The sequence below is a fragment of the Centruroides sculpturatus genome, unplaced genomic scaffold, assembly GCF_000671375.1.
Source record: "Centruroides sculpturatus isolate CEXI.00-Female unplaced genomic scaffold, Cexi_2.0 scaffold370, whole genome shotgun sequence".
NCBI classification, from domain to species: domain Eukaryota; kingdom Metazoa; phylum Arthropoda; class Arachnida; order Scorpiones; family Buthidae; genus Centruroides; species Centruroides sculpturatus.
Window position 1 is genome coordinate 101,538 of NW_019384564.1, and position 72,089 is coordinate 173,626.

Genomic DNA, 72,089 nt, shown 5'->3' on the forward strand with positions numbered 1-72,089 from the left:
TCCAGTATATATCAGAAGTGGGCAAGCAAGAGTTCAGTGGGAGCCGAAATGTAGGTTTTGCAAAATGCATAGGAGCCGCAGTTCTGTATTTTTTTAATTCTGTACTGCAATTATATTATATAATATAAATATGATATAAAATAAATATTGAATTTTTTTAATAAACATATTTTCACAAAATTGTGGAAATAAAATTGTAAAAATAATAATAAAAAGCAGAAATTAACACTTTCAGCAAGAGCCGCATTTGCTCATGTCTGGTGTATACATTAGGTTATTTTTTGACATAGTCTCCATATCGGTTTAGGCACTTGTCACTTCGTATGATGAATTTGAAAATTCCCTCCTGGTAAAAATCCTGTCCTTGCGTGTTCAGCCAAGTTGTCGCGAAGTGTTTCACTTCTTCGTCTGAAGCGAATCGTCATTCTGCTAGGTTCTCTTTCAAGTGAGGAAACAGGTGAAAGTTGTTTGGAGCGAGGTCCGGGCTGTAGGGAGGGTGGTCGATGATGTCCCAGCAAAACTGCTTCAACAGCATGGTGGTCTTCTGACACCATTCTGCGACATGCTGACAAAACATTACAGTCTCTCCATAAACCTCTACCAGCTGCCAGTAAATTTCAGCCATGGTTACATGTTTTGCCCACATAAATCAAATAACTGAGCATATTTCTTCCTGAGACCAGTTTTCCAAACAAGTCGCCATTTGTGTTTACCTACAACTAGTGCTGTAGGTGGCGGGTGGCTGAAACTCTGCACAGTTGCCAACTGCATATATTGGAATTACCACATACTTCTCATTCCTCTATAACAAACGAAACTCCAGGAATATCGGCCTTGTAACCTTAGTTTTTGATCAACCCTCGTAAATAGACGAATAAAAATCATAAATACATAAATTAAATATAACACAGGATAAAAAACTACATGCATCAAATTAATAACTAATTATAATTGCAGCATGTAAAAAAGGCCTAGATATTTTTAAGATGGTGAATACTTCTAGTTATATATGATGAATTTCCATGCTGTGAATAGCAATTCTGTGTCTTTTGCATTCAGGCAAGAGTCATTTAGCTACTGCTTGTAAATTTTAATTTTTTAATTTTTTTTTATTTTTGTAGTTGCTGCATATATCACTCTAGCATTAATCTGTAAGATCTTTGTATTCTCAGCATCAGTGTAATAGGCTAGCACTATATTATTTTGACAGTTATAGGCATTTACTGATGTTTGTGCAAAATTTCTACTGGGTATCCTACATATACCATGCTATTATTTTCAGCTGGTATAATATAAAGTTTAGTGCTGTGTTCATCTGGAATTTTGTCCTTGTCATTTCTTAACTATCTGTAGACCATGGGATTTCAATTAATACATTACTCTAGAGCAGTGTTTCTCAACCTCTAACGAATCATCGCCCCCTTCAACATAGTATTGCCCCTTCAATAAAACTGTTACGTAGTATTGCCCCCTTCACTACAAAATTCCGATGCCAAGGGACAAGGCTAATGCCAAATTCGTATTGCATTGAATAGACTAGTGACTAGTATAATGTTATTTGTTTAATTATTGTACGATATAACAAATAAAATATCTAATTATTATTAATATAATGTTTTACTATANTTTTTTTTACTTTTTAGTACATATATCTGGATAAAAAGAATTACTTTAAAATGTGTATGTGTTTATATATATATAAACACATACACATTTTAAAGTAATTCTTTTTATCCAGATATATGTAGTAAAAAGTAAAAAAAAATTTTCTTCAGCTTTCACAGTATTTTTGGTCATAGAATATTTCTAAACAGAAGAGTCCCATGCTTTTATTTTTGGTTCCATAATACCAAAAATATTGTGAAAGCTGAAGAAAATTTATTTTTTACTGTTTAGTACATTTATCTGAATAAAAAGCATTACTTTTAAAATGCTTTTTTATATATTTTTTATTTTCTACTTTTTAGTTATACTATATGTATGTAACACTGAACTATCGAAATTCTTCTTAGTTTAGCATTTAATTTTATGTATATTGTTCTCTGTCAGATTGGTTTTGATTCAAAACAAGCTTTAAGTCGTTTAAATTTGACATGGTGAGTGATTAGTCCTCTCTATTACTTTGGTGATAGTATGCTACCTTGAACGTAACAGCTTATTTGGTCTGCAAAATTGCTGATAAGGTGGTTAATAAAAGTAGTGAAGACTAATATCGTTTATGTATATTTTGTATATTTTCTTAAAGATTAAAGATGTACTTTAGCTATTTGGTGGGATAAGCATATTCTTTGTCTTCGTGTCTATTCTTGTATGTAGGACAGCAAATAATGGTCATGTGTTGTTGCATCATCTGTTATCAGATTTATTTACAAATTTTAATTATTTGCTAATGTTTGGCTAATTGTTAAAAATGTTTGCAAATTATTAAAAATGTACTGTGATTGGCAATACATGTGTGAAAGTGTCAACTAGATCATAAATTTGGAATTAGGTGAATTGCAACTTTTTACCTGGACAGACAGATGGACAGAGTAAATTAATAAAAAGCTTTAAAAAAGTTATGTACTTCTAGTAGATAACTAATAAACAATCTTCAGCAAAACAAAATGAGAAAAATGGAAAGTTATTGCACTGGCATTTTATGATGTATTCTGTAAATATAGTTACTGTACTTTATTTTAATGTCATATAATTTAACACACAAATTAAGAAGTCACTTTTAATTATTATTCAATTCATTATTGCTATTTTATGAAATCTCTACAAAATTTCTATAAACCCGTCCATAAACTCATTTTTAAGTGATGCCAAATGATCTACCATATTATCAAGCCATAATAAGACTAATTTAATAATTAGATGTAAATTAATTTGAGTAGAGATAGGTAGTTAAAAGAAAGCTAAATACAATTTTTTTCAGTCATTTATATTTTGTAATTCATATTTGTTTTAAATGAATATTTATTAATAGTGAAGTTATGAAATATATTATTAATTATCAACTGGATTTTTCACAGTTTTAAGAGTTAGAGCTAAGTGATTTTAAATACTGGTTCAGTTAATATATGTTATGTTAATTAATAAAGAAAATGTGAAATAAATGAACAAAATCACTGTTTTTTATATTTTTAGAAAATTTCAACAGATTCAAATGATAAAAGTTTATCAATAGGAATAAATGCTACTCCAACTACTTCTGTTACAATTTGTGCAAAGAAAGTGAGTAATATAAAATTAATTCATGAATTATATTTAAGACTAACATAAAATAGAAATATATAAGGAATTTTTGAAGACTTTAATTATATTCTAGATTAGGGGTTGGCAGTGTGGCATCTGTGGTGCATATCAGATGTGTCCTCATGAATATATATATACTTGTAATTTTACTTAATTTGATTTTGTTACGTTATGTATGTATACTTTTAATTTTCATTTTTCAATTATTACATCATGTATGAGAAATAGAATCTTTATTTTGTATACATATACATATTTCAAAACATAATTATTTTGTTAATTTATTATAACATTGTGATTTATTTCAAAAATTAAATTATTCAATCTTGATGGTTTTTAAAATTTTTATTGCACCCTTAAGTTGCTGACTGCTGTTTTAGACTTAAATTTTTGTAATGTAACTGAGATCTTCATAAATTCCTTAAATTTGATATTGTAAAGGATTTGTATTCGTTCTAATACTGTTAATTCCATTATTTAATATGAAATCAGATATGATTAGCAAGGAAAATCTTTTAGCCCATACACAATAAATGACATTTCAAAAATTACTTGATGTATTTGTTTCCAAGAAAACTAAAATGAAATTCATTTTTGTGTCTGGCACATCCAAATGTTAAAAATGACCTCAAAATACACAACCCATAAACAGACATAGGAGTACCTCACCTTATTTAACCAGCTTCCTCATTTGCAAAATAGTAATAAGTGCATGTATTTTTAGTCTCTACCTCTGGTGGTTCAAATCTAATTAATAGATAAGCATATATTCCTATATATTTTTGAATTTCAAATGATCTGTTTCTTGTGTGCATTGGTACATTTTTAACCGATTGTGGCAGTTTCTTGCTGAATTTTTGACAACCCTATGAAGTTATCTACATTGTTGTTGAGTATTTTTTTAATCCAGATAGTGGGAGACATGGACTTATCCACAACTGATTGGAGTTGGCTGCTTTGTTTGTGCACCTTAACAAAAGCAAAAATCCTAAGGATAATCAAAGCTGGCTTGTATGAATTAGTCATGTGTAAGTTGCTTGCTGATGGAGTATTCATAAACATTATGACCCTGTTATGAAGTTTTTGCAGACAGACAACCAGTGCTTCTGTGCACTCCATTACCTGGATATATTACATTTTTTTTTACATTACATTTAGTGGAGCACTCCCTCTGACCTGTAGCATTAAATGCTACTGGCTTGAGGTACTCCTCTTTTAATTAACCTGCTTCGCATATGCTTTGCAGGTCTGGATATATTCTAAAAGTCCTTGTGTTTAAGTTATTCTCTTCATGATGATTATCTTTAGTCTTATCAATTCTTGTTACAACAATGTCATCATCAGCCAACCATCTCTTGGTGTACTTGATGGCATTCCAAAATGAGAGATCTGGTACATGATCAGGCTTGTTTTTTCATCTAAAATAATTTTTGATGGTGTCATTTATGCCTTGAATGAGATTTTCCATATCCAGTATGACATGTTGAGGTTTGTGGAACTGCAGAGGGAATATTAAAAACTGTACTTCATAATCAGTTGTTATGGCTACATCAACAACTGAATATGAAAGGAGATTCTATCCCAATATACAACAATATTTTGTTGAGCTATTTTTGAGTGTTACTTTTTTGCATTTTGGTTGGCCATCTATCTTTCTTGCATGTTTTCTTTGCAGCCAGGCAAATATCATGTCAGTGAGTTTTATTACACTTGTGTTAATATAACTCAGTAATGCTTGACTTTGTCAATGGAAACCATTCTCCAAATAGATTAGATCATTTACGAGAGAGTACCTTCATTTTCTAGCTAGTCAAATAAATGACTTTCCAGAGACATATTCTTTTAATTACAGGTATTAGCTTCACACATTCAATGGGAATGTAAATTCCAAGAATCAGATATATCCCATTAGAATGGCATTGTAGTAAAAAGTCCAATTTACCCAACATCTGACAAATTTAAATTACAAATTTTTTGTGTTCTTTGACTGGCATAGTCATGTAACTGAATAAAGAATACCTAGAATAAAGCCTGAAAAATTAATGTGTATTTTTCTTCTGATATTGATATCTCAGAAAATATTTTTCAGTAGTTAATTAATTAAATTAAAATTTTCACTTTTACTGATGATGCTAAAAAATATGATACAATTGATGATAACAGACTTCTTAGCAAAAAGAAAATTTTGTAATAACTAGCACATGAATAACTATTTTAAAATAATATATTTTTTTTCTTTATCCATTTCAGCAAAGAAATAGATAAAGGAAAAAAAATTTTGGTGTAATGAAATAAGATGCTATTTCTCAAACCATAGTCTGCAGATCACAGGGGTCCACAAATATATTGGTGGGATCCTTTCATCTTTCAGAAGAAAAAAGAAGCATAGTATATAGCATGGATGGCAAATCTATTGCATGCATGCCTAAAGTGGTACATAAAGAGAAATCATCTTGCATGCAACATATCATATGATTTTGATTTGTCATCTGCTTTTTTCTTTTTCAGTCATCCTTTCGATTTACCATTCTGATCACCTTTTTTTCAATAAACTTTTTTATGTTAATTTAATTAATGCATATTCATTTAATTTATTTAAATATCGTTATTTGAAGTCTAAAACTTTGGTGCACACAAACATCTTTAAACATCTTTATCTTTAAATTTAGACTATACATATACATGAGTCCATATCTTCTATCCCTTCACACGCTTATTGTAGAGGCATCAACAAGTCTACAGCGAAACCGTCCTTTTTTTTTGAGGCTACTATTCGCCAACAAATGTAAAAAAGTTAAAAAGTCCTCTAGCAATAGCACACACAATTCATCAATTAGGCAATTTTTGTTAATCTTTAAAGCTAGTTTGTTTACTATATGGCACATGGGCTCAAAAAGGTTTGCTATCCCTGGTATATAGTATGGAATAAAAAATGCTTCTCATAATAATTACCTTTATTAAAACTCTTATTAAATTAAAAAATTTTAATTTAGTTTAAAACACAAAGACATTGTTTTAAGAAACACCTAAAATATATATAAAAAATATTAATTAATTTAACTTTTGGAAGATCCCCTAAAGTATTCTTTCATTGAGAGGGGTCAACTGGAAGATGTAGTATGAGAAATGCTGAAATAAGTTGTATGAACCCAAACAGTTGGTTATACCAGAACCTAACCAATATTGATAATCATGTTCATCTTTTAAATCATATAACGTTATTTTTTTTCTTCTCTTTCTTTGTCTTTACATATATCTTTCTAACACTATACTTACTATTCCATTTCTTCTCAAAGTATGTCCCATTCATATTTTTTCTCTTCTTTGTCTTTTCCTATTGGTAATCTTCACTTTTGTTTTTGACCCTACTCAACATTTGCTTATTGCTAATTTATTCACTCCATAAGTTATAATTTTTTATATTCTTTATCATATTCATCTATAACAGTGATCTTAACTCCCTAGAGAATTTATAGAAAATTTTCAGGGTCCTGTGGGCTTNTCATTAATATGTCACTCTCAGTGATTCTATTTTATTTTTAAAATAAAAAGAAAAGGTTGATGATTATTCATAAATTCAAAACCCAAGACTCAAACCAAATCTTACTATGAAACAAAAAAAATATTTTTCATTTTGAGCTGCTTCTACAGACTTACAACCATAAACTTTGAGCTTAACTGCTTACCGTCAAAACTAAAGAAAAAGCTTTGTTGAAGCAAACTTAAATTTTGTGTGCTTTAATAAAGTATATTTTTGATTTTATTAGAAATATTGGAGTTTATTCAATATATTATAGGTTTAGAGCTTAAATTCTTTAAACACAAGAACAAACATTTAACATTTAAAAATACAAATCTATTATATTGATTTTTTTTAATCTAGAAAGTTTCTAAACTAACATTTTCTTTTTTCCGTTTAAGATTCATATTTATGTAATTGGCAAAATCTCATATATCTTCTTATTAATTAAGTTGATGAAAATTATTTACTTAAAAATTTATTCTGAAGTTTCCAAAGCCATTGAGACATTAAAAAAATGTTATTCTAGTGTAGATTGTATCCCAACCATATTTTATAAAATGCTAAAACCGGTGGCTGCAGTATTTTTCTCAAGATTATTTACTATATTCACTTCACATAGCTTTGTTCCAAAACAATAGCATTCCTCTACTACAGTGTTTTTCAACTTTCTTGAATACACGACCCCTTTACAAGTTAAAAAATTCTGGCGACCCCCCAGGACCATATTAAAACTATATCAGTGATTTTAAAAACTATGTATTTAATTTTCTTTCTAAATATCGATAGAAAAACCAATTGTACTGTAAAATAAACAGGCCCAGCCTTCTCAACAAAATTGTAGTTTTTTTTATTGTAGTGTAGGACCTACAAACACTTGTCTTTTTCTTTTACCCGCGACCCTCGTGTAAAGCTTTGCGACCCCCCTGGGGGTCGCGACCCACAGGTTGAAAAACACTGCTCTACTATAATAGCTATTCCAAAAAAAGATAAAAACTCTTTCCACCCTATCACTCTGTCACCTGCCATGCTAAAGATCTGTGAAATTTATATTTACTGCAGGAGTTATTACCCAATCACATCTAAACTCTTACCTATCCAGCACGGTAGTCTCTGTCACTGTTTGACCTCTACCAACCTTTTCGAAATTCTATCTATAATTATTGACAACTTTGAAAAAAGCAACCCATTTATATTGTTTATATTGATATTAGCCAAGCTTTTGATTCCATCCTTCCTAATATCCTTCTTTCTACACACTATGGCTATTTCTGTTTAGACCTGTTGTTTACTCTTGGTTAAATAATTACTTCTTATCCTTTACATACAAAATTAAATTAGGTGATTATGAATTTTCCAGTTTTGCTTTAACCTGCAGTATTCAACAAGGTTCGATTTTAAGTGGAATTTTTTTTTCCAGTATATATCAGAAGTGGGCAAGCAAGAGTTCAGTGGGAGCCGAAATGTAGGTTTTGCAAAATGCATAGGAGCCGCAGTTCTGTATTTTTTTAATTCTGTACTGCAATTATATTATATAATATAAATATGATATAAAATAAATATTGAATTTTTTTAATAAACATATTTTCACAAAATTGTGGAAATAAAATTGTAAAAATAATAATAAAAAGCAGAAATTAACACTTTCAGCAAGAGCCGCATTTGNATCACTGTTTTTTATATTTTTAGAAAATTTCAACAGATTCAAATGATAAAAGTTTATCAATAGGAATAAATGCTACTCCAACTACTTCTGTTACAATTTGTGCAAAGAAAGTGAGTAATATAAAATTAATTCATGAATTATATTTAAGACTAACATAAAATAGAAATATATAAGGAATTTTTGAAGACTTTAATTATATTCTAGATTAGGGGTTGGCAGTGTGGCATCTGTGGTGCATATCAGATGTGTCCTCATGAATATATATATACTTGTAATTTTACTTAATTTGATTTTGTTACGTTATGTATGTATACTTTTAATTTTCATTTTTCAATTATTACATCATGTATGAGAAATAGAATCTTTATTTTGTATACATATACATATTTCAAAACATAATTATTTTGTTAATTTATTATAACATTGTGATTTATTTCAAAAATTAAATTATTCAATCTTGATGGTTTTTAAAATTTTTATTGCACCCTTAAGTTGCTGACTGCTGTTTTAGACTTAAATTTTTGTAATGTAACTGAGATCTTCATAAATTCCTTAAATTTGATATTGTAAAGGATTTGTATTCGTTCTAATACTGTTAATTCCATTATTTAATATGAAATCAGATATGATTAGCAAGGAAAATCTTTTAGCCCATACACAATAAATGACATTTCAAAAATTACTTGATGTATTTGTTTCCAAGAAAACTAAAATGAAATTCATTTTTGTGTCTGGCACATCCAAATGTTAAAAATGACCTCAAAATACACAACCCATAAACAGACATAGGAGTACCTCACCTTATTTAACCAGCTTCCTCATTTGCAAAATAGTAATAAGTGCATGTATTTTTAGTCTCTACCTCTGGTGGTTCAAATCTAATTAATAGATAAGCATATATTCCTATATATTTTTGAATTTCAAATGATCTGTTTCTTGTGTGCATTGGTACATTTTTAACCGATTGTGGCAGTTTCTTGCTGAATTTTTGACAACCCTATGAAGTTATCTACATTGTTGTTGAGTATTTTTTTAATCCAGATAGTGGGAGACATGGACTTATCCACAACTGATTGGAGTTGGCTGCTTTGTTTGTGCACCTTAACAAAAGCAAAAATCCTAAGGATAATCAAAGCTGGCTTGTATGAATTAGTCATGTGTAAGTTGCTTGCTGATGGAGTATTCATAAACATTATGACCCTGTTATGAAGTTTTTGCAGACAGACAACCAGTGCTTCTGTGCACTCCATTACCTGGATATATTACATTTTTTTTTACATTACATTTAGTGGAGCACTCCCTCTGACCTGTAGCATTAAATGCTACTGGCTTGAGGTACTCCTCTTTTAATTAACCTGCTTCGCATATGCTTTGCAGGTCTGGATATATTCTAAAAGTCCTTGTGTTTAAGTTATTCTCTTCATGATGATTATCTTTAGTCTTATCAATTCTTGTTACAACAATGTCATCATCAGCCAACCATCTCTTGGTGTACTTGATGGCATTCCAAAATGAGAGATCTGGTACATGATCAGGCTTGTTTTTTCATCTAAAATAATTTTTGATGGTGTCATTTATGCCTTGAATGAGATTTTCCATATCCAGTATGACATGTTGAGGTTTGTGGAACTGCAGAGGGAATATTAAAAACTGTACTTCATAATCAGTTGTTATGGCTACATCAACAACTGAATATGAAAGGAGATTCTATCCCAATATACAACAATATTTTGTTGAGCTATTTTTGAGTGTTACTTTTTTGCATTTTGGTTGGCCATCTATCTTTCTTGCATGTTTTCTTTGCAGCCAGGCAAATATCATGTCAGTGAGTTTTATTACACTTGTGTTAATATAACTCAGTAATGCTTGACTTTGTCAATGGAAACCATTCTCCAAATAGATTAGATCATTTACGAGAGAGTACCTTCATTTTCTAGCTAGTCAAATAAATGACTTTCCAGAGACATATTCTTTTAATTACAGGTATTAGCTTCACACATTCAATGGGAATGTAAATTCCAAGAATCAGATATATCCCATTAGAATGGCATTGTAGTAAAAAGTCCAATTTACCCAACATCTGACAAATTTAAATTACAAATTTTTTGTGTTCTTTGACTGGCATAGTCATGTAACTGAATAAAGAATACCTAGAATAAAGCCTGAAAAATTAATGTGTATTTTTCTTCTGATATTGATATCTCAGAAAATATTTTTCAGTAGTTAATTAATTAAATTAAAATTTTCACTTTTACTGATGATGCTAAAAAATATGATACAATTGATGATAACAGACTTCTTAGCAAAAAGAAAATTTTGTAATAACTAGCACATGAATAACTATTTTAAAATAATATATTTTTTTTCTTTATCCATTTCAGCAAAGAAATAGATAAAGGAAAAAAAATTTTGGTGTAATGAAATAAGATGCTATTTCTCAAACCATAGTCTGCAGATCACAGGGGTCCACAAATATATTGGTGGGATCCTTTCATCTTTCAGAAGAAAAAAGAAGCATAGTATATAGCATGGATGGCAAATCTATTGCATGCATGCCTAAAGTGGTACATAAAGAGAAATCATCTTGCATGCAACATATCATATGATTTTGATTTGTCATCTGCTTTTTTCTTTTTCAGTCATCCTTTCGATTTACCATTCTGATCACCTTTTTTTCAATAAACTTTTTTATGTTAATTTAATTAATGCATATTCATTTAATTTATTTAAATATCGTTATTTGAAGTCTAAAACTTTGGTGCACACAAACATCTTTAAACATCTTTATCTTTAAATTTAGACTATACATATACATGAGTCCATATCTTCTATCCCTTCACACGCTTATTGTAGAGGCATCAACAAGTCTACAGCGAAACCGTCCTTTTTTTTTGAGGCTACTATTCGCCAACAAATGTAAAAAAGTTAAAAAGTCCTCTAGCAATAGCACACACAATTCATCAATTAGGCAATTTTTGTTAATCTTTAAAGCTAGTTTGTTTACTATATGGCACATGGGCTCAAAAAGGTTTGCTATCCCTGGTATATAGTATGGAATAAAAAATGCTTCTCATAATAATTACCTTTATTAAAACTCTTATTAAATTAAAAAATTTTAATTTAGTTTAAAACACAAAGACATTGTTTTAAGAAACACCTAAAATATATATAAAAAATATTAATTAATTTAACTTTTGGAAGATCCCCTAAAGTATTCTTTCATTGAGAGGGGTCAACTGGAAGATGTAGTATGAGAAATGCTGAAATAAGTTGTATGAACCCAAACAGTTGGTTATACCAGAACCTAACCAATATTGATAATCATGTTCATCTTTTAAATCATATAACGTTATTTTTTTTCTTCTCTTTCTTTGTCTTTACATATATCTTTCTAACACTATACTTACTATTCCATTTCTTCTCAAAGTATGTCCCATTCATATTTTTTCTCTTCTTTGTCTTTTCCTATTGGTAATCTTCACTTTTGTTTTTGACCCTACTCAACATTTGCTTATTGCTAATTTATTCACTCCATAAGTTATAATTTTTTATATTCTTTATCATATTCATCTATAACAGTGATCTTAACTCCCTAGAGAATTTATAGAAAATTTTCAGGGTCTGTGGGCTTGGAAGCATAAAAATCAACTTATCTTAATTTTGTGTTATTGTTTGAAATTGTTAACTATTGTGTTACAAAAGAAGCACATATTGCTATATCATATAATTTTTATTTTAATTTTTTTTTTATATTATTTTAATAAATGTATTTCTATATAACTGGTTTATTTTGTAATTTTATTTTATGCATTTAAAAATATTATTCAGATGTCTTTTCACCTGTTTTGCAAGCTGGTTCTAAGTTTATTTTCATGTAGTTAAAACTATATTGAAACAAACAAAGGCTTGTTTAAATATCGAATGTAAAGTTGTCATTTATACAGCTGAAAGCCTTTGTTTGTTCGAATTTAATTTTAAAAACATTATTCCAAAAAAGGGTCTGACTTTCACCTGATTGGAAAAGGTGTCCATGGAACAAAAAGGTTAAAACCCCTGATCTATTATAAGATGCCTCAGTCTTCCTTTTCTCTCTCTCTCTCTCTTTCTCTCTCTCTCTCTCAAAGTACATACATCTACAATCCATATTAAGAATATTCTTCAAAAAGTATTTTACTATCCTTTTTTTCAGTTCTAAATTTAGATCTATTATTATTATTATACAAATAAGAAATATTGAATAAAACATTTTATTTTGTAATGTATTTATATAAATAAATATTTCTCAAGCATTTATTATTGATTTATTTTATAAATTTTGAACAATTCTTCATTTATAGATCTTTATTTTAAACTTTGATATATGAAAATTTATTTATTTAAATAAAAATATCTATATTTAATTTTTATCATAATAAACTTTCAAATTTTTTTAGAAGCGTAGTAATCATTTTGGTTATTTATCTAAGTACTCAAGTGGTTATTTAAAAAAGACTCCTCAGCCAGGTTTACTGTGTGCAAGTCAGAAAAGTTTGATAGCTCGAGTTAAAAGTATAAAACAAATGACTCCCAAAATCAGAGAGAGAAGTGTTGAAGAAGAACTCAAAAAAAGGCAAAAGCGAGAAGAGGAAGTCATCCAAAAAAAATATAATTTACTCAATATGAAAAGTGAAGAGAAAAAAAGGTTCATATATTTATTAATGAATAATATTGGGTGATCAAACAAAAAGTTACTTGCAAGGAGTAGAGATAGAAATGCTAGGAGTTGATGATGCTTTACCTGACTCAATGCATTGGTCATAGTAATGGTAAATTATTAAATAAAGTAACTAAATAATAAATAATTAACTAAATAAGTAAATAAATCAAAATATTTACCAATAATTATATTTTGATTTATTTACTTATTTAGAGTTTTCAAATGTTGTCTTTTAAATAATATTCCTCCCAAGTTTTCAAGTATCCTTCAAACTGTAGTAAATAATTAAGTATTTTTGGGATGCATAGTAGCTCACAGCCAGCTCTTGGTATCACCAAGTTTATTTCTTACAAGTAAATTTTACATTTGACCACCCTATATAATCTGAAATTTAATTAAAAGAGCAAGCTTTTAGGGCATATAATTACATATTTATTTGAAGTTAAATATACAGTAATTAATGTTGTTCTCTTAATATCATTCTAAAATTTTTATATAGTTTTTTAAAATCAAAGAATATTTGAATTATTTTAGTGTTTTCATTACTATTTAAATAGATTTTGGTTTATTTATGTAAGAGTTGACATTTTGTTTAAAATTTATTGTTAAATCTTTATAAATAATAATTATTTTTTTTAAATGTAAATATTTAGAAAGAGAGAAGAAAGGATGCGCAGAGCTATTGAAATGCGCCAAAAATTAGAACAAGAAAAAGAATTAAAACGTACTTTAGAAATGACAAAAGAAGAAAGATCTGCCAAGAAGGAAACTGAACTCAAACAAAGACAAAGAGAGATTATTAAAAAGAAACAATTGGCGTAAGTGTATATATATATAAAATAGTTCCATCTGTGTAAAAGCATCTGCAAGTTCCATTTTGCACTGGATGAGATTGGTCTCTCCACCTTGAACCTAACCCCACATATACAATGTGTAAACTATTTTTTATACTTGCTTTTTTTTATTTCTTGAGTATACTTTACCTTATTTTTCTATTTTATATTATTTTGTTTTATTGTATTTATTTATTATTTTGTCATTTGTTTATAATGTTTTTATGTATTGTTGTTATTTACATTCACTTCATGACTGCCACATCTGACATAAAGAATTTTGCCAAACTTTTATATTTAAAATTTGATATTCTATTTCTTCTGTTCCATTTAATTCTGATGAAGGTTAAATTGATTTAAACTGAAAGAAATTGAGTGAGAGTTTAAAGTTATTTATATCCTGAAAAGTTGTTTAATAACACCTTCTTTTTTATCACCCTGTCATCATTTTATAAAATGGTATACATGTTGTCTGTTTTTAGCACACTCCAATATAATAGTGAAGTGTTTATGTTAGGACTTTTGTTTGTCTGTTAGATGTCCACACACATGCATAGTGACTTCACTTTCGTTACCTAAGTATTATGTTTTGTTCAATCCATTTATTGCGCATGTCCATGCACATGTACAACAACTACTTGATTCCAAGAATTTATAAAATTTATAATAAACAAAATTAATATTTGATTCGCTTTTGTGGAGCGTGCTTTCAGATCGGCTTGATCAAGCTCGTTAAACACTTCTAAATCTCTTGATTGACTAATCTACATCAATTTTTTTATAGTTACTCTAGAATCTTGCAGAAAATATAGGCTACTATGAAACCTAGACCAGCATTTTTCAATATTTTCACACCTGTGGACTGGCAAATAGGAATAATATTTTGTGGACCAGCAGAAAGCTAAAGATAAATTTTTCTTAGACTTAAACTGCTGCATGTGACTGTCATCACTCTCCATAACGAGACACTAGTTACTGTGTATTACAATGATATTGCTTTAGTTCTCATGTTGATTGCTCATTTTTGAGTTGTGTGCAGATGCAATAAAATAGGAAATTTTGTTATATGTCACCAATAAGCAATCTGACGCAATACTTCAATGCCTAGACCTACTAAGTGTAACAACAGGAATGTAAGGAGTGAGGGAAATTATCACAAGATTGATGCTCATCTGGTAACTGTCATGCATGTTAATTTATAATGCATAATTATTTTATAAACTCTTTTAATTATTATTATATAGTAATTATAATATTATCTAATAATTTTAATAAAATTTCAATTTGTAATGAACTTTATTTAAACAATTGCAATAATAAAAAATAAATAAAAACTGTTTATATTAATTACAAGTTTAAAATCTTATTATTTTATTACAAAATTTCCTGCCAGTCTATAAAATTTTTTGCGGACTGGCAAGAAATTTTCATGTATCCAAGGTTGAAGAACTCTGATCTAGACACCCCACTCTTTCCCCTGACTTGATCTTTTTTCTACTTTGAGATAAAAATAACAATGGCAGGCTAAAATAACAAAACTTTTAATATGGTTTTTATTTTAATGTATGTCCTTATTACTTTTTGCCTGAACATAAGTGGGCATATCTGCTTTTAATATTAATAATTTTTAATCTGTTGAATATGTTAATCTTCAAATTGACACATTATAAAAATAATTCTACTAGATTAATATAATGTTTATGTGATATCTTTTGTGTAACATTTTAATTTTTTATATATTAGCTTTTTTCTCTTGAATTTCTAACTTATTTATGAAGGAATAGTTAGATAAGTTTTAAGTAATTATTATTAATGAATAACTCTGCATTTGTGACTTGCAATATTTTAATGTTGACAAGTTAATAATAAACTTCATCTTCAGAGGAAAAAATTCAAATATTTATCTATGATGATTGATTATAAATAAGAAAATTTTTGACTTTTACTCTATGCTGAAGATTTTAGTAGTGACTCTAACTTTATCTAAGTAGAATTTTTCAAAAACAAAATCATATATTTTGAAGACAGGTTCAAACTTTTTACTGATAAACATTTTCAGAAATTTGCTTTTTTTCTATCTTCAGAAAACATTTATTTTCCAATTAGAAGGTCAACATCAATGCTTAAATTGTTACTAAGGCAATTTAAAGATTTGCATCTGTGTGAGTTTTTGAGTTGTTTGTTATAAGTGATTAATTCTGATATAATTGATTTATAAGTGATTAATTCTGATATTTGATAGTATTTAATAAGTGATTAATTCTGATATTTGATAGTATTTTAATTAAGAATTAAAAATATAATTGTCTTTTGATATTAATATATTTCAAATAATTTAAAATAAACAAGAAGTAAAATTATATTTACAACAATAATATAAGATATTATTTCTTGGTCAAAGACAAATGGAAGAAAGAAATATGAATTTGTATTTTCTTAATGTAAATACTTACAAATATAGTTATATTTTTAAAATTAATTCAGTCACTTGGAGACAGTTATAGTTTTAACTTTTAATTGTAAAGCTTTGTATGCTTTACCCTATTTTTAGTTATGACAGTATGTTATTTTTATATTAAGCAGTACTGTATGTATAAAAATAAAATGCTGTCAAACATTAATTAAGATTATCTTCAAAATGAACAAAGTTAAATCTATACTGTACCAGATTATAACACTAATAATGTATACCAAAATCATAGAAAACTTATTAAAATTCAAATGGAAATGACATTTAAGTCAGAATCCATGGTAATAAAAAATGTTAAGATGTTCCAATTGGAATGTAGAAGTCATCTGAAGATGAAGAAATGTAAATGTCTGAACATTTTTATATACTAAAAAGATACAATTTTATTTCTGTTTAAACTAAGAAGTCAGATTAATGAAATTATTTTGAATCAAATATGTAATTTTAATAATTTATAATTAAATGTAGTTTTTTACCATTGTAAATAAGCTTAAAAATTGTGGTAAATAGCTGACTAAAAAATAATCTCATAACATTATATGTTGGATTTTTATAAATTATATTTTCAAATTTATTTTGCTAGCCAAAAACAAAGAAGAGATGAAGTGGAGAAGAGACGTAAAGAAGAAGAAAAAAACAGATTACTGAAACTTAGAGATCAGGTAGTTTTTAATTTCATGAATGAAAAGTATAAAAATTTTGATCTTTATCTTAATAAAAAACATATTTACTTAATTATATTACTCAATTACGGGCAGTCTTCAACTTTTGGACAACTAACTCTTTTATACATAATACTTTTACATCCCTAAAAGACATTTTGTATGCCAAAATTGGACTTTCATACATTTCAGCTAACAAACAAACAAATAATTATAATGTTATCATGTTGTAATGCTTTCTGCCAATTTTGGTTTTGGTATTTGCAAAAATGAATTGTTGTTATCTGTTTTCCATTCAATCTACAGTTTTAACATTTTAAAATAATAATTTGTGTGTGAGGGCCAGGATTTAAGAGGGCCGAGATTCGAATAGTTATATTCATTTTGTTCATTTATTTACCGTTTTGTTTCAAAATCAAATCGATTTTTTTAAAGTTAGGGTTAACACAAAAAGGGAAAAACAACCGACAAATTTTCTCATAAAAATCGCTCATAAAAACTCCGTTCCCACGAAAATACTTCCCTGTAGAAAATGAGTTAACTGTTGTGTCATAAGTTTGTCACTTCGCCCACCATGGGTCAACGAAGATCATCACCTGTGACGTACATGGGGAAATCTCGAAAATAGAGCCCCCATATAAAAGACAAGTAGGATGACGACACAAGGGGAAAAAAGTTATTGTTCTGTACTCTGTGTGTGTGTGTGGATTACCTGCCTCTCGTCGCCACCATCCTCGATAGAACTATTCTACGATTTGCGGACTTACGTATACTCACGAACTATTTTAACGAGCCCGGGATTCAGACTCCAAGATCGTCCTGAAACCACCATCCTGTATAACTAGAGGTATTTATCCTACACGCGATGATGTGTAAGCTCTCTCTCGAATATTCCAACCTCGCGGGTAGGGTCGCGACTACTTTATACTTTGCCGTTACTTTATGAACTACGGATTGAACCCCCGAGAGGGATTTGTATTCCAATTATTAACTATGTATAAATGTACGGAATAAATGGAATCCTCGTAAACATCCTACCCCCGATTAGTCTCACATATGCATTGTAACATTATTCATTGTAAAAGTTAAAATTTTCCAAATAACATAATAAACAGATCTTATAATTTTGTTTTAGCTCTCTGAGAATGGAATTTGCTATAGTAAACTCCATTTTCAGAGAGATAACATGCAACTCTAATTTTTCAACTTTCATACATATTTTTAGAAACTCATTATGTTCATATGTTGGGGACTGCCTATATCTGTTATATATGTGCATTGGCTATTCATTTTTTATAGTTAAAATTTCAATTAATTATTATTCTTTAATAGAATTTGCAAATATCCTGTTTTTTATTTATTTTTAATAGACACCTTGTAAACATAAATTTCTTCAAAAGTTAATATCAAATGAATGTGCATCAAAAGAAATAGAAATGAAAAATGACAAAGAAGTATCAAATGAAGAAATGGCTGCTGTTTTGGATGCAACATACATTAAAAATGAAGAGGAAAATATAAAAAGGTTAACTTTTTAATTAATATATAAATATATTTTTAACAAATATTTTGTCACTGATTTAAATCATTTATAAAAGCATTATAAATAAATAAATTTAAAACTGAGATTTAAAAAAAAAAAAAACTGAACTTTGAACATTTTCAAATTTCAATGTAATTTGATACACTTCTCCATTGTATTTTTTAGAAAGAAACAATACATTAAAAGAAAGATGAGATGATCTCTACAAAAAATTTTATACATTTTGATTTTTTCTATAATGAAAATGTTATATGGATAACACTAGTGCTTAAATGGGAAATAAGCTTCAGTACAATTTATACAGTAATTAAATGTTTTGTAATTGATTTGTTATATATTTTTTTGAGGCTGAATTAAATCATAAACACAATTATGGACTGTGTGTATGTTAGAATGAATACACATGCAAAGTTTATTAAAATGACAATAATTGTTACCAACTTTGATTTAGTTAATCCCAGAAAAGTTTTAGGTTATCAATCTGCAATGTTAGCTCGTTGCTACTATAAATTACCTTACAAATTTCAGTTAATGACAATAAAATAATAATTATGCTATAATGTTTCATAGTCTAGTTATCTTTAAAAAATAAATAAATAATAATAATAAATAATAAATATTTATAACTGGTCAGAGGACATATTTATCAATTGTTCAATTTTTGGGAGAACAACTAACTAAAAATGAAGTTGAACTTTAAAACTAAAAAACATTTTTAATAAATTACAATTGACTTGGCAACTTTGGTTTTAAGTACAGTTCAGTTCTGAAATTTAAATGTTTTAATTATTCTTTCGTTTATTTATTGTTATTTAATATTGTAATGAATGGTTTTCAAATGTTTATCATTAAAAATTAACTTAATCAAAAGTGACAAATTTTGAAATGATAACTAATGAAATTAAGAATAATAATACCTTGTATTTTACATTTCTGTGATTTTCAGCAAAACATAATTTATCAGACTGCTAAGATTGAACTGTACAATACTTATGACTGATATAGTATCCCTCCAGCAACTGAATAGTTCTACCATTACAAACAGCACAATATCCCACAGTTACAATCAATCAATGACTAACAAAGAGAATTCATGAATGTAGAGATCCATGAATATGTGTTATTTAAAGCAACATACAAGCCATGATATATTCATTCCAATGACAATAAGATTTCAGATATGTGTGCATATCTCAGTTTTTGTGTATCATTTTTATTGTGGAGAAATTTGAATAGGAGAGTGGGTCTTACATACTTATGACACATTTTGTATTACATATATACCATCCATCCATGCTCAAAAAGTCAAAAATCACCTTTGAGCCAGAAAACAATAGTTCCAATTTGTTATGTTATGTCATAGCACTGATTGAGAAATGAACACTTCTGTGAGAATCTGAATAATGAATTGGTATTTTTATAAGACTTTAAATCAATATAATATTTCAATATAAATTTGAAACTTTTATTTTATAAAAAATTTGAGGAGAACAAGGAACAGACATTTCCTTTTGACTGTTAGGTCTTGAGAGAGATCGTTATCTCTCCTATGACTAAATAAGACTCATCTTGACATCCCGTCAGATGGTCAAATTACCTAATTCTCATTGGAAGAGAATATCTGTATAAAAGGAGTTTACGTGCCAAACTCTACACGCATTCTACAGTAATCGCCATATATATTAATTTCTCCTCTGGTTCCCAACTTTCGCCTCCCAAGGAAATATGTATAACTGAGGTATTATTAATATATTTATGTAAACTCTCTCTCAATATATAGTAATAGTGTTATAATTAGATAAGTCAATGCCCTCTAGGTTACTTTATATATATATCCATTTGTATTCTTAATTTTGTTTATTAAATATACTTTTATTTGTTAAAATGGAATTGAAATGCTCATATTAGTTAAATATTGGACACCTTATCAACGTACCTATCACACTCCCCACTCGTAACTAATAGCCCTCCTTTTTAAAATTATATTATAATCTTAATATCATGAGTTAGAGCACGAATAATTACCGTATCTGATGTCAGTCCTGACTAGACTAAGATTTTACAATCTTTAGTCTAAAATTTTCTATTATAAGCCATCCATTGACAATGTGAGTGTATCTTACTGACCTGTAGTCAATAATAGTTTGATAATTTAGTCTTATCAAACTTGATTTCTCACACTTCTTTAGCATTCAGCATTACATAAACCTAGCATCAAATTAATTTACTCATTAGTGGTGAGGAAGATTTTCTGCTTTTGAGAATGTTGCTCTTTGGAACTAAGTTGCTGAATTTTGAGAAATCAAAATGATCTCATGAAAAATAGCATAAATTGGTAATGTAGGTAATTCTAAATGAATGGAACAACTTTGTATAATTAATATGAAGAAACTGTTTATTAAAAAAAACTGTATGAGCCATCAATGGGTAGGAAAACTCTCTAAGTTTATTTACATCACAAAAAATTTCAAACATTCTATGTGGGAACTAAATAAAACTTACAAACCTCATTGCACTTTGAACATGGTTTGAAAACTATAACTTATGTTACTAACATTTTCGATCCACTTCTAGAACCTTCCTCAGGTAGAACCTTTTAAAATTGACTTTCTGGTGCTATTAGTGTTTTATTTTTGAATGCATATGACTTTGAAGCATTCAACTTTTGAATGTTTTTTTTTTTTATAAATTTTTTTCTTTCATTATTCAATCAGGTGCACCTGCATTATTTACCATAATGTCATGTCAAATGTAGTTTGCCATGACTTTGAGATTTGCTTTTCATCTTTGAAATTGGTAGATAGGTTCTGGCAGTCTGCTTTAAATATCTCCAATACTTCCAAACTCTTAAGTTGGTTTATACAGCATATTTGTTGTATTAGCGTATCTTGTTGCAGTTCTGGCTAAGGTGGTGATTTGTCTCTTCTTTTCTATATTAGCTTTGTGTTCAGGAAGGCATTGCTTGAGAGAACTTTTTATAGACCCTCCCAATGTATATAAGATCTCTATCAAACCTGTTATCTTTTAGCAGAATTTTATATACTTCCAGTGCTCTTTTAATGTCTGCTTGATCTTTTTCATTCCGAAACAGTTTGAATGTATCTGGTTTACATCTGTAAGTGATTTTCACATTAATATATGCTTAAATTTCTTGATACAAAGAACACATATGGTATTCATGTTTATATAATATAGTAAGGAGAGGGGCATATCCATTTCCAGGGAATACCTCTCATTGGACTTTTATTCAATTCATTTTCAAGTTGGTTTCTTTGCTTGTTTGCCATTTTATATACAAAGTTTTTAGTATAACCGTGCATTTCAGAAATCTGTGTTATTCTTTCTATTTCCTTCTTTTTGTTTTTGTTTTTGGTTGCAATGTGTGTGGGCCCTTCTAGTAAGTGCTCTAATGGTTGCTACTTTATGTATAGGTCAGTTGTATGGGTCATTAGAGTTGGCTGGGATGTATATTGGAATATAGCTTGGTTTGTGTTATATTTTAGTTCTGTACACACTACCTTTAAAGAAGGTGATGACGTTGATATCTAGAAAATGAGCTTCCTTTTCATTTGTTCCAATTCAATTATAAGATGATACAGATTGTCATTCATACAGTTTATAAATTCATTGATATTTGGTTTAGTTTTCCAGATGATGCATATATCATCAATGTATCATTTATACATTTCAATACAGGAAAGGAATTTGGGAATGATCCTGGCTTCTAAGAGATGCATCACAATTTCAGCCAGGTTGTCTGATAGCGGGCTACCCATAGGTACTTCTTTTTTTGAAGGAACATCTTCCCATTCAATTGAAAGCAGGAGGTGTAACAAAGCATATGAGATAATTCTAGTATTTGTTTACAGTCTGTACTATTTGCCATTTTTGTCATAAACCAATCCCATAAACTGCTAAAATGGGGTTCAAGTTTAATAGATGGGTACAAGCCTTAAAATCTAAAATAATGATCCAGAAGTCTTTGGATGGTGAGCAGTCCCCTATAACTTCAATTACTTGTGTTGAATTGGTAACCATAAACCGGTAGCATTCTTGTGAAACAAAGTAAAAATGTAATCCGTGTGCTAAGACATATTTTGTGTTAGACAGCACTATGTTGGCAAGCTTCACATCTTTTTTGGTCATAGGTCACTGTCTTGTTTGGTCTGCTACATCTCTGTGTGGCACAGTGTCTCCCCTCTTTCAGCTTTTCTTCATGTTATATATAACTGTATATTTCTGTGCGTCATTAGATTCATTTATTTGCTTCATTTTCTGACAGGTTATGGACACAAGATTGCTTACAAGGAAAGAATATCTAGTATAAGAAATAAGTAAACAGATTTATTATCTAACTCAGTGTGGCGGATTCTCAAATATTGAGAAGTTAACAAGGACAATTACGAACTTTGGAAAATACAGATGAGAAGTGTTCTTGTGTATAATGATCTGTGGAAATACATTGACAGTACTGAAATAAAACCAGAAAGAAGCCCAGAGTAATGGATCAAGCAAGATGCAAAGGCATTGGCACTGATAAATCTAAGCCTTAGTCTTAGGCAGTTGAACCATGTGAAAAATGCTGAAACCTCTAAAGAAGCGTGGGATGGACTTAATGCATTATTTCAGTCACAAGGCCCCATTAGAAAGGCAAAATTGTACAAACAATTACTACGAATGGAAAAAGGGCAAAATATGATGATTACACAGTACGTAAACAAGTTCACGAGTAAAGCTGATCAACTGAAGGAAGCGGGAATAGAAATATCAGAATTACTATTGATTATGCTCCTCGGATCACTACCAGATGAATATGAAAATTTTAGTATAGCCATACAGTCACGTGATGACATACCATTGCTCGAAAACCTCAAAGCAAAATTAAAAGAGGAGGAAGCAAAACAGAGGGAGTGTGTTATGAAGCTAACTTAGAATGAGAGAAGTGATACATTGTTTTCAAAGGAAAAGTCTAACCGTGTAAAGCAGTCACAATAATACAAGATTCAGAGGCCAAAGATTCAACGGAAGATGCTACAGCTGCAGTAAAACTGGACATAGTAGAAACTGTAAATCGAAAACAAAATGCATAGATGTAAAAGTTACTGGCGGTGCCCTTACTACAATCACATGCAACGTGGAATTCACAAACAAATCGAAAAAGTGGTATTTAGATAGTGGTGTGACAAGACATATGTGTAACGACCAATACAAATTCTTAACGCTAGATCAAATTGAACAGTCTAAAGTGTATACTGCCACAGAAAATTATGTGCAAGCAGTTGGTATAGGTGATGTGAATCTCAGCTTGAAAGTAAATCAACAAGCAATAAGTACTGTAAAACTACAAAATGTACCAGAATTGCGTCACAACTTTTTATCAGTAGCAAGTATCATTGACAAAAGATACATTGTATTTAAGGAGAATTATGCAATCATCAAATGTAAAGATGGTACTATGATGCTAACATCTATGAAATGTGATAACCCAGTGGTTTCCAACCTTTTTTCATTAGCGTACCCCGTGACATGTCATATCTCTAGATTGTATCCCTCATTTAAGAAATTTAGTGAGTAACCGTATTGTTAATTTTACATATTGTAACTTTAAATTAAAGAAAAAAAACCTAAAAGAAAAAATGTATAATAAAGTTGTGATTATTGCAAGGAACATTTTTTATCTAATAATTTTTTAATACTATTAGTTTGTGATACATAATATATTATTTTTTCTGCCATAATAACTAACTTTTTTCTGTATCCCTAAATAACCTATCGCGTACCCCTAGGGGTACGCGTACCACAGGTTGGAAACCGCTGTGATAACCTGTATGTTGTCAATGAGTTGGAAGACCAAACGATATTTTTGGCAGAAACTACTGACGAAAACTATTAAAGTAGCACCAAAGATATGGACACACAAACATTAATGATCTAAGAAAAATGCAAATGGAACAACTAGTCGAAGGTATTGACCTTTCAACGAAAGCAAGAGAATTAAACTGTGAAATATGCCTTAGATCCAAAATACATGTTCAACCATTTAAGAAGTTGCATCATTGAGAGAAAGAGATTTTGGGTTTAGTGCATTCCGATATATGTGGCCCGATGAAAACTGTCTCATTAGGAGGTGCAAAATACTTTGCAACATTTATTGATGACTGTGCATGATATATGGAAACTATAAACAAAGAGTTGAAAAACAAACAGGTCATCGAATCAAAAAGCTATGTATGGATAACTGTAGAAAATATTGATTGAACTAATTTAACAAATTCCTCATAGAAAAAGGAATCGTATGACAACTAAGTGTCAAATACACCCACAACAAAATGGTGTAGCAGAATGTACAGATCGGACACTTGTTGAAATGGCGAGGTGCATAATACTGCAAGCAGATCTACCTCAGTCACTATGGGTAGAAGCAATCAATACGGCCACATTTCTACGAAATAGAAGTGCTAGAAAAGTTCTTTATGGAAAAACATCGAATGAGCTATGATTTAAGCATAAACCTTATGTTGGTTTCTTTAAAATTATCAGAAGTAAAGCTATAGTACTGGACAAGACTCTAAAACGAGAAAAATTTTATGTGAAAGGTGATGAGTAAGTGTTGGTCAGATATTTGAATGAGTCAAAAGTGTATCGACTCTGGAAACCAGGTACTAAGACTGTCATCATAGCATGTGACATGAAATTTGTTGGAATAATCTACACAAGTAAAACCTTTCTGAAGAATATCTCCTCTGAGCCAGATTTTGCTAATGAAACATCAAACAACATGTGTATAAGGCTGCTAAATCGGATGACAGAGATGAACAGTGAAGACGATACAAAACTAGATGAAGAGTCCGATAATGAATCTAACATGGATGAATATCTATAAGCAGAATGATGAGAAATTCAAGAGGAGAGTCACTTGGGCCAACGAAAATGAGGTCGTTCAAAAATTCAGAGAATGCAGACGACCAAAGAAAAGTTTATCAAGTTGTCAAAGGCAAAATTCCAGACTGCAAACATGTATCTGAAGCATTAAATCGAGATGATAGATTCGTGAAAATGTTAAAATTAAATTGAAATAATTTATATTTGTTACTTATATAGCACACAGCAATAGAGGGAGTGTGAAATAAAGTAAAAATGTAATCCCTGTGTGCTAAGACATATTTTGTACTGTATTAGATGGCACTATGTTGGTGAACTTCACATTTTTTGGTCATAGCTCACTGTCTTGTTTGGTCGGCTATGTCTGTGTGTGGCACAATGCTCCCCTCTTTCAGCTTTTCTTTGTGTTACCTATAACTGTATATTTCTGTGCATTGTTAGATTCATTTATTTGCTTCATTTTCTGACACTTTTAAATGCATAACTAGGAGCTCATGGATCCTATCTCAATTCTTCTGGTAGGTGAATTAGTTTTATCTAGGATAGATCTCAATTCCATTTCTTGCTTTTGTGTTTTTGCATAGGCAAAGAGTCTGGGGATCGTTGATGAGGCTATTGTTGTGTTGTCTAGCTTCAGTACGCTTGCTATTTGGCTGTGCACGAATCTATAGACTCTTGACCAGACCCGATCAATGAAGTCTTTTTCTACCTCCTCACATTCCATATCTTGTATATATTTCTTTACAATGGTGATATAGGAATCTCTCTTCATCAATAGTATGTGGGGGACCCAAAAAATTGGATTTTTTTGTATAAAAACTTTGTTTGTTAACTTTTTTACAAAATTTCTTCAGTCACCTTGAAAGTACTTTCCATTAGATGTGATTCACTTGTCGAGTCTTTTTCCCCACTGTTTGAAGCATCTCTGGAACTCTTCAACCTTGATATCATCCAGTGACCTTAGTGAAGCTGTTTTTACCACCTCCACATCATCAAAATGCTTCCCTTTTAGATTTTTCTTCATTCTTGGAAACAGAAAAAAGTCGCATGGGCTAGGTCTGGTGAATACAAAGGGTGGAAACAACAGGCCATCCCCAAGAGGCCAAATAGTGGGTCACTTGTAAGGTGTGTGTGCGGGGGCGTTGTCGTGATGAAGGAACCAGTCATTTGATCATCAAAGTTCCGAGCATTTCCTTGCACATCCTCTCACAGCCATCTTAACACTTTTTTGGCAGATTTTTTCAATGTTTTCATCGTTTTGAGATGTTGATGCCCAGAACTTAGCAGGTGGAACAAAATAACAGTAAGAGAAACACAATGCTACGCTCAAACGTAAACCTACAAACTGATGCCATTTGCACAGCTGTTTCGTAAAGGTCTCTACTAACCCTATGTAACGGGAGAACTCTCCACTACGTCTATGAATGGCAGCGCATTCTCAGTTCGGTTTTTTTTTTTTGGGTCCCCCTTGTATATATAGCTTTATTCTTGTCTGCTGTTGGAAGGATGATGCTATTTTCTCATAGCCATTTTTTGCTCTTATTTAAAGGTTTCCCTTGGTGTTTCTTTAGGTTAATTTTTTTCATTTGGAAGTATGCCTTCAATCTGAAATGTTCCTTCTGGGTTTTATTTAGGCTGTATATGAATATTTCAATCTCTGGCATTATTATTTCTGGTGTTACATGTTCCAGGTACAAACTTTGGTCCTTTTCTAAGTACATTATTAACATATTCCAGAGGGTCACTTCCATCTCAACAAATTATTGGGACCTGCATACTATCTTCACTTTTTGGTTTTTGGAACTTGAAAATTCAACTCAGTTTTTTGTAATATTTTGATTTTAGTTTCTCAGCTAGTCTCTCCTGTATATTTATAACCATATTGCTAGCTTCTATTAAGCTATTATCATCTTTTACAAAGAGGTGATATTTGAATTTAATTAGATTATTAAGTCTCAAGTACCATATTCTACATGTTCTAATTGCTTTCTGTAGGCAAATAAATGTTAAATCTTAGGCAATAATGCATTCACATCCTAGGGGTAATTTGATATGAAAGATAGGCATTGGATAGACCCAGTATCATCTACATTCTACCAGAAAGTCAAGTTAAGCTTTAACTGTCATGCAAAGCTCAGTAAGGTTTGTAAGTTTGATTTATAATTAATACTTTGTTGTTAGAAGATTACTTTATATGGGAACTGCATGTCATATGGCATATGTCCACATGATAGTCAAATTCTTGCCATACACAGGCTGCGTGTTCATATCTATGGATTGGATGGCAGTAGCAATTTGTTATAATAACTTTGGCAGATTTTGTAGCATAGGTGGCATATAGACACATCCTTCACATACCCCATAGAAAAAAAATCAGATAAAGTAAGATCAGGTGACTTGGGTGTCCAATTGCAAAATATTTGGTTATTGGAGTAGCTGAGCCAATCCAGCAGTGAGGCAGATGTTTATTCAAGAAAAGTCAGACTTCATTTTGATAATGGAGAGTGAACCATCTTGTTGAAACAGGAAATCATTGGAGTCAGCTTCTAATTGTTGGATTAAAAACTGCTGTAGCATGTCAAGATAAGTTATCCTAGTTACAATGCATTCAGAAAAGAAAAATGGGCCTTAGATTCTCTTGTGATATGACACAAAAGACATTGACCTTCAATTAATCCTGGACATGCTCATTGGTGTCACAAGAGTTCTCTGTACTCCATATTTGCACATTATGGCAATTGACCTTCCCATTTAAATAGAATGTAGCTTCATCAGAGAAAACTAGATGGCCAACATAATATTCATCCTCCTCCATTTGCATTTCCACACACAGCTTATGATGTATGTTTTTATCATTTGGCGAAAGGCTTGTATCAACTGAAATTTTTATGGTTTCATGGACAGCCGTTTACATAAATTTTCCACAGTTGTCTGCGGCAGCTGCAGCTTATGACTGGCTCAGTGCATAGACTTCTTGTGAAGGCTTCTCTGATTCTGTCAACATTCATATCTGATACATGTGGTCATCCTTTCTTTTAATCACAGAACCAGTCTCTTCAAACTGATGATCATGGTAGATGTTGGTGTTGGTGGATCTTTATTGAAATATGTGTGGAAATGCCATTATACTACTGTAATGGAATTTGTCTTTGTTAGCTCCAACACAGCATATGCCTACTTCTGGATGCTTGCCATTTTGCAATTGCAATGTTTCCTTAGTGTGACAAGAATGCATGAGCATGCACAACTGATACGAATGTAAACTTATCCTATCCATTGATGGCTTGTGTGTTTTTCTATAATAATTAGTTTCTTTGTATTAATTATACAAAGTTGTTCCACTCATTTAGAATCATCTTGTATTTTAAAATTATTTTATTTTATGATAATTGCAAAATAAATATTAAATATTGATTCTAATAATTTCAGAGTTTTTTCTTAATCTTATTCCTATACTAAATATTCAGAGATTATGAAATTAAAAGTTCTTGTCTCCCAATGACACACTTATTAATTTCTGATCCTCAACCATTGTAAAGTTGGCCACTACTGTTCTTCTGCTTCCATGATAGATTGCATCTTTTAAATTAAACAAAACTTAAAAAAGTAGTAGTTAGCTATATTAAGTTTTTGTATGCTGTTATAAAAACTTATTTAATATATATGACTACAACATTTTTTGTATGCTATTACAATATTATTTAATTCAGTATTAATTTCAAATTATTTTAATATAGTAATGTTGAAGAGGAAGTTTGTTCATCATCTAGTTCTTCAGATGATTCAAATATTTATGATGATTATGATATTAACGATTTAAAATCTGATGATGATACTGATAATGAAAATGCTCCAAGAAAGAAGATACCATCTTGGGCTCAAGGTAATTATTTATCTTTTATAATTAATAAATAAGTAAATGTTCTCTTTATATTCTGAGTTTAAATAAAACTGGATTCAAACATATACAAGTTACATGTGATGATTTCTAAAGTTTAATTTTTATATTGCATTAAGTAATTTTAAGAAACATTTTCTTTTAATGGTAAATAATGATATTTGATAAAATTTGCAGACTTGAATGAAAATATAAGGTCTCATCCACAGTGCTTAGACTCAAGTTATTCTTATAGCAACATGAGCATGGTAAACATATATGGTACAGTAGAACCTCGAAAACTCTGCTCTCGATAACCCGGCACTCCGGATAACTCGGCCACACCCTGGCAGGGCAAAAAAATCCATAGTTAATTAATTTTCATTATAGATAGCTTTATAAAAGTATAAAAGCTCTCATAAAGTATTTTTCTGAGGTCTATCTTATCAGGTACACGTATCAATACTGTACACAGTGTATTCATTAATTTTCATTTTCATGTAGTAAAGGCTCTATGCCTTCATAAAGGATTTACTTTTCCTTTGTTTAAGGGTATTTGGGCAGTTTATTCTCTGTTGTATTCTCAAGTAAACAATACATACAAGTACAGTACAGTATTTTCTGAGGAAACACTCGTACTTATTTTTTTTAACCCCATTCCCGATAACCCAGCATTTTCACAAACTCGGCCACCCTTCGGTCCACATTAGGCTGAGTTTTCGAGGTTCTACTGTACAAACTTTACTAGAGAATCATCTCAACATGTTCATGTTGCAGCAGCACAAATAATTCAAGCCCTAAGCATCTGTTTGAACAAAATACAAATGCTTAAAATAGACAACAGATATAAGTAGTGTGCAATAAAATTCTCTAAAATTACACTTTAATATACTGAATTATACATTCCTCAAAAGTGAAATTATAATACCACAAAGGAATGCACATAGCCACATGCACATTACAGAACTAGTAGAGGTGAGAGATATGCAAATGATTAAGTTTTCATATGCATTGGATCATGTGGTATTCAGTTTTGGGCTATAAAGACGAGCAGCCAGCTCTTGCCATAAATGCTATCAGAGAAAGTTTATGGCAGCTGAACTTTTGAAGAAGCATAGTAAATGCCTTGGAGACAAAAGCAAGCTATACTACTTATTACTGGATGGGGAATGAGACTGTATCCTGGAGCTGTGCAACCTGTTTGTTGATTCGCACAGTTGTCACGTGTGTTGGGCACAATGTAAATATTATCCAGCAATGTGTGACAGGATGGACATGGGAATATCTGTGAACATTCTGAAGAAGGAGTGGATGCACTGGTGCACAACAGAGTGAACATAGACCAGCAGATTTGCTAAATAGCCCATCAGGACCTGTTCACCATAGCACATGTCATCTGAAGCCACCTGTCACCATCAACAAATGCATCTGTATCCATTCAAACCATTTACAACAGGTTGCATGAAGTTAGGCTGAGAAGAATGACACCTCCATGACTAGTTGCCATGGGAGTGTCATTAACTACTCAACACAAGGCTGCACACCTGGCTTGGTGTCATCATCATTCCACTTCTGTCTGTGGAGGAATGACAGCCATGGATGGGTATGGCAGTATCCTGGAAAAGCTATGTGCCAGCCCTTTTTGTCAAGTGTCACACTGGCCCCATACGTATCATGTTCGATCAGCAGACACCCCTGGTGCACATTTCTAGTCCTCTGACAGCAGACCAGTACATGTGGGGGCCTATGGTTCAGCCATTGGTGCAGGCTGCATCCAACACTGTGTTCCAGCAAGACAATGCTTAATCACATGTTGCATGGCAAACTCTCACCAGAACAGAATTTACATCCTTTCCTGGGTGGCAGCCTTACTGGATCTCTCTCCCATCAAACACCTGTGGAACCTTGTCTGATGTGACATGCACTAAGGATTACCACCACATACTGTAGAAAATGTGCACATTACAGTGAATGCATCTTGGCAAGGGATATCTCAGGCAACCATTAATCACCTCATTGATAGTATATCTTGCCATATAGCTGCCCTTGAGGGCCACATTCATTACTGAATAAACAAGTATCTGTTGCATATCTCTCTCACTCTATTAATCCTGCAATGTGTATATGGCTATATGCATTCCTTCATGGTGTTGCTACTTCACTTTTGAGAAGTGTAGTATAAAGTAACTTTTCCAAATCTAAATTTTACAGTGTTATCATTAATTGTTAGTCAGAAGAAACCATTACGATTTCATCTATATATATAAAAACGAATGTGTCTGTTTGTTTGTCTGTCTGTCTGTATGTCCTTCATGCATTACCACACAGTTTATCCGATTGCCATGAAACTTTGGGAAGTTGTTTAATATACTCCCGCGAAGGTTTCTGGCATAGTACATTTATCCTACGATAGATGGCATGAGTGTATACAAGCATTTCATTGTGAGTTCGATCCATTTCAAATTGTGAAGACCATTTTTCCCCTCCAAAAAATATCTCTATATATGCATTTGTGAACTGTTATTTACGATATTTGTAATAATTTTTGTTTAATCACTTTATTTCAACTATTTTTTGCTAATTATGTGTTTGCTCGAACTTTGTTAAAACCTTAACTGTACCCCGAACAACAACCGAAGTTGTAGGAGGAAATTCGCCTATTTTACCGATCTAGGGATCCTCCCTTTTCCAAATTTTAATATCAACTCAAAATAATTTAAAAAGACAAATTACAATAAAATGGTTTATTATCCAACTATCAGAAATTTTACAACATGCCAAGGAAGAGAGGAAGGAGCAATTAAATAATTAAAATTGTAAAGGATTTAAAAATATATATAAAAAATGGGGAATATCGCACTTCTGACAATCACTGCAAGTGTGTGGGCTAGATTTGGAGAATCTGTGCTTCTCGCATTGGAAAACCTTTTGATTTATTCGTGTACGCACCAGACGAAAAAACAAAAAATATTGTGTATCCACAAGCACTCCAATAAATAAATAGAATTGAAACGACACTTTGAAATGTTTTCCCGATGAAAATGAATAATAATAATAAGTTTCAATAAAAATGATAAAATGTAAATTGAATTTTATCATAACGAGTTTGCTTGAATTTCGTTTCTTCTGAGATCGCAGCAATGCACAACGGGTAAGCTAGTTAATTAATATTACTATTAAGCTGTATTTTTAGCTCAATTCCTACTGATATTCAAGCAGTCAGTTTTAGATATAAAATTCAAATTCTAAAAATAATTTTTTCTTTCCTTTTTTATGCAATTATCAGTCTAAATGGATGGTACAAAATTATGTTTAGATATTGTTAGCTAGATTTAACTTGCATAAGAAGATGTAGAAATTCAGTCATAACAGAATAATAATTATTAGTCACTTATGTAATTATTACAGATAAATTGCTGACAAGTGAAACAAATAAAAATAAAAAAGCTGAATAATAGATATTATCAATTTAAAGAAATTTCATTTTAATTACTATTAATCTAGTTTTATTTTAATTAGAATAATCATAATTAGATCATATATCATAATAAATTATAATTTTATTTAAATATAATACGGTAAGACCCACTTAATGCTGCCTCGTGTAATGCTGATTTGATCTAACACTGTCTGCTTGAAGCCTAAAAAAAGCTCAAAATTTACACTGATTTAGATTATTGTTTTCATTTCATTTGATTCATATATAATATGATTATTTACAAAGACGAATCAATCAGCAAAAGATGGCAAAAAGGTATACTTTCTTTAAATCTATGTTTGTTTGGTGCAATTTTGGAAAAAATATAACATTATGGATGCCATAAAAAATATTGACTTCACTTAACAAGAATTAACTGATAAATGTGTGAACAGTGTGTGGAAGAAGTTATGGCTGAAGGTATCCAAGAATTCTCAATGAGAAGAGTCCATCACTGTATCGTTAGGTTGACCAAGTTGTCAACCTAATCAATACAGCAGGACTAGGAGATGGATATTGAGGAGTTACTGCAGATTTCTGGTGAGAGACCTACCAATGATCACCTTCAAGAACTGGCAGAACAAGGAAATCATGTAGAACTGGAAAATAGAGATTCTGAAAACGAAGAACCCAAAAAATTTCTCTACAGATTTTTTTTAGTAAAAGTTTGGTAACTATAACCAAAATCGTTGATCAAATTGTAGCAAATGATCCAGATTTTGAAAGGAGTGCAAAAGCAAAATGAGGAGTTTTGGATGTGATCTTCTGCTACCAACATTTGCTTAAGAAAAGACAAAAGCGACAAATGAAACTTCATGACTTTATTGCATAAAAACATGAATTTCAGAAAATTCAGGACCTTTGTCACAAAAAATGAACTTTACATTTCTGTGTGTATATATTTGTATTATTTAACATATATTATTATGCAAGTTAATATAAAAATAACTTAAAATTAAAGTAAAATCTGTTTATTTTTGGTCACATGTTCCCCTATCCCTATTTACTCTATGTTAAAATGACCTCGTTTAACACTGTTTCGTTTAGTGCTTTGTCATCTAGGAATGCATCCCGTGTTAAGCAGGGTCTTACTGTAATTTAAATCTTTGCAGAATGAGAATATTATTGCTTTGCATTAACAACAAATGATAATTTAAGAAAAATTTATGTCATTTGATGACCATTTTCATTTCAGGTCTCCAGCTTCGTGCTGCATTGCTACAACAGTATCATAATCCACCTGACATTTATGCTATATTTGGCAAAATTGAATTTCCTGATCTAACAGAAATATTTCCAACACAAAAAAGGCCTTTCCAGAAAAGAACAAGTTCTGCAGAATGGTTCTACTACTAGTCATTTTTCCAAAATTTTGATTTAAAATTTTATTGTTAATTCCAAATATTTATTATATATATCTTTTTTTTATTGTATATATCTTTTATTTATAACAGTTGTATAGTTTGTACTAAGACACTAAAAATATATTTTGTAATTGAGATTACATACTGTGTTGAATAAGTGATGAGATTCAAACATGATATATCAGCATTATTAACTGTATAATAATTTTTTTTTGTTTGTAAGATAGTATATAATAGAAATTTATTAAACACATGAATAGATTTATATAATAAACTTTTAGTTTAAAATAATGGATAGGTGAATCTGAATCATTCTAGAAAATTATTTAACTTTTAAATTAGTGTGTTGAAGAGATATATAAAATATTGTTTAATGATTATACTTGATGATAATTTATGTGAATTTATTTTACCAGTAATTTGAAATTGACCTACTCACCAACATGTCTCACATTGAATTGACCTGAACAAAAAACATTTGTTTTTAAATAAATATTGAGATTCATTTTTTCTACAGCAAACTTCCTTCCCTTCTCAGTAAATTATGTAGTCCAAAGATATTTAGTTGTATAGTCTCAAGTAATAACACAAATTTGTAAGGATATTAAGAGATACAACCCATTTCCTCACTAAATAGGTTTGTACCATACATGCTTTGTTCTCTACATATTTGTATTGCTGTTCACAAAACTCAAGACTAAGCAGCCAGGAAGGTAATCAATAAGGGAAGGTTGCATTAAAGATACATGAAGCACTAACATATTAAGTATCTAAAACTAGCCTCAATTATGTCTATTATGGACATGCCTGATTTACAATGGATGAATAATAAAGAATGATACCCTGATTTGCAATATCTATGATAGATTGTAGGATCTGGATTGGGTTTGAATCCCATTCCTCATTTTAAGGCTGGCACTAAGATTGAGCACTACAGTTAAGAGATGGGAAATTATTCTCCAGCTTAAACTACCATAAAAATTATTATAATCAGAATTGGAGCTTTTAAAGGTCTATTTTATTTTCTTTTTTTCTTTAGTAATGACATTTGTTTAAAAAAATTAGATAATTTGAATAAATAATATATTTATAATAATAATTTTATTTCATTAAACAAATACTTTAAATTAGTTGTTTTCAATCTTTGAGCTGATGGTCACAATTTTTGGTGGCATACTGATGAGCCAATTTACATCACAGATGTCCTTATATTAAGCATAGCAATGCCAAAGTAATGCAATCTTTTATATAATATTTAAAAGTAGACAATAACTTGCAATTTTTGAAATTTTGTAGCACATCAATGAGAAGTTAATAACACATCGTGTTGCAGCGCACTGGTTGAGTACCACTGAGCACATTTTTTATGCTTTTAAATGAATTTAAAAGTATAAAACATGAAATTTTTATGTTTTACTATAAAACTTATGTTTAGAGGAATTAAAGGAATTATTAATTGAGGGGTTTGGTGGGAAAATGGTATATCCCATATTAGGAAGTTTTTAAGAAAAAGCGGATTTATGTTTCAATTCACCAGCAGTTTAATATGCAATGTTTTGTTAATGTATGTGTACAACTCAGGGCATAACTGAACCAAGAAAGTTTATCTTCTAAGAAACATTTTTAGTAATGACTCATTTCTTGTAGTTTTGTAGAATATATGGTTTTCCACTAAGCCTCTCAATTATGAGAATGTTTTTTAAAATTTAGGGAGAATAGGACTTGTTGAAATATAGATAAATTAAACAACAAAATTAATGAAATTTTAAAGGTAAAGGTCAATGACTCATAAAGAAACACTTTTCAAGGCTGAAATTTTATCTGTTTCTATCATAAATATCTAATTTTAACTGGAAAAAGTGAGAATAAATTTTGAAATTATTGTCTGAAGAACAGAGATATAAAACTTAAATTATATGATTTAATAGATAAATACCATTGTATATACCAATGATTAATTGTGATAAATTAAATAGGTCATTGATATTTAATGTTTTAAGATTTTATAATTTTTTTAAACAGTTCTTAATGAAAGTAGTTGAAACAGGTTCATCCAAATATCCAGCATCAAGAAATTGTGTAATAATGAAATAAAAAGATAACAATTAAGAGTAAATTTCTAAAATATACAGAATAGAAATTTAGTCACAAATGCAATTTTTTAAACTTCTAATATAAAAAAGATTACATATATTTTAATTTTTTATTAGAGTAAATTAATAAATTTTGTTCAATAGATGTAGAAAGGAAAAAGTTTATATATGAGTTACTCATTTGCCAAATTGATTAACTCCACAAAACAAAATGTAGAGAAATTGTTAATATATACTACTTTTTAAAATTTCTTTAAACTTTAAATTTAAACAAACATTGTAGAATGTATTTTTTTATATGTTGTTAAATTAAAGCTATATTTAATGTAACAAGATATGAAACAATGCTATGTGAAAAATGTAAAAATAATAACAATTGTTTCAATGATATACTAATGGAGTTAATCCCATCTGGCTTGTGAATAGCTCATGTAAAGTTTGTTGATATTTTAAAAATGAAATTAAGTTTAGAATTGATAACTAACCTAAGTGAATAATTATTATTCATAGTACATTTTCATTATTTTAAATGGAAAGAAAAATAATTGTCTTCTGAATAAATGAATAAAGATTTTGAATAAACTATATACATATACAGGGAGTTCTTCACTCTACCACAAATTTTTGTTACAAATTTAGAGTAATTCTTTCCTAAAAAAAAATATGTGTAGAACTGTATATATACTTAGTTATAAAATATTAGTACATTACAATATTTTAATTGATATAAATATTATAGAAACTAGTTTGAAACACTTATATATAAAATAGCTCAAAAGTCAGTTAAATTAAATATATTTTTTAAGATTATTTTAACATCCGTTTACTCTTTTGGACTACTTCATTTCTGTTTTTAAAGCTTGTAAATTAATCAATTTAATAAATAAATCAATTTAAAATAATGATTAAAAATTATTGTCTTATAAATTCAAAAGTAAAAACCGATAGGACAATCTATCGTTCTATCTTAAAAATTAGATACATATTTTTTTTAAATGATTCAAAACCTTGATATAGGATTTTTTGACCCAAGCTCACACACAAAGGGCCTCAATTTTTTATGGAAGAAACGTCATATAAATTAAGTTTATTTTGATAAAAGATTTTTCCGTCACTTGATGATTTGTCTGTATATTTTAATGATTTTCGGAGAAGAGTAGTGCCCGCCTCGTTCTCAAGCCCTGTATATCTTAAGTGCTATTGTGTACTTGCTGGAATTAAGTGTATATTTTTATTAAAATGAGTACAAGGAATAGGTCTGTTTTTATTTGGTGGGGTGAAGACCAGCTATCTCGGAAAACATTAAAGATATTTATACAATTTCCTTGTTTTAAATAGTTATTTTTATTAAGATATAATTCAATTGCTTTTTATTCCTGGAGTGAATGTATCTCTAGGGGTGCAACAGCGAATTTTAAAATTCAAGAGTGGTGGTGGCAAAGATCAAATAGCCTATAACTGATTTAAGATCTGTTCGATGTGATTTTTGTCAATTTTACAACAATAAATTCTAAAGAATGACTTAGTGCACAACTTTTTACGCAAACTCTGGCTGAATGGAACTGTAGTTAATGTGTTTTCTAATGATGGATTTATAAGTATGAAAATAGAAAAATCATGAACTAACAGAAAATCGTTATTTTTAATTTGATAATGTAGAAAAAGTTACAATCAATCGCCAAAATATATGAAGCTATCATTATATTGTCATGAAAAAATTCAATAGATCTATTCACTTAACTACAGAATTTTTTTTTTTGTTGTACTAAATGCATCGATTGTGCCGTCCCGCTTCGTTATTTGGATAGAAAATTTAAGATTTAGTTTAGTAGACCGCATTTCGAGTGATGAAATTTTAGCCCTGTTAAGTATATAGATTCCGTGGTTAGGCTACGAAGATAAAAATAGAAACGGAGTTTAGACAAATTTTTGCGTGCAATAAAAGCATAAACTTTTTTAAATTTTATTTTACTTGTATAAGTCACGCTACTTGGACACTAAATTTATAATTACAGAATAAGGGAAGTCGATAAATTACAGAAATATTTTGCTTTTATAACTTAAAATTTGAAATGAAGCAATACAAAAGTAATATAAAGTTCGTTAACACAAACTTTATATTTCTTTGACGTTGAAATGTAAAATAATAATCTATTAAATTAAATTGGTGGTGATTTTGATACAGGTTATATATATAAACCGGTTCCTGGTGCAGGAATTTGGCCACCACCACTCCATTGCATATGCCGATGATGCCTTTGTGTTAGTGGGCGGAGGTTCAAGAGCTGATCTAGAGCAAAAGAGCACGAATATTCTCACTAATATTATCTTATGGGGCAAACAATATAAGCTTTATTTTAACCCGAAGAAAATGGAAGGTATCGTTTTTAGTAAGACTGATAAGCCACATCTTTATAGGAGACTCCCAACTATTAAAATGGCCAATAACAGTATCAAAATTTCCAAAACTATTAAATTATTGGGGTCATCTTGGATCACAAGTTATCCTGATCCCCACACATCAGCTATGTAACAAAGCATACTGACCCTTATTTTCCAGTCTTTCGGCAAGATTGCAAAAAATAACTGGGGACTATCATCAAGTCCATGGGCATGATATATGATATGATCTTTATGCCGATATTAACATATAATTGAGACAATGCCATCCATCTCTCGCACAAGCGTAAAAATTACTAGCAGCCCACTGTTGTATATTATCAAGGCGTACAATACAATACCAGTCTTACTAGTGTCTACAAATAATGGCTCGAAGACCACCAGTGGATCTCCACATCAGTTTGTGAGCGAAAAAATGGCGGATGAAGCAAAATTGAAATGCTGCTGTTAATAACAAGGACATCAATTTAATGAAATTGAATAGCATNATATACACGATTTAAGAATAAAAATTCCTGTTTTTCATGGACCATTTAAAACTTCTGTATATTCAAAAGTAGAAAGGCCTACACCTGAGAGAGTTAGTGTCTACAAATAATGGCTCGAAGACCACCAGTGGATCTCCACATCAGTTTGTGAGCGAAAAAATGGCGGATGAAGCAAAATCGAAATGCTGCTGTTAATAACAAGGACATCAATTTAATGAAATTGAATAGCATATCGCCTGTGATTACACGGTGAACCCCGGGATACAAGGTTTACTTTTCCGCCATTCCGCCACACCTCCCGAGTCAGTCATCAATATTTACATTGATGGCTCTAAGGTGGGTGGAGGAGTGGACTGCAGCTTCATCACCTATGTAAATAGTGAAGAGATACACACTGAACAGTACAAAGCTGGGTCATGACTGTAGCGTTCTTCAGTTTGAAATTTTAGCCATAACGGAAGCTATCAAATGGAGCTCTGAGAACTACAGACACGATAATATACATATAATTGCCGATAGCATTACTGCCATTTACGTTAGTAAGAAAAGTAATACTGTAAGGTCTCGTTTTATGCGGTGGATACGTTCTACAGAAAAGCGCATATAAAAAATTCGCATAAAAAAGACTTTACTTGCCTTGAAAAAGTAGGGATACATTCCGTAATTTTCTAAAATCGCATAAAACCAAAACAACGAGTTAAAATTAACTTAAAACCGCATAAAAAAGTTTGCAGAAATTAAAAGAAATAGGCTGCTTATTACTGCAACTTGAAATCAGCAAAATTTAAACTCGCTACTTATTATAAAAATGAACAAAACACCGCTAAAATAAAATTTAATTTCAAAACAATTACAGTTTATACCTTTCAATGCGAAACTCAGAATGATGTAATAGCGACTTGTCGATGGTAAGTATCATGTACAAGGGGAATCCCCGAATTGCAAAAGCTCACTCTAAAAACAAATCACTGACATCTGGATGTGAAGAGTTAATTAAAACCCCTTTAGTTCCTCGCCCGAGTTAACTCGGGCAGGTTACATAGCGTTACATAAAACACGGTCCTTAAGGCCATTTTTGAAATTTTTTTTTGAATTTTTGGAATGTTTTTTAAGTCTCCAAATTTTTTAAAAATATTTAAAAATATACGGCCAGCTAGTGTTCACCCTACTTTAAACCCTTGTCCTCCCGCGACGTCTATGAGAATGCCCCGGGAAATCCAACTCCAGCTGTGTTCAAGGTCATCCAGATGTGTAAACAATGACTCATCGGTGTTAAATTTCACAGAAGGGCGAGACAAAGGAAGTTAAACTTTGAAGCTTTTTCTTCAAAATTAACGCATTTCTTTCGTTTTTTTCAGTTTTAAGTATTTTTTATGTTTAATTACATTTACATCAAAAATTGCTAGGAACTAAAGCGATGAAGGTAGATCTAGCTGTCCTTTACATCCATAAACGTTATATGTCAGTGGAACAAATGGAGTGAGCTTTGAGTGTTCCACGATTTTTGGAGACTGTCTATACGCGGGCTTAAACAAGCCTATATGTATGTTTGTCCAAGAAATTTTTGGATGAAATACAAACCGCACAACTTCAAAATCGCATAAAAATAATCCGCATAAAAAGAGACCTTACAGTATTCATCCCCTGGTTAACAATATAAATTGGATACACCAGCACAGTACTAACAACTATCTTTCTTGGACTACAGTCCATTAGGGCAACATTGGCAACGAACGTGCAGATGCAACTTTTAAAAACTATAGAGGACCAACAAGCAGGCAAAACTCTAAGAGAAAACATATGTATACAAGCACAATATTAATTTAAGAATTCGTGCATAAACCATAAGGATGCCGCTTGCTTATCAGAAGCTGGAAAGTATCTTCTAAATAGTGGATGATGATACCAAAGGCTAAAGCAAATATTTCGTTTTATTTACTTATTTATTTTACTCTGTATAGTTTCATTATTGTTGTACACGTTTACTTGTGTCCACAATTTATAATGTTTTCGCTTGATTTCTTCTCTTTCAATTACATATTTTAAACAATTCTTGTTTGGAACATTATATTTAAACTTTAAAGAATTCTATTTAAAAGTGTTCGATCCTGATGATGGATTCAAAGATAGCCGAAAACGTTAAATAAATAAAAAAATAGTTGCTGAAATAGGGTATTTCTGTATGTATTTTACAATAATCCAGTTCAAGATTAATATATGAGATTGAAGATTTTAAAAGATTTTAAAAATATTTAAAAAAAAAACATACAAATATACATATTATAGACCCATAACAGTTGTTTGATTCTCATTGCACACTTAAATGAATAGGATACACCGACACGAATTATGACAATCGATAATTTCAAAAATCTATCGTGACAAAATTCTCAAAACCGCAAATTTATCACTGTCAAAATTTAAAATATATATATTCTTCATCCATCATGGAATATTGGATTTCGAGCTAAAGCTATCATTTTCTAGATAAAACTTTTATAATCGTGAACCGAGGGTGGCAAATGCTATCGGCGTCAAACGTTGGAATAACCATGGTAACACCAGGACAACACCGGAAAAAAAATCACTTGATAGAATAATTGATGTCGACTTTATACACGGATGTAACACACGTTACTATCCCCTATATGTTGAATATTCAAGTTAATATATATTATATTTTATCGTGTAGTGTATGAGGGTTATTTTAAGATTGCGAACTGTTGCGTTTTTATTGAAATATTTGATATATCGATTTATGTAACGGGAAAGTGTGTGGAATTATACGTGTCACACACGCTTTGAAATTTGAAATAAAATACTGGGTGGCCCAAAAGTCAGTTAACTATTGTAAGACTAAATTGTTATCGTATTGGAAAAAATTTTGATTTTAAACTTTATAAAAAAGTGTCCAAAACGAGATTCTTCTTGTTCTGTAAACGTACTGTACGTAATTTACAATGCTCTGATATAATTTCAGTACTCTTAAACAACACGGTTAACTGACTTTTAAGCCAACTCGTGTGTCATAAGTGGGATAGGATCGGGACTAATCAGACATAAATTCTTTTTAATGGCTTTCGTATCATGTTTGTGCATAAAATACTAAATTTTGGAGGCCCCCTGCGTAATTGGAGCCCGAATCAAATTGTCCTCTATGGAATGGCAAACGTTATATACGAATGATAACTTATAACGATGATAAACTCCTATGTTATCAGTTTCTAAAGGATTTTTTTTTGTACAAAGGTAATTTGACGAGTACTAAATATAATCTGACTGGTGATTTTATTTTCAGTATTTGTAGAAGTGATTTGATTCAGTATCAAGAATTTTGTATAATCCATAAACTGTATAAAACAAAATTCAAATAATTAAATAATTAATTAATTCTTCTACTCCTTTAAATATTAGTTTATTAATATTATCTATTGTGACTATAAACTATTAATAGGAGTTAATATACTGATTTTCCGATGAAATTAGAGAGATTGAATCAGATTATTCAATTGATTTTCTTTATCGAAACTTCTTCAAGTCGTCAAACTGTGACGTAGAAGAGCTCCTTGCATCACAATATTGAAATCTTTTAAAGAACAAGATAATTTTCCTGTCCTGTTTTTAAATGTTTTTCTGTTTTAATTCAAATATAATGACAAAAATCGACCTCTTTGAATGTATGTGAATATTTTAATGCGGTATTCAAGACTAAAAAGATTTTTTTTATGTTAAAAAAAAAAGCATTATTCTCTCTCATTTGTATCTATTAATTTCCAAAATCGGAAATGAAAATAANTTTAACTTATTTATTATAATATATCTTTACCAATTATTCTGATTTTAATTAATTGTTGCAATTTCATGACAGAACTCCTTCCCTGTGGAGAAGTTCGAATTTGCAGACCAGATCTGCTGTACATAGTTCATTGTATATATCATCATTTTCATTTGTACATATTCATCGTCATCGTTTTCATTCGTTTTTTTATGTAATTTCTTTCGTGATTATTTCAAAATTTCTAAAATTCTGCATTTCGGCAATCATCATTTAAAAAATCCAACTTATGACACTTCTAACACCGATTGTGACTTATATCTACTGGACTGACATTATGATACCGGACATATCAAATGTATTTTTCACAAATTTGACACACATCCTGGATCAAAACGTGCCACTTATGAATTGACTAACGTATAATGACAACGATTATGGAATACCAATTGCGACTAACGAATAAAGACGCACTGATTGTGGACAACCTCGAGTAATAGATAACGACATCCCCGATATAAGACATACTAATTGCGACCAACTTATAAAGGCGCACCGATTGTAGACTGACTCTAATAAATGGCATCTCGATTTATGACAAACTAACTGTATGCAATGTCAAGATCACTGATTAATTATAAACTCTATCAATAAATTTATTTTTTATTGTTTCGGTTATGAAAGTAATTGACTGTATAATAAACAAAAGTAAAATAAAATAAAGATAGAATTTTTATAATATTTACATTGTCTCTTCATTGATTAAAAGCTATTTTATTTGACAATATTATTCAATTAATTTACACAACGCTTACAATGTGAAGAGGTGAATTGATTTATAAATTAAATCGTACAAACACGTAATTGTTAGTAAAAATATATTTCCATTCTTAATTACGTTTTTAGAAGCTATAGAAGTTTTTAAAAGATTCCATTTAGAGATGGCTGGTGGATCCAGAAAATAATGGTGCCACGTTAAGACAAAAATTATTAATTTAATACGAGTTGCTCATCTTTCCCGGCAAGTTTTAAAATTTTTGTGGAGCCATCTGTTATCATATTTTATTTAAAAACTTCTTATATTTTTTAACTATTATAAAATGGCAATAAGCTTAATTTTGAGGGTAGGGACGAGTTTTATGAATAATTGTAAATGCTAATAACGAGTAAAATCGTCATTAAGTCTGACCCTACTGGATCCACACTATCTCCATTATCTACTCACCCTCGACCGTTAACCACCAAAATTTAATAGCATCAATCTCCTAATGAACAAACCTCTCTGCAAAATTTCAGAAATCTTCGACAAAAAGCACAGGTATTATTAAGCTTCGAACAGGGTGAACAAAATAGTGCCACGCACGCACACATCCATACATACATAAATTACCTCCGAATTCTTTTGCATTTCTCGGCGTTTCAAGCTGTCCTAAGTCCAAAAATTAAACATCTTGGAATGGCCATTTTTTTGCCAGATCTCCTTACTTTCCCTCTTATAACATCCAGGAAAATAATAAAATATATGAATAAAACCAATATAATAAGTTCACCAGTTAACCAATAAAAAATTTAATTTAATATAACTTTCGTATCAACTTTTTACATAAACGACTTAATTTGGGAACCTCCTGTGTCCGGGGTCAAGGCCGAATGGTTATCGTGCTATCCCCCTCTATCTGAGTCAGCCAATGATAATTGTGAGTGAGCTCTCGTGGATTTCATATGTTCTAAACTAATGATTTCCAAAGTTTTTCGATCCACGACACCCCTTCCCCTTTGTTCCATAAAGTTATGCCCTAATGCCTCAAACCTATTTTCCCTTGTGTGAGAAATGGTTGGAAATATTCTTAAGAAAACTTTACTATGAACCTCACACTTTGTGTCCTTACCGTGCATTTTTTTCACATCTGGAAACCATTAAACGCAATGTTTCTGTTTAATTCGTTTAACAGAGGAAAGGGAAAGGTTGTCAGTGACCCAACCTGTGCTTATGGTCACTTTTTAGTACCCTACCTCCAGCACCCTTGCCGCCTACTTGCTTCTTTTCGCTCCCCCTAGATTTACTCGCCGTCTACAGGACGCGTAGCGCCCACTTTGGGAACCACTGGTCTAAACTGATGAAAACTAAGAAATTTTAAAGAAAATATGGCGATAAAATAGAAAATTACAAACAAATAGGCCTATATTTTAAAGTTCCTTTAATTTATTTTTCGTTTTTATCATTTTGTTAAACATGTCAGTCAATTCAGTTTTCTCTCTTTTTTTTTTTTTTTCTTTCTTTTTTTTATGATGAGTTCTTATAGATTTAGAGAGGATTCTCTACAAATAAATTTTCATTTTTCCCCATTAAATTCAAGAGTTAAGTGTATTTTTCCTTATTAAATTTATTATTTAGAACATGACTAAGTATTAAGTTACAATATTTGAACAAGTTACAAAGTTTGAACACCTTTGATGAAGTTCGGAACAAGAAAACTATAATTTCAATTATTTCATGTCTTATTAATCAAGCATCAAATAATTATTAATCATACGTTAGTCAGTTATAAGCATCAAGCATTTATAATTTTTAATTATAAATGCTTGATGCTTGCGCTATAAATGGTTTAACCGAAAAAAATCGAAATAACAAACATCGCAATCCTGCATAAATCCTGTGTTCAAACCTGATTTTTCCAAGCGGGATTGCTTCAGGATCACTGGATATTCAGCGATCAAGAACAGGCGAAAAGAGCATCACCTCACCTGTCTAGCTACCAAGATCCGGTTCATTCCAGAAAAACAGCATCTCTTCTATAATTACTCAGATTCGACTTACCCCTATATATCACTCACTTTTTATATAGTAACTATTGCTCCATTTTCAATGTTACATCAATTGCATTTACATGAATCTTTAAATAGTCTACAGATTAAGAACTCGTTCTTAATATCTTTAAATATCGATATATCTTATGGAGAAGTTTAAAAATATACACAATTGGAACGATGGCTAGTATTTTAATTCGTTTACTCGCCGCTAGTCGATGCCAATAAAAAGGAAGAGAGTAACAACCCCCGTTTCATAGCAACCATGTACTCCAGAAGGCAAGGAAACCGAAACAGAATGCTTTACAAAGAAGCCGAAAAGGACCTGGCAGACTTGAGAGCCGAAGTCGAAACGGAGGAACAGATGAAGTGAGTTGTATTTTCAATAATTTCTTTACGAATTATGAGTACAGTGATCAAAAATTGTTCTTATAATATTATTTATAACCATTACAAAGTAAACAATAATTAAGTTGGCATTCTTCTGATAGAAGTTTCGCTTGCAGTAGCCATTACATGGCAAATGTTATATAAAATGCGATGCTTACATTCGTATTATGTAACTTAGGCAGTTTGTACATTCAATACGCTGCATACGTTATGAAAACCACTTTAATTTATTGACACTGTTGAAAATATTTTAAAATTCTCAGTAAGATCACGATGGTAACAAGCTTTGCAAGGCCATCATTAAATTTTTTTTTTTACATTGCTTAACTACACTTTGTTATTTTTCTAATTCGCTTGGACCAAATCCAATTTACTAACGAGTTTCTAAACCTTGTAATCAATCTAATTTACAGAAAACGCATTCCAAACTCATCGACCCGACCCTGGAAACGTGATATGACAGTCTTTATGGTTTAGACTCTAGGAACGCGATAAAGGCATGACACAACCTAAATCGTGATCTTTCATCTCACGGACACTAGAGTCAAAGGTGCTAGAGTATTTTGTATAATCATGTATACAGTCCTATATACATTCCATTGGAATTATAAACTTTAATTCCGTTAACCCACGTGAAGTATGATCGATTGTTGAACCTATTCTTCCATTGAGGGTTCCATAGTTTCCAATTATTACTATTGATTAACTAGAAAATAAAGGAATCGATATAATGTAGTAAGGTTAATGTCCTCTTTAACAGTTTGATTTTCTTTAATGATAGCTTTTTTTTTTTTTCTGTTTGATATAGAGAGATGTTGGATATATCTATAGCGGAATTGCAAGAGACTTTACTGACACTGGAACAAGATCTTGAAAATGCAGATATTGGAGAAGGTAAGCTTCAGGTTTTGTAAAAATATTCTACTTTACATCCGTATTTTATGTTGATCTTATAACGAATTTTCGTTATTTTTATCTATAAAATACACAAAATAGAATTTAAAAGTGCGATTGTGACGTTGAAACCTGGGCACCTCACCCTTCTCCATCTTTATTCCCTTGACACTTTATGATAAACATTAACAATAGTAAACTAAATAACCAAACTTTAATATAGCTTTCAGTTTAATGTTTTCCTTATAACATTTCTCCCAGACAGTACCAGACATATCTGCTTATTTAGGCTATATATTTTTTTTATTTTAACGAAAGAAATTTCAGAGAATGTAGACAATACCACAATTTTCTTCAACAATCTATCCATATACTGGCACAACTCCTGACTATTTCCTATAATTTTAGAGTCTGAACAAGTCTAAATCTATCCCTGGCCTCTAAGGCCCTAAACTATAACATTTAAATGGCATCCTCCACCAATAGTATTAAGTTTATATCCTGATAGAATAGGCCTTAAGCTGTAGCTTGTTTATTTTATGTGTAAAACAGGCTTTAACTAAGGTTCCTTGTACCAGAATTTGCAATATTACATAGAATATAAGATGCTCTAGTTAAAATATAAGATAATATACACGATTTAAGAATAAAAATTCCTGTTTTTCATGGACCATTTAAAACTTCTGTATATTCAAAAGTAGAAAGGCCTACACCTGAGAGAGTTTTCTCTTGGAATTCAATTTACAAAAATAGTTTAGAAATTCCAAAATATTTATCTGTATTTTTACAAAATTTTAGTCCAAACATTCTTTAAAAATTTTTCTTAAATAAATTATATATGTATATGATATATTTTAAATATAAATTCAATTCACAAAATAGACAACAGTCCTCATAACATTTATTTTTGAAAAATTAAAAAAAAAAAAATACAAATATACATATTATAGACCCATAACAGTTGTTTGATTCTCATTGCACACTTAAATGAATAGGATACACCGACACGAATTATGACAATCGATAATTTCAAAAATCTATCGTGACAAAATTCTCAAAACCGCAAATTTATCACTGTCAAAATTTAAAATATATATATTCTTCATCCATCATGGAATATTGGATTTCGAGCTAAAGCTATCATTTTCTAGATAAAACTTTTATAATCGTGAACCGAGGGTGGCAAATGCTATCGGCGTCAAACGTTGGAATAACCATGGTAACACCAGGACAACACCGGAAAAAAAATCACTTGATAGAATAATTGATGTCGACTTTATACACGGATGTAACACACGTTACTATCCCCTATATGTTGAATATTCAAGTTAATATATATTATATTTTATCGTGTAGTGTATGAGGGTTATTTTAAGATTGCGAACTGTTGCGTTTTTATTGAAATATTTGATATATCGATTTATGTAATGGGAAAGTGTGTGGAATTATACGTGTCACACACGCTTTGAAATTTGAAATAAAATACTGGGTGGCCCAAAAGTCAGTTAACTATTGTAAGACTAAATTGTTATCGTATTGGAAAAAATTTTGATTTTAAACTTTATAAAAAAGTGTCCAAAACGAGATTCTTCTTGTTCTGTAAACGTACTGTACGTAATTTACAATGCTCTGATATAATTTCAGTACTCTTAAACAACACGGTTAACTGACTTTTAAGCCAACTCGTGTGTCATAAGTGGGATAGGATCGGGACTAATCAGACATAAATTCTTTTTAATGGCTTTCGTATCATGTTTGTGCATAAAATACTAAATTTTGGAGGCCCCCTGCGTAATTGGAGCCCGAATCAAATTGTCCTCTATGGAATGGCAAACGTTATATACGAATGATAACTTATAACGATGATAAACTCCTATGTTATCAGTTTCTAAAGGATTTTTTTTTGTACAAAGGTAATTTGACGAGTACTAAATATAATCTGACTGGTGATTTTATTTTCAGTATTTGTAGAAGTGATTTGATTCAGTATCAAGAATTTTGTATAATCCATAAACTGTATAAAACAAAATTCAAATAATTAAATAATTAATTAATTCTTCTACTCCTTTAAATATTAGTTTATTAATATTATCTATTGTGACTATAAACTATTAATAGGAGTTAATATACTGATTTTCCGATGAAATTAGAGAGATTGAATCAGATTATTCAATTGATTTTCTTTATCGAAACTTCTTCAAGTCGTCAAACTGTGACGTAGAAGAGCTCCTTGCATCACAATATTGAAATCTTTTAAAGAACAAGATAATTTTCCTGTCCTGTTTTTAAATGTTTTTCTGTTTTAATTCAAATATAATGACAAAAATCGACCTCTTTGAATGTATGTGAATATTTTAATGCGGTATTCAAGACTAAAAAGATTTTTTTTATGTTAAAAAAAAAGCATTATTCTCTCTCATTTGTATCTATTAATTTCCAAAATCGGAAATGAAAATAATTAATATTTTGTCACACATTTATTGGTTTTTTGCATTTGTTTAACCTTTGTTTGTATTGTAATGCAATCGCCGTATATAGCAGTAGAATGGATGATCATTACCATGCTGTTTTTACAGGATGATGTTTATTTATATTTGTCGTCTTCTTATCGCATAACTGTCTTTCTTATTTGAATTTGAATTATTTCCCTTATAAAGTCCATCTTCTGATTTTATATTCCATAGACTACCATATATTTTAGTTTTCTGTATAATTTATCAAACACGTATTTATCTTAATATTTCTGATTAGAAGACGAATGGAAAGTGCGATATTATACACAAATGGAAGTGAATAATCAATTGCAACAACAGAAAGATTGGTTGAAAAGCAAAGTGGAGACGTCGAGAAACCAAAGCCACGAAGGTAAAGTAAATTTAAGTATTACGTAGATAAAGTAGTATCTTTTACTCGTATCTTTGCCATTTAAATCTAATAGGTGTTACAGCTCTTTTAGCCGATCTCGATTTGGATAGTTTAAGTGAGGTGAGCGTTAATTAACACATTTTAAATTTAAAAATTCAAGAGGCTTTTAAATTGTAAGTAATGTTTATTCGTAGAACCAACTCCTACGTTATCTCCGACAATTGGAGAAAGATCGTAACGCTTTATATAACGAATTACGTGATACAGAATGGAAACTGGATAAGGAATCCAAGGTATGAAAGAGTCATTCTTTCTTCCTCCGCAAATACGTGCATACATACGTAAAAATACCGTAAGGACAGAATATTTAAGGATTATTTTATTCCCGTAGACGTTTCATAAGTATAACGATACGCGTAACGCTTACATGACCGAGATTACGGAGGTTATGATGAATCTGGAAGCCATGAGGAACAGACTGAAGAGTGTCGAATCTGCCGAAACTGGTTCGCTTCAAAAATGCCCGAGACATTTAAAATATCTGTAAGTTTTGGTATTGCTGAATTTTTAATTTATAAAGTTTCCACTCTTTTATATACAGTATTAAATATACTTTGGTTTACCAGAAAGGTCGTTTCAGGCGTGTGTATCTGGTTCTAATAATGCAATATAAATAGATATATAGGATTATAACGTATTTATTGATATTTGCCTGTTTTTGTTTAAAAGAATGAAAAATTTTTACAATATAACATATTATGAGATTATATATTCCCCGTTATTTTCGATCACATTTCGAGTCATCTCTTAAAAAATATTTTTCATGTTCTGAGCAGAAAAACGCTTCCACTGCAAAATCCACTTCATCTGTGGTGAATTTTTCCCTCGAAGAAAATTTTTTAGAGAACAAAATAAGTGATAGTCTGAGGGAGAAATGTCTGGACTGTAAGGCGAGTAACCAATTATTTCCCATCCGAGATCATGAATGATTTTATTACACTTCGTATGTGAAACATAAGGATGTGCGTTATCCTGACGGAACACTTTCATTATGGCTCCCTTCTGTATACTGGTCGAACAGAAACGTTTGTACTGTCCAAGTGAAAACAGACTTCGCTATTTATGGTGCTACCAAGAGGAAGAAGCACTCAATAAACTACACCTTGCATTGACCAGAAGATAGAACGTCCGTTTCCATGCCATAACTGTCCAGTTTCGGTATTGGATCTGCCATCTCATTCACCTTCAGCCACTGGACTCGTCGTACTCGATCATCGTACTGGCTTCGTAGATGAGTTGATTTGGCTGTGAAATCGTCCTTTTCGATGGCGACGGAGTTGTTGTTGACAAACATTGACAAGATGTTGGTTCATTTACGGTGTTAACTCATGTGAAACAGCGTTTTTGTTTTTGTTTTCTCCAAGTTTTTTCAGCCAGCGCCAGGCTATCATTCTTGAACAGACATCCTGTGATAATTCTGTTGTCATACAATATTTTATCCGCCTGAGTCATTGAGCCAGGATTCTCGTGCTAACTATCAGAGGTCCACTAATTCTCTTTTTGTGAACGCAAGAATTGAGACCCTCACGAAATTGCTTAAACAAATTTCGAGCTGACGATCTTTCATAGTTGCATAACCAAGCAATTTGTTAATCTTTCGTGCCACTATCACTACTCTGCATCTATTTTTAAACTGGATGTATAAAAGATTTCTTATGTCTTCACAATCAAGTTTCATTTCGAATTCTTTTTTAAATAAACAAACAGTCGACATGGAAACAGTAATGAAGAAACATTGAGTATGAGTCATTCTTCTTAATAAAATAAAACAGATAAATTTTATTTGAAAAAATCATAAAGAAATTTGATACGGAAAAAAACGAAAAACAGGCCCCAATTAACTATGTAAGTACTGTACTTCCAATGCAAACCGGAAGTCACGTTATTTCAAGTTTAAAATTTTCCCTGAAAGGAGCGAGATGGATGACTGCATTGCACGATTCCATTGCTAACGGAAAAGTATGATATACAGGGGCAAGTCAATACAGTACTAATTTGAGGTGGAGAGCATATATTTTAAAATAAATTAAAAACATGATTAAAAATTGCATCCAGGCATTGTGACGATGTCACAATAAATAATTGCTCGTAACATTTATATTACATTTTTAAGGAGTTATTTCTCTGAATAGGGCTTATAAAAGGTACCTCATCATTAAAATGTATTTTGAAGAACTTTTTTTAATGAATACTTAATAAGAATTCATAATTATTATATTGTAATTTGTTAAAGCATCTTATCGTGTTTAATCTGTTATTTGCATAATTACAATTTCATATTAAATAAAGAAATTCTACGAAGTCCATTTTGGAAATTGGATAGCGTATATCCAAGCAAATACTTTCTACACATGTTCACCAGTGGCCGATTGGATAGCATTACTGAACACTGGTAGTTGTAGTTTCACGCTTGTCAACGGACTGACCGTGTGTTTTCTGGGCTTTGTTTACATGCGAACGCCTAAATAGAACCAATTTACCATAAAAGTCCTCCTGGGCAGATTGCCCATGTTTTGTGCTGCCTTATCCCATCAATCCAATGTAATCCAACCTTTTATATTTTATATAAAATGTCGATAGAACGGTCCTTAGATTCTTTTTCCACCGCGAAAACTAATAAAATGTTTCAAAATATTTTATTCACGAATTTAAATATACTGTGGTTCAAAAGCCAGTTAACCATATTGTTTACAATTACTTCAGTAATTGCAAATAGTTCTACAAGCAATTGAAAAAATAAAGTATTCGAACAAGAGAATTTTGGTCTTAAATGGTGCATTTTCCAAAATTTGATTTTTACTGATTCTAAATGAAAAATTAGCGCTCGAATTGCGTGACAAATTATTCTACTTTCTGTTTCTGTACACTTTGGAAGCGTGAGTGGTGCTTCCGACATTCGTTTAACCACTGAATAAATTAAAATATTTATTAATTTTTACACCATATTAAATCATGACAAACTTTATCAAAACCTTCCAATAAATACCACGAAACTCTACTAACTTGAGTAAAAAAAATAATTTTGTATGATTGAAAAACACGGGACCAGATTTACACAAGCTAAACAAGCCATACCTATAGTTTAGATACTTATATTAACTCTCTCACCCTAATCCTAATGTAAACTTTATTATTGTGTACAGGATGGAGTTTAAAAACATATAACATGCCCTATATATACACATATATGTATATTAACATTATATATACATATATAATGTTAAAACTTAGGTCTACGACGACAGATCAGCCTTGTTCAGTCTTGAAGCCAATATTCATATTATTAAGAAGTTTCAATAAAAAAGTTTTTTAAAATGCATTTTCTTATAAAAATTTTTATCTAGATTAAAATTTAAAATGAATTTTGTAAATTCAAATCAATCATTCACTATTAATCAAAACGTGTTTGTGAATTCTATACCATTACAAACACTGGGTGTAACTTCTGAGAAAGGATTTGCGATAGGAAATAACTTCTACATGATTTAATTCTTTATAGAATAATAATTTTAGTAAATTAATTTATGTGATTTTCAATGATAAAAAATTTCTTGTAAGCTTTCTACTAAACGATTTTATGACATATTGTTGGTTAACTTTTGTCGGTGTCACGAATGAACAGACAAAAAGAACGTACAGTACTTGAATAATTAAACGTGTAAGGTCGTTCGCCTCGTAAACTTGATAATTTCTCTAATTGCATGCACTTAAATTGATGCATGCAAATATAATATGCAATTTTATAAGTTATTGTTAGTTTTGTTATAATTTCATTTTTCCAATTAGAATGATAGTGTGAATGGATCTTAAGTAAGCTGTTGTGACCAAGATATTTAAAATAGTAATATCTAGATTAACTGACTTTTGGGCCACCTTGTATATACGAAACAATTTTTACGGTGCGCAAGTTCTAATATTTTTAATTTAATAAGCTTAAAATTATTATTTATGATAATACCGTCAACGTCGCTTATGATGGTGATGACTGTGATATAACGGAATGACTAGAGGGGCCTTCCTATTGACACAAGAACAAAATTTATTTATTACAACTTCAGAATGTTTTTAAACATTTAAGATGGCAAATATGGTTTATCGGACCGCTCTCAATACAATTGACGAGCACCTGTTAATAAACAGTACTAATTCAAATATTTTTAATTTTTGAGTTAGATACTCTTCTTTAGGTACTTCTGGATTCACTGGAGATAGTTTTTCATTGTAAGTAGATATAATATAGTGCTATGGAGATATCGAATTACAGTTTATCTTAATTTAAGCTATGAAATTCTGAAAGAAAAGTATGTCCATATTATAATTATGTGGCTCTTCCTAATTTCCCAGAAATCCTAATAAAACTGAATTTTAAAACAAAGTTTTTCCATTTTGTTTAAAACAAATAACATTATTAAAATTCGAAATTTTAATCTACTAGGATACTGTGATTCATGTCAGACTTCCGTTCTTGTGAAACATAATTCTAATCTATGTCGGACTCTCAGAAATTTTCGTGGGTAATTTGGCCTGATATGTCTTGCCGCCCGGTCTAACACCCCAATAATTTATCTTGAGTGCAAGGCATCGTTTCCCGTTTTTCATCTGTATTGATCAATTTGGTCACGTAATGAATGTGCGTAACTGTAGCCAGCCAGAAGCATGGTATGCTGATACCCAGCTTTAATCAATCAATCACGTTAGTCCTCATCTTCACGGGCATACTGTGGTCCTGGCCAAACTCATGACAGGTATACAAAAGAACTCACGCGAAATATAAAAAACTTCTCTACGAGACATTCTCTTATTTATGAATCATAACATTTAATACAGTAGACTGTATTAAATGTTATGATTCATAAATACTAGTCAGCTGACATGTGACAGAATCAACCATAATAGGCATAATAATCCACTAGTCAGCTGACATGTGACAGAATCAACCATAATAGACAGTGAAAACTTAACTATTGAAGAAGCCAACCCCCGAAGATCCGAAATGGATAGGATCTTGGATTCTTCAGGATTGTACCAAGAATTACAAAACACTTACTGTTAATCGAAAGTATTATTTTACTTGTTTTTTTTTCTTTAATAAAATAGAATATTTTTATTTGAAAAAATTGGAGAATATTTTTTAAAATATTTATAAATTTCAAAGTTAAATTCGGCTAACCATAGTCTTTATTTAAAAATAAATTAAAAAATCGTGTTATTCTATCTATAACTACATTTTAAATAAATTAGGATATATTAAAATTCAATTAATAGCTTTTTTAAATGTTATTAATACCTAATTTTAAACTAATTTATTCATAAATTTTAGTTTAAAGAAATAGAATTGAATTATTCACGAATAAGGAAATACATTTTAATTATTAATACAGCGAAGAAAATCAATATTTCTGTAAAAATATTAATATTCAATAAAGTGAATGAAAAATGAATATGAAAAAAAATTTATATTTTCAAGATTGATTTTTTTCAACTTATCATCGTGTTATTATTATATGAATTTGGATTATGAAAATGAAAATCCATAAAAGTATGTAAATAATTTATTTACATACTTTTATCAAACACTGTATAAATTAATATTCCTCATTAATTGTTTTATCTGTGATTATGGCTCTGTCGTAGTACATTTTGTGCGTGTTTTCCAATACTGTTTGTGGGACGTATTTGTAGTATGGTTCGTGAATGCCTAATAATTTGTTTCTTTGCAAGCTCTTGGTATATTATATTTGCTACTTGATTATGTCTATGTAAATAATCTGTTTGTGCCAAGAGCTTGCAACCGGAAGTGATGTGTTGTATAGTTTCTAGCACGATGTGACGTTTTCTCCATGTGTCATTTGTGAGTGTTGTATCTTTGAGTATATGTTTTCTGTAGTTTTTAGTATTTATGACCTGATCTTGTATGGCAATCATAAAGCGTTTCGTCTCCCCAAACAGGCAACCCGAGCTAACCAGCTGTTTGATGCAGTTTTGTCAACAGAATTCTGGGCCAGGTCGTACGGATGTTTGCCATGCCTTTCAAGCCCACGATTGACACTCCATGGCAGACATTATTATTATTAATATTATATAGCTAGATAGATATGTACAGATTGATTTCGTTTCTTTTATTCACTTTTCTTTCATATGTTTTTTTTTCTTATTTAAAAATAATCATCGCAAATTTAGTCCAGTTTTGATCTAAGTAAACTATCATACTACAATGCTCATTTGCATACAATGCATTACAGTAGAATTTCGATGGTGAAACTTATTTACCTATCGATTATTATAGGAATATATTACCTGATCAACGAGTAATCGACCCGAAGAAGGGGCCAATTAAAAAAATAGCAACCGTAAGAAGTTTGCCAAAATTGGACTCTACTCCAGACGAAGATTTCGAAGAAGCAGAAGAAGAAGTTGGAGAAGAAGAAAATAACGAACCAGAAGCATAGTAGCAATAAAAATACATTATATTCAAATTATGGTGTAAACTACATAATAACTTGTAAAAATAATTTTTAAATTAAGAAATAAATTTTCTTCCAACAGTTTTGATTCGTTTTTTTTTTTTTTTAAATCTTTGTATACTTCGACACGAAATCAACATACTAGGTATTAAAAAGTAAGTACAGTACTTCTTTTTAATGTTTGTTTACTGTAAAGGTACAGTATATTTAAGTTTAAAAAAAAGAATATAAAATAAGTCCTGCATCTGAATAAATTACCAATCTTTTTTCTTATCATGGAGTGCATGGACTATCACAGAAGTTAATCGGGTCTCTTTCGATCTGAGTCCTTGTGCAAATGTATTCACTATTATTGTATGCGGAGAATTGTATCACTATGACATTTTAAATTTAAAAATAAAAAGCCTTTCACGCGATTATAATCGAATTTTACTTATTTTAAAATTTTAATAAAGTTCGCGTGTATAATGTTTTCTTTTTTTAAATTTATATGCGGGGTAATTCAGAAAGAACTTTACAACTTTGAAAACATACAGAATTTTAATCAGAAGACTTTCAAAATCGTTAGATGCATTAATTTATAGTAAAACACATCACGTTTATTTCAGACAGTTTATAGATCTTGGTTTGATATGGGCACTATTGGCGATACGGCAGACATCTCACTTGAATTCAATTTCTTGCCAAACTCAAAGCAGCAAATCTAACGAGGTGTACAGTACATTGATTCAGTAAATGTGACGAGTCGAGGTTTTGGGTAGGCAAGGGCGGAATAAACACTACATTTTTAATGAAACTCCAGGGAAAAAAATCGAGAGGTGTCAAATCTGGGGAACGAAGTGGCATGTTATCGACCATGCTCAAATAATCCACAGACATGGGAGACATTATTGAAGAAATCCCAGATATAAGTACTGTACACGATATCGTCCATGGTTCCTTCATGGAGAAGGAAAGGGCCGTACACTTTATGTTTGATAAGAACACAAAATACATTCATTTTTGAACTGTCACTAACATTTTTCATAGTTGCTTGTGGATTTTCGAAGCTCCAAATCCTGTAGTTGAGGATGTTCAATCCACAACTGCAGGATTTCATCTCACAAGTCAGTGTTTCATCTCAATGTTTCATCTCAGTGGTAAAGTGAAACTTTACCACTGAGATGAAACATTAAATCATCACTGAAGATAATGTCTAGTCTTTCTCAATTCGATGTCACATTTCTTCACTATGTTAGACAAATCTGACGTGTTTTGCTACAAATAAATGTCTCAACTGATTCTGTAAATCTGTTTAAAATTTTGTTTTCAAAGTTATAAAGTGTTTGAATAATCCGGACTCTTAACAGACAGCTAAATCATTAATTCGATGAAAAATTCACTCTATATTTCTACATAAAAAATAGCAAGAATCAACAAATTGTTCTCTATATCGGACAGTCATTATCGTCAAGAATCTATGTAATACATATTTATATAGAAATTGACTCTTGATATAATGACAACCGGACAGCCAGAATCTCCATATCAGAGAAGGAAAGAAGAAGAAGAAGATAGTAAACTTTCGATATAAGGGAGTTTATAATTTGGTGAGGGTCTGCTTACATACATACATATTTCTATAATTTGTATGTATGTAAGCGGGCCACCAAATACTTTCTGGGCGCATTAGTATTGTAGTACCTGTTTTGTAAAAAATGGTTTAACAATATCATCAATAAATATGATAATATTTAATTAAAATCCAACAACTTTTGCAATATATCTTTAATTATAATAAATAAAATCGTGTATGTCGCCATCTGTTATGAGATTTTGTTATAAAAACTTTTTATATTTTTAATTATTATAAAATGACAAAAGGCATAATTTTGAGGATAGTAATGAGTGTCAAAAAAATTATAAATGTTAATAACGAGTAAAATCATTTAAGTCCGATCCCTCTCGAGATATGACACATCGCACGTCTTTATCTCCTCACCCTCTCGACCTTTAACCACTAAAATTTAATAGCATCAATGCCCCTTATACACAAGTTATCATGCCAAATCGCGTTTCATCATCCTGAGATATTAAACGAAATAGACGTCAATGCACACGTTTGCACGCACGCACGGAATTTTTTTTTTCGTCTTTTTTGGGTTAAGATCTCAAAACGTGGAGATTTTGCAAAAACCCGTGAAGATTTGGCAAAATAGGTTCATAGTTACACGACTAGTTACATTATAAATGACTAAAATATTAATAAATGAGACTAAGAGATGTGATCTAGGAAACTGTCGCTTATTCTTGTGATCTATCACGTATTGCTGTTTTATAACGATATTGGGGCAGGGACGCACCCAGAAATCAATTTAGGGAGTGTCTTTACACATTATGTTAAAATCAGTGTGTTACATTCTTTAACCACTCCCTTTCCGTTTATATTAAGCGCTATTAGGAAGTGTTACAATAAATTTCTAAGCAATAATTATTTTATAAGATTCGTATTCGCCATACACCATTTAATTTAGTTCACGTTATATATCATGCAAACATTTAAAATAAGTAGTTAAGAAATAATCGAATATCTATGGTTAATGTTAGTACTTAATTTAAAAGAATTGAATTTCAGTTTTTGATTAATTGATTAATAATTATGTAATAATTAACGCAAGGCCATCCGATCAATCACACTTTGTAAGGCCATCCGATCAATCACATCTATGCCCATTACGAATGGGCCTGATTTACAATGGAGTGAGAAAGAAGGAACGAGACCCCAGTTCGTGTTTATTACTCATGGTAAATTAGAGGTCTGGATCGGATTCGGCTCGGATCTATCCTGATAGCAGATGTTGTAAAGACATCAGCATGCTACACTAGGCAGCAGTTAGAATCGAATTCAGGTAGAGAATCCCAGGAATTCTTTATGTCCCGGAATGTCAGGCCTTGTTTTTCACCATCTGGCCGCCCCTATTATGAGGTGTTTTAATTACAACTCCATCCATAATATGGTATGATTAAAAGGCTCACTAATTGCCCACAAGTCACAGTTTAAAATGAACTGTATCAACTATAGAACAAAAGATTTCTATTTAAATTTTTTAATCTTTTCTCACGTGTTCATTGGGACCAATTTTTAAAATGTCTTAACAAAAATATACCAATATCAAATATTTTTTCTCTTGTAAATCTCTAACCTAGATCCAAATGTTTTTATATTGACGAATGGACACAAGTAACTTTTTTCTTAATTGTTTAATCTGTATTTAAAATTAAGCTGAAGTATACATGAAATAAAATGACCAAAGCTGGATTAGCCTAATCATTATGTAAAGTACACAACTGTAGAATCAGAAGTGGACAGACGCTATAAATGACCAATTTTTTTTTCTTCTTTCAGCATAACTATAATCAGTTTAGAATAAATTATCACCTAATGCAGGGCTTCTTAAACTTTTTTTATTCACGACCCCATTTACGATTGTTTATGATTTATTTCGCTACCCAAAAAAATATAAAATAAAGATATATATAAATTTGCAAAAACAATGTGTACTATCACAGTTCACTCTTGTGTTACAATGGAACAGAGACAACTGAATACACTGAAAAGCAACACTACACTAGTTCACACTAGTGTTGCTGAATTGTCTCGCTGCACTAGAAGTGACACAAAGCGCAACTCACGAAACCTATGACACAAAGGGTGCCATTTTTACTCTCACAAATTATTTTCAATATTTTGCATTAAAATCTCGCAATTCCAAGATTTTGCTAAGCGACCCATAGTTTAAGAAGCCTTGACCTAATGTAAAGAAAAGCACATCATTTTGCCTTCTGATTGGCCTAATTCAAATATCAGCCAAAAATAAAGTGAAATGCAACAGTAGCAACCAGGAACTCAAACTAGGTAACATCATGGGCGTAGCAAGGGTGCCTGGGTGGGCACGGCCCCCTCCAATGAACCTGGTGCCCCCCAGAAAATCACAGCCGAAAGTGTTGAGTCGATTTGCAAAAAGTACGAAAAACTTAACGCTAGAAACTTTGAATACTAAAGAAAAAAAAAAAATGGTCAATGGCTCCCCGTGTCCAATGTTATGATTAGAGGAGGTTACATATTTCATGTGTGTTCAGTTATCGTCGATTATCATGGAATTTTCATTTAACGAACAATAATTTGAAATAAATTCAATTTTGTGTTAGGTTGGCCTCTACTAGGCCCCCCATAACAAAACTCTGGCTACGCCCATGGGTAACATGTTAGGCCCACCTTATTCTAAATACTAATACTATCAGATCAATTCTTAGCTTAATTTTAAAAATCCAGCAACGAGTTGCCTAACTTTCCCTGCAAAAAAGTTAAAATGTGTAGTGTCGTTTGTTATATTTTATTTTTATATTATAAAATGGCAAAAAGTTAATTTTGAGAATAGAGATAGGTTTTATATTAAAAAAATAAACGTAAATGCTAATGAGTAAAATCTAAGTCCGATCCCACTCAGGATATGAACATGATCCTCCTATCTCTCCTTTCATCTTTAACTAAAATTTAATAGCATCAATCACCCTAAAACAAATCTCCTGGCAAAATTTCTGGAAAAAAAAACCCCTAAATTTTTTGTATTTTTCAATATTTCAAGATTCACAGTCCAAAATTTATACTTTCCCTCCGCTATGTATAACAGTAGGGAAAGTAAAAACTAACTCTGAAAGGAATGTATAAATAAAATATTGTTATTATTGGATATCTAAGGAAGTAAATCTTTTATCTTAAATTAGGAATTAATAAAATTTGATAATTTTAAAAAAATGAGACTAAGAGATGTGATCTAGGAAACTGTCGCTTATTCTTGTGATCTATCACGTATTGCTGTTTTATAACGATATTGGGGCAGGGACGCACCCAGAAATCAATTTAGGGAGTGTCTTTAGACATTATGTTAAAATCAGTGTGTTACATTCTTTAACCACTCCCTTTCCGTTTATATTAAGCGCTATTAGGAAGTGTTACAATAAATTTCTAAGCAATAATTATTTTATAAGATTCGTATTCGCCATACACCATTTAATTTAGTTCACGTTATATATCATGCAAACATTTAAAATAAGTAGTTAAGAAATAATCGAATATCTATGGTNTCATAAAAATATACATATTTTTAGAAATAAAATGCAAAAAATTTCACTTGTCTAACTGCTTTACAAGTTTATAGTCTGATACAATTAAGTGTCTGTTTAAAGTTAGAGTATTTGTGACAATTAAATCATAATTTGCCAAATTTGATAGTATTGTTGTTGAAACAATTTGATATCAGTGATGCCAGAATGGCATAAATCACATTGGGTGAATCTCAAACTTCTGAAGTCTATCATACTATTATTATTAAAGGATCAACGAACACTTGTTTTCAAAATGGTCAGTAACAATGTCGATATTTTACTATTGCAATGTAATTGTTAGATGAATTAAGGCCAATGCAAACAAGTGGCAAAATTAAGGCAACTATCAATATCAGTGATCTGTTCTATCAACCATCTTTTTCAAACTTGACAATCGAAAGAGATAACTGGTCAAACTATTGATGATAATAATGCTTATTGTTATCAATAGTTTGACCAGTTTGACTTGTTGCTTGTGTACATGGCTTTTAGACAATATATTCTGCTCTCTAAAGATTTTATTGCTCTTCATGACCTATAAGAACAATAAATTCTTAAAATTTATAGTAGTTAATGTGTTATTGACATAACAACTGTAAATAACACATTAACCTCTATAAAAATTTATTGTTATTGACATAATAGCTGCCAATAACAATAAATTTTTTTCATTTGATAAAGAAGAGTTTAAAAAATTGCACTAAAAATAAATGAAGTTTTTTAAAAATTAACAATATAAACAATATTTGTCATTCGTTTCAATAAATGTAAGTTGCAGCAATTTAAAAATTTAATCTATTAAAAAAAGGATAAGAGCAATTACTCTTAACTCTTTTTTATATATATTTTAATGAATATTTGATATTTGTTTCTCGCCGCTCTATCAATGTTCCTGCTCATAACGAGAAAGGTTTGAGTTTAAAATCTAAGTTTTTAGACCCGATAGTTNTTTTTTTTACCAAAGTTGAGTTTTTTATTATTAAAATTATATTAAAAATATATAAAATTTGATAAAACTTCGATAAAATCTTAGTTATCTCTCTTGCTTTCCTGACTCTTCATCTGAGGTGAAATGTTAAAAACAATAAACTGGTATTAAAAAAATACTTTTAAACATTTCACCTCAAAAATAACAAACTAATGGATTTAAAGTATTTTTTAATATCAGTATATTGTTTTTAACATTTCACCTAGTATGAAGTTGGGAAAGCAAAAGAGAAAGCTAAGATTTTATCGAAGTTTTATCAAATTTTATATATTTTTAATATAATTTTAATAATTAAAAATTTAAATCTGTTTTACAATTAGCTGATCTGAACTTATGCATTGACTTTATTTAGTTGTTATTGTATATTTTCATGCAAAACAAAGAATTTTTTGAAATTTTATTTCCTCATTTAACTATTTACATAATTATATTTTGCATCAAATTAATATACACTACTTATCTTCCATCTACCATTCTTATAGCAATTATTTTTTCTAATGTAAACAAACATGAACATAATTTCAAAATCTCAACGAATTGGTGTCCATGGTTGCAAAACATCTTTATAAAATGTCTTTTCTGTAAAGAAAAAAAAAATTAACATAAATCTTTCATATATTAACTTCAGTAATAAATGACAATACACACTGTAGTTTCAAAATTCTATTTATAAATATAGTGCAGTAATGATTTACAAACTTTTATTTTGGGCAATTTTTAAAATGACATGATTTTATAATACAAATAATAATAAATAAAACTTATGTATAATGGTTTTGGATCATACTACCATATCTGTTAATTAATCAAACTGCAAAATATGGTTTAGCAAGGTAAGACGTTATTCCACAATCTTATGCTAAGATTAATGATTAGAAATGAATTTTTTAAAATTTAATTTTAAAAAAATCATTTCTGATCATTAATCACACACTATCCCTCACTACCCAGCTCTCATTGTGAGCTTGACCAAACCCATAATGGCATAGGAAAACAAAAGCCTTCTCAGTGTCACAAAATGGAAAGAGTTGAAAATTAATTGCAACTGTAGTGACAAGTGAATAGTCACAAAGTAACTTGCTATAGTATAAGTTCAGAGACATGCCTATAGGAAAGCTGTCTATCTTTAGCAAGAATTGTTTGGTTATCAGTTTGTTTATAATTAAACTGAAAATACACTTAATGTTTGAATCTAATTATTCAAACTTCATGTGGTATCTGCTGTTTAGGAGATACAAAGAACTGAAATAATAACTTCTTGATTATTACACTGGATACAATCAATGATATGACCCATTTTTTTACCCTATTGGCTCATTAAAAAGTAAGTCTGATAAAAAGTGCTTTTTTAATTATTCAAGGTTCAACAAGAATTATATCAGTGTATATTTGATTATTTTATGAAATTATATAAAAAACTAAATATTTCCTCTACTAATTTTCCCGTTATTTTTTGTTTTGGAAGTTATTCATGAGTTATTAATTCATCCTAAAATCTAAAAAATAAGTATTTTAATGTATTTATAATTATACTAGCTGTTACCACAACTTCGCCCGTGCGGATTTTGCAAGCAAACCCCATTTATATTCAGTATTTCAACAATCATAGTAATTGTTATATGACACCTACCGCTGAGAATGATGAGAATTGCTGAGAATCAAACAAATTATTTTCAATGTGATTAATTATCTGGAACATTTACAATCATTCTATAATTGAACCAATATGCAATAACAAATTTGAANTTTTTAATTATTCAAGGTTCAACAAGAATTATATCAGTGTATATTTGATTATTTTATGAAATTATATAAAAAACTAAATATTTCCTCTACTAATTTTCCAGTTATTTTTTGTTTTGGAAGTTATTCATGAGTTATTAATTCATCCTAAAATCTAAAAAATAAGTATTTTAATGTATTTATAATTATACTAGCTGTTACCACAACTTCGCCCGTGCGGATTTTGCAAGCAAACCCCATTTATATTCAGTATTTCAACAATCATAGTAATTGTTATATGACACCTACCGCTGAGAATGATGAGAATTGCTGAGAATCAAACAAATTATTTTCAATGTGATTAATTATCTGGAACATTTACAATCATTCTATAATTGAACCAATATGCAATAACATATTTGAATTTAAAATGGTTCGAACATTTGGTTAAAAAATCTAAATATATAAAAATATTTATAACAATGTCTGAAATGTTATTAATTTAATACAACCTAAGTATGTAACAATGAAAACTAAACGTAATTGAAAACAAAAAATCGCATCTAAAATATTACAGTAGAAGCCATTCTTCAGGTTAAGCCTTAATCCTTTCTCTCTCCCCTGCCAGGGAATTTAAAAAAATCCCTTCTTAGGTGCATTTTCATGTCATACCCTAACTGTGTACAAAATTTCACCTCTAAGTTCAGCGATTTGCTCTGGGCGATGATGAATCAATCAGTCAATCACTCAGTCAGGACAAGTAATTTTATAGACAGGGTGTATCAGAATGACATTTTAAAAATTTGGGGGATTGTAGAGGATGAAATTTTGAACGTTTTGATATAAGGAACCCATAGCTGGAAATGTAATAGAAAGTTTCTACAGCACTTTGCAGTCGGTATGCTGAATGAAACAGCAGAATACAGTATTTGTGACAAGTTTTATTGACAAAACAGTAGAGTACAATCAAACTGTATATAGAATCAGTGGCTGCACTACTTTACAGTAAATGTTCAATGTGACGACCACCAACTTCGTTACATAATGTGCAATGACAAACCAAGTTTTGCCTGACTCTCAGTAAGATGCCACACTCCCCTCTGATACTATTAATTAATTTAATTAAATGCTGTAAAGATGCACTCCATAAGCTCATGAACTGTTCCTACAGGTGTTGCCTACACAAGGGACTTTACATAACCTCAGAGGAAGAAGTCAAGAACAACATGACGTCAATGGACGGAAGGGTAGTTACCAGAGTAAAGGGCGATCAAGCAATTCCTACCGCTGTAGAAACTTTATATCACATTTCCAGTTATGGGTTCCTTATATCAAAACATTCAAAATTTCATCCTCTACAATCCCCCAAATTTTTAAAACGTCATTCTGATACACCCTGTATTTAGATAATTGCATATGTCAGTTTTACAATTTTAGTTATCTATTCTTTTGTAATTACATAGTTTAAATATTTGTGTACTTCTAATTTATTTATATGTTTGTAATTTTATTACATTTTTCTATTTAATTTGGGTTACGGTTTGTTCTGTCATGCTGAGAAACCAGTTTCTTCTGTGAGGTTCCAGATAGAATTTGAACCTCGTGTTAAACGCACTATAAATATATATATTTAAAAGAAATATGACATGAAGCAATGCAAACATAAAAACAATGTAAGCCCAAAGTACAACTCAAACATGTATGCTAGTATCTAAATCAATGTCAGACCAGAGAGTTTAAACTTCGACTCAGATGCTCATATAACAATAACATAAATTAAAAAAAAAACTTTTTGTTTATTTTAAAAGTTAGAATTTAATTATCGAGTTTTATTTTCTCTATTTAAATTTTATATTAGATTCATTTACATTTAGAACCACAGATTTTGTAAATTTGTATTTTGTTCAATTTTAATCTCAAAACGCTATTTTTATTTTCAATTCATTAGTCCTAACTGAATAGGTAAAAAACATTTTTATTCATAAAGAAATAGCCTAGACCTTCAATTATTTTTAATTTATCTCATGTTTTCGGCTATCTACACAGCCATCCTCATGATTGAACACTTTTAAATAGAATTCTTTGAAGTTTAAATATAATGTTCCAAACAATTATTTAATAACATTTTTATTATATTAAACTACTGGTGGAAAACAAAAGGTGTGTTTCCTTATGTAATTGTATTACCCCCAGTTTACCCTGAAAATATTTTGACTGTGAAACAAAAGACAAAACATCAGATGTTGTAGTTAAAATTCCTAGATGTCAGAATGGGAACCATAACAATCTAAAATATGAGCATCAACATCTATCAATCAGTCAAGATACAGTGTCAAGTTGAATACCAAACATCAACCTTTCTCGTGACCAGATCAGATGGTAAATAATCAGGAAGCAACAAGAGGAAATCAGGACCAACTGAAGCATGACATTTGGGAAGAAAGTCATCCTTTAAAAACCTTGTATTTCAAAGACAAGTAGCAGATTTCCCTCTCCCAAGTTTGTGAGTGACACTGTGCATCCATCCCCTTTTCTGTGCTTGTATCTTGTTATCATTGTCTCTGTCACTGAAGTGCTGTTGCATCTTTCCTTACAGAATTGCCGGCATCGTCATCCATCCTCAGAATAGCCATTCCCAGTCCTGTCTCTGGACTTGATGATAACACTGCCCTGGGGCCACCAACACATCAAGGGACTTTGTCAAAAACAAATTGAACTCTAGGATCATAGTTTGAATAGAGCATCCTTTGTATGAAATTGTAAACTACCAGTTTATTTTCAAATAAACAGGCTTCATTTGTAAAGGTGCTTTGCTTCAGTGTGTCCACCAACACCCAAATACCATCCCTCATTTTGACTCGAGTCTAACTGACTCACCCTTCCCCCACTCGGCAACTCATACTCCCAGTTTGCTACCGCGTCTGTTGTCTGTGAATAATTTTTAATTTTTAAATAAAAAAAATAAAGTGTTTTATATAAAATATATTAATACCTTCTGGTTGAAAATCTTCTGGATGAAGTTCCATATAATGTATTAAAACTGTATCTCTTCTAGATGCCTTATAATCTAAATAGTGATTCAATCCTTCACCAACACCTGCTCCTAAAATTCCACTAATTATATGTCTATGTATACCTGAAAGAAAAAGAAAACCTTTTCTATTAAAAAAAAGTTGAATCTAAGCATTTATAAATTAACAATCTTTTAAAAAATGAAGATCAGAAAGAAGAATAAGAAAATTACTGTAAAAAGTATTTTCTATTATAAAAATAAGACAAAAAAAATTCATATTCCTTTTTTTGCTAAATTCATATTAATAATAAAAAATATGTAATAATTAAATAAAACAACATAACTAAGTACCATAATACTAATAATATTGAAATTACTCATCAATGTCTAATAATAAAAGGAAATATTTTCAATTTAACACAAATACCATTATCACAAAAGAGTTTATTCATGTTCTATGCTTTTTGATATTTTTCCATTTATAAAATTAATTTTAAAAATTAAAACAAATGATGATCAATGTTAAAATGTGTTTATACTGACAATAAAGAAGTGAAAATATATAGAATTATAAATGAAATATCTGTATATATAAATGGTATACGTGACTATATAATGAAATATGATATATTAGACTAGCTAAGGTATTTGAGTTAAAGACATATCCAGCAAGAACTGTTAAGAATATACTGAGCAATGAAAACAGTGATTGCAAATTTATATATGTCTGTATAGATTTGTTTTATTGTATTTTTTAGAAATGTTTACAAGTTAAGAAATATTTCAAGAGGTAATAATTGTATTTCTTAAAAACATTAAAAACAGATAAGAATTAATAAGACTTTTTAAGTAAGTTCAAAATATCCATGCATCATTAGGTTTTACATTAAAAGTGATAATGTAAATTATCAGTATTTGATTGAGAAAATAATAATTAAATGGTAACACTGCTGCTTAGCCAGTTTTAGCCAATTGCATATTATTATTTAAATCACATATTCTTAATAATTAAATTATTGAGGTGGAGCATTAGTGAAATCTCTTCTAAATGGCTAACATTGGCTAATTTTAACAATTCACAATACGCATTTATTTATTGATACTATTTTACAATTCAGTACATAGTTAAGATGCCTAGCAAAGTGCTAATTTTAGATATCAATTATAGTCCCTAACCGAGAGAAGTTGGTTCCTTGGGGAATTGTATAATCGGCAGATTGATGTTCTGTTGGTCCGCCAGGTGGTTCAGAAGCAGCTTTGATGACTGGAGAAGGATGAAAGTCTTTGGATGTCTTGAGAAGGGTAGAGGATTGGCAACAGCTTAAGTAGTATCTGAAACTGGATCGGGCACAAACACCAGTTAAAAGCGAACTCCCTTCTTTTCGTATTCGGAGGTCTCTCGTGGGTTTTTCCCACGACTTAATTAGGAATTATCATACAACAGTCCAATTGTTGAATTTCAATCATCAGTTCCGGGTGAACCATTCGATGTGTCACCTCAAACAAGGAAACAAGCTTGTGAGAAAAGTTTTAATCATCCTCTGATTTTTCTCTTTTGAAAAATTTTTGACTAAAATTTCTTGTCAAGTCTGGGCTCTCACAATATTGCGTTCAATCTCAAGATTTGATCAATCAATCAATCTTGATGAAACTTTAATGCCATTTTCCATTAATTGCAACGAGGAATCCAAAAATATAATGAGAGTCCATTTAAATGCAAAAAATAGGGGTCCATGACTTCATTTTTGATGTACAATGGAGTGAAAATGACAATGTTCATGCTCCCTGATGTCATTGAGCGTACCTAATAAAATTTAGAAAAGAAAAGTAAAAACAGCATTGTGTGCATCAAACAGAAAATAGGCATGAAAAGCAAACAAAACAAGAACAAATCAATCAATGACAATTGTTTTGTTCTTGGATTGCTTTTCTGTGTCAGCATGTGCAAGGACGATCCCTCCATACCTGGCCATTGCAAGGATTCTCTTTCTCATGGCTGACAGCTACAAGGATTGCCTCTCCCATGGCTGGAAAGTATAAGCAGAGTTGTGGAAAGGCCGGGAACAGAAAAGGAAAATATCCAAAGTGCCATGATGATGAGGCGTCAAAATTCCAAAATTGTTACATGGGCAAACTAATAAATTTATATAAAACTGTCACAGAGTGAAAAATTATGTTATGAAATGTAATGTTCATTATATTAATAAAAAGTGATTTTATAATTTTAAAATTTGTAACACACTAACGAAAGGCTTATCCAAAAGGTGCCATATTTAAGTTTGCCTCTGATGCCAAATGTTCTAGCCATATATATATAGGTATAACAATAGCCTCTATTGTGATGTAAAGTATGAAGTTCACCTGTCCTCATCTGTCAGGTACATACATGAATTACCTCTTTCTTTCCAGCTCTGACTCATTTCTATTGCAATACAACAAAGTCACATGATGTCCTAGTTTTAATAATTTACTATTTCCAAAATAGAAATAACTGAATGCACAGTTAACTGTGTTGTAATGTTTTTGATGGCAGCTTAGTCTGTAAGCAGTGATGTCACTGACTTGTTTGCTAAACTATACTTTTGATTGTTTGAAATAAAGTAGTAAGATAATTTGTGGAAGTTTACAACTTGTGATGAAACACGTTTGTAGGAAAGTATATAAATAAAAAGATAAATTTCTTGAACAAAAGTTGAGAGATAAAAAGATGAAATTCAACAACACTGCAAATCTGAACATGTGTCTAAATTGTCTCATACAGATGCAACAGTATGGCAGCATCATAAACAAACAAAATTTCTTGTTTATTTATAAATTATTTTATTCATGGAATATGTTTACTATTGCCAAAGTCTAGTTTGACAGAATAGTATTTTTCATATGAAACAAAATTATATTCTTTTTCATACAGAAAGAAATAAAAAGATATAAATTATGTAAAAATAATACAGTTTTCTTATAATTACATTTTCTCACAATATTTTATAATATTTATAATTTAAACAGTTTCACACACTTTTACAATTTTTCAATGTATCTTTTAATCTACACAATTGTACAAAATGAATTAAAGCATTATACTATAGGCACTTGAAGGATCCATTGTGAATCTATTTTTTAAAATGCATTTGGGATGTGGTTTATTTTTTTTTAAATTAGTTTTTCTGTGTGTTGCTACTGTTATCCTTAGCTTTTTACAAAATAGTTGATGTTTAACAAGTGATCACAGGCATCATTAATAAACAAATAAATCACTGACTGCTGCCATAACACTTTCTTGAATGTGTTTCAATATATTGTATTCACGAAGTCTACCAGAAGAGCCGACAAACAAAACTAGCACTAGTATTAGAATGGCAATTGTGAAATAAAGAAATATGCTGTACATAAATAACAATATACACCATATACAGTAGTTATATAATTCTTTTCAAAATGTTTTAACCTAATAATGTCAACATTTTACTTTGTTGAAAGTGTAGCAAGTGACACAGCAATGCCATAGATCAATCATCAATAATTCAAATAGATATCAACTTTTTTAAGTATAATTGTATTCCAACAATATAATTATTATATAAAGTTTGTTTTCTTCATATTAAAATGCTACAAAAAGACACCATCTTTTCAAACAAACAGATTTTGTGCAAGTAGCAAAGCCAATAGAAAATTCAAGACGTAACTCGGCCCAGTTTGATTCATTCAAAAGAACTGTAAATCTTACAAAAACCATTGGCTGTGTTCAGCAGACTCAATAGTTTCGAAGCTGTCGAGTATTTTTTTGCCAAACGCCTTCTACAGTAGTAGCGCTTTTTCTGAACACATTTAGTGTTTTGACGTCACATTTGGTAGCATCTTTCATTTATGCTACCTATTGCTACCCGAAACTAACCAATGAGGCTTTTTGTTCAAATGCAACGTCACTCATTGTTCAGTCGATCCAGTAGCTACATAACACCTACCAATTTGCTCAGTTACAACTGTTGAGTCTGCTGGCCATTGCTAAACCGTAGTAACAAAGCATGTTTCAGTTTAATCATCTTCAAGTAATATGCTGGATATTAGTAACCCGTTACGGTTAAATTATACCTAGATAACCCCAATGGCAGTGATTCGGTTAGGTTCCGTTACATTAACTATATTTTTAGTAGACATTTCCTTTGTTTTTATTTTGTTCAAGAACTACCGTGAATCAATAATTAGTAACGCTAATTGGTTAAAGTCCAAATGCTTGTACCTTCATGGCGGCTCATCTCTGATTCCAGCAAACAAAAGGAAACAGTGGGGATGCACATTCTAACCTAACCTAACCTAACATATTCTAATAATTTGGTTGGTAATAATTATGGTAATTTATTAGAATAGGTTAGGTTAGGTTAGGTTAGGTTAGAACGTGCGTTCCCACTGTTTCCTTTCTTTTGTTTGCTGGAATCAGAGATGAGCCGCCATGACGGTATACGCATCTGGACTTTAACCAGTTAATTAAACACGCGACGGCTCCCCTCCGGGAGGAGTCCGTCGGGAGCACGAACAGTCCGAAGCGCCGACATTGGGGTTACCTAGGTACACTTTAACCTTTGAAACAACTTGAGTCATAGCAAAATAAAAAATGCTTATTTTTTATGAGAATTCGCGTATAATAGCCAAATATGGACTATGGGCTGTCACTATTTTCGAAATATATCTTATAAATATTCTTTATTTTGAAACATTTTTAAAATATTACCTGAATAAAGAGGTCTTTTGGCCAGAT

The 72,089-nt window shown here is 30.5% G+C and overlaps 3 protein-coding genes across 3 annotated transcripts in view; 2 read left to right on the forward strand and 1 right to left on the reverse strand.

The window, feature by feature from the left end:
• The first annotated feature begins 8,455 nt into the window (after nucleotides 1-8,455).
• On the forward strand, nucleotides 8,456-34,446 carry LOC111624012 (inner centromere protein-like). Its single transcript, XM_023366779.1, has 7 exons — nucleotides 8,456-8,536; nucleotides 12,860-13,107; nucleotides 13,776-13,940; nucleotides 17,009-17,087; nucleotides 18,458-18,612; nucleotides 29,250-29,395; nucleotides 34,063-34,446. The coding sequence occupies exons 2-7, from the start codon at nucleotides 12,986-12,988 to the stop codon at nucleotides 34,221-34,223; spliced, it is 828 nt and encodes a 275-aa protein (XP_023222547.1). The 5' UTR covers nucleotides 8,456-8,536; nucleotides 12,860-12,985; the 3' UTR covers nucleotides 34,224-34,446.
• Nucleotides 34,447-46,060: 11,614 nt separating this feature from the next.
• On the forward strand, nucleotides 46,061-56,453 carry LOC111624022 (coiled-coil domain-containing protein 169-like). Its single transcript, XM_023366790.1, has 7 exons — nucleotides 46,061-46,164; nucleotides 46,994-47,079; nucleotides 49,831-49,944; nucleotides 50,018-50,064; nucleotides 50,139-50,237; nucleotides 50,336-50,487; nucleotides 56,291-56,453. Exons 1-7 carry the CDS (start codon nucleotides 46,061-46,063, stop codon nucleotides 56,451-56,453), a joined length of 765 nt encoding a protein of 254 aa, XP_023222558.1.
• Nucleotides 56,454-62,983: 6,530 nt separating this feature from the next.
• The window catches only part of LOC111624013 (NADH dehydrogenase [ubiquinone] 1 subunit C2-like), a 9,319-nt gene continuing 213 nt past the window's right edge, over nucleotides 62,984-72,089 (reverse strand). Inside the window, exons 1-3 of the mRNA XM_023366780.1 lie at nucleotides 72,063-72,089; nucleotides 67,316-67,459; nucleotides 62,984-63,180 (exon numbers count right to left, since the gene is read on the reverse strand). The exon at nucleotides 72,063-72,089 is cut by the window's right edge and continues 213 nt beyond it. Coding sequence (XP_023222548.1) covers nucleotides 63,131-63,180; nucleotides 67,316-67,459; nucleotides 72,063-72,089 — 221 coding nt within the window. The 3' untranslated portion in view covers nucleotides 62,984-63,130. The remainder of the gene's footprint in view (nucleotides 63,181-67,315; nucleotides 67,460-72,062) is intronic.

Bases quoted from the DNA above. Each gene is read 5' to 3' on its own strand.
- LOC111624012 (XM_023366779.1), top strand. From the start codon at position 12,986: ATGACTCCCAAAATCAGAGAGAGAAGTGTTGAAGAAGAACTCAAAAAA. The intron at 13,941-17,008 runs GTAAGTGTATAT...TTATTTTGCTAG, and splicing joins ATTAAAAAGAAACAATTGGC to CCAAAAACAAAGAAGAGATG. The intron at 17,088-18,457 runs GTAGTTTTTAAT...TATTTTTAATAG, and splicing joins TACTGAAACTTAGAGATCAG to ACACCTTGTAAACATAAATT.
- LOC111624022 (XM_023366790.1), top strand. From the start codon at position 46,061: ATGTACTCCAGAAGGCAAGGAAACCGAAACAGAATGCTTTACAAAGAA. The intron at 49,945-50,017 runs GTAAAGTAAATT...TAAATCTAATAG, and splicing joins GAGAAACCAAAGCCACGAAG to GTGTTACAGCTCTTTTAGCC. The intron at 50,238-50,335 runs GTATGAAAGAGT...TTATTCCCGTAG, and splicing joins AACTGGATAAGGAATCCAAG to ACGTTTCATAAGTATAACGA.